The 70237-nt window shown below is 46.1% G+C and overlaps 3 protein-coding genes and 3 non-coding genes across 8 annotated transcripts; 5 read left to right on the top strand and 1 right to left on the bottom strand.

The window, feature by feature from the left end:
• Positions 1-18168: 18168 nt before the first annotated feature.
• Positions 18169-39165, top strand: ABCF3 (ATP binding cassette subfamily F member 3). Its single transcript, XM_033150810.1, has 21 exons — positions 18169-18299; positions 21157-21304; positions 22081-22160; positions 22753-22805; positions 23219-23316; positions 24062-24184; positions 25310-25576; positions 25702-25782; positions 27325-27384; positions 27700-27756; positions 28019-28041; positions 29598-29653; positions 29835-30035; positions 31931-32007; positions 33027-33071; positions 34442-34574; positions 34970-35058; positions 35841-35932; positions 37140-37272; positions 37360-37447; positions 37853-39165. The coding sequence occupies exons 1-21, from the start codon at positions 18224-18226 to the stop codon at positions 38009-38011; spliced, it is 2139 nt and encodes a 712-aa protein (XP_033006701.1). The 5' UTR covers positions 18169-18223; the 3' UTR covers positions 38012-39165.
• A 4000-nt stretch (positions 39166-43165) lies between these two features.
• Positions 43166-51290, top strand: LOC117047535 (PHD finger protein 13-like). 2 transcript variants are annotated; one of them, XM_033150807.1, is made up of 6 exons: positions 43166-43338; positions 43490-43533; positions 48007-48099; positions 48230-48776; positions 49285-49332; positions 49512-51290. In XM_033150807.1, exons 1-6 carry the CDS (start codon positions 43314-43316, stop codon positions 49736-49738), a joined length of 984 nt encoding a protein of 327 aa, XP_033006698.1. In that variant the 5' UTR covers positions 43166-43313; the 3' UTR covers positions 49739-51290. The 2 variants fall into 2 exon arrangements, with proteins under 2 accessions (XP_033006698.1, XP_033006699.1); XM_033150808.1 differs by lacking the exons at positions 43166-43338; positions 43490-43533 and adding an exon at positions 44425-44535.
• A 3652-nt stretch (positions 51291-54942) lies between these two features.
• LOC117047534 (circumsporozoite protein-like) lies at positions 54943-64387 on the bottom strand. 2 transcript variants are annotated; one of them, XM_033150805.1, is made up of 2 exons: positions 64297-64387; positions 54943-56463 (listed from the first exon to the last, which is right to left on the bottom strand). In XM_033150805.1, the coding sequence occupies exon 2, from the start codon at positions 56426-56428 to the stop codon at positions 55250-55252; it is 1179 nt and encodes a 392-aa protein (XP_033006696.1). In that variant the 5' UTR covers positions 56429-56463; positions 64297-64387; the 3' UTR covers positions 54943-55249. The 2 variants fall into 2 exon arrangements, with proteins under 2 accessions (XP_033006696.1, XP_033006697.1); XM_033150806.1 differs by lacking the exon at positions 64297-64387 and adding an exon at positions 63759-63777.
• Positions 64388-68336: 3949 nt separating this feature from the next.
• On the top strand, positions 68337-68455 carry LOC117047673. Its single transcript, XR_004426738.1, has one exon. It is a non-coding gene; the product is annotated as a 5S ribosomal RNA (ribosomal RNA).
• A 458-nt stretch (positions 68456-68913) lies between these two features.
• LOC117047671 lies at positions 68914-69032 on the top strand. The gene has a single exon (XR_004426737.1). It is a non-coding gene; the product is annotated as a 5S ribosomal RNA (ribosomal RNA).
• A 768-nt stretch (positions 69033-69800) lies between these two features.
• On the top strand, positions 69801-69919 carry LOC117047670. Its single transcript, XR_004426736.1, has one exon. It is a non-coding gene; the product is annotated as a 5S ribosomal RNA (ribosomal RNA).
• The last annotated feature ends 318 nt before the right edge of the window (positions 69920-70237 follow it).

The following is a 70237-nucleotide window of genomic DNA, read 5'->3' as shown; positions in this document are numbered from 1 at the left end:
CTCCTCCTCCTCCTCTGCCAGCACTGCAGATGTACTTCTGGAAGCCAGCTTCTTGAAGTGCCATAATGGAAGGAAGAAGAATGTTGGGGTAAGGAAAGGAAAGGTCCCCCCCCCATTTTTTGGTTCTGTGCTCTTGGTGTGAGCCAACTGACTTGCGCCACAGCATGAAACAAACAAACAAACAAAAAACCCTCACCTTTTGGTCCCACCAGAGTATGGGAGCCAAAACTGAACATCCCAGATTGGTATCAGAAGCTGGGGTGGCTTCTGTCAATCTGAGATGTCCGATTTAAACCTGGACACTTGGAGAGTGTGCTATATTGTGCTTGAATAGAGTTAACTTTGAAATAAACATAGAGGTGACAAGTTTGGCCTCATTTCCTTGCAACTTAAAATTCAATGCACTGAACTTTGCAAATAGTTCCAATAATAAGCAATGCCATGCCTAATCTCTTTTGAGTTCATCAATAAGCAAAGCATTTGTGTCTTCCAAAAACTCCTTAACAGTGTTGAAAAAGCATCTCACACAGTTGCCTTTTTATAGCCAACAAACTTCAGTATGAAGCAGCAAATGTTCAAAAACGTCGTCATTCGCAACACAGAGCTGCCAGAATAGATGATCGCTGAGAGGACGGGCTTTAATTTTATTCACTACAGTAGTGACGGTGTGTAATGACTTGTACAGGTGATCACAGAGGGTTTTGGCAACCAGATGTTGGTGAACACAGTGAATAGTAAAAGGGTGAAGGTGGCTCAAGCCATGGAGCATACAAGAAGCGCCATCTGCAGGCCTGAAGTTTGGCCCTTTTAGGAGTCTAGTTCTCAAAAGGGAAGGGATGGAGTCTGGGCATAGCTGTCAGGTTTCGGATTTGAAAAAAAGGGATCAGCACCCTCACCTGTCCCAGGTACAGTCTACGGTTCTCAGGGATAGTCCATGCTGTGGTAATCCCCCCCCAGGCTACAAATTAATTAACACCAGGCTACACACCATCATCTTTCCCCACACTCATATGTGGGATTTGACTGGAGTAACACATGACTGGAAAGGTTTGCAGTTCCACAAACATAGGTGTGCACTGCCTCGAAAAAAAGAAGTGAACAAAAGAAGGCTCACTAGGGGGGCATTGCTAAAAAAATGTCAACTTTGCAACCAGAGGTTCAACTGAATAGAATCTGAATCACATGCACCACAAGGCCTATGCAGCCTCAACTTGAGGTGGCTCCCGGCCTGGCTTTTTACAGGCCCCAGCTGACTGCACAACCTAGCCTTTGGAAAGGCCATATAGACAGGTACCTTTAGCTTCTGCACCCCTCCTTTGCACACCTGTCAACACAACCACATAGGCATTTTCCACAACAGCTCCGCAGCACAAATCCCTTCTGCAGGCAGGCACCAGTGTGCAAGAAATGCACTCCACTCCCCACAGCGGACCCTGGGCAGGCCTGGGCATCCTCTTATATACCTGCTGGGATTGACAAATCATCTGACCCTCTTATATACCTGCTGGGATTGACAAGTCATCTGACCCTCACCTGAATCATCCTCTTATATATCTGCTGGGATTGACAAGTCATCTGACCCTCACCTGAAACTCACAGCTCTCCGGTAGCTGCCTCTGATCAGTTATCATTTAACTCTTGGGGAAAATAATTAGCATCACACATTATGTGCCTGGAAGTTGCCAAACCAATTAACCAACCAGAAGGATTACTGTTAATAGCACCACTTTTCCTATAACTTGATATTGCTGGATAGTTTTGATCAACTGTAAAAGCATTTTTAGTTGGCTTTCTGTTGCCATACTGGAACGTTTCTTTTTTAGTGCCACTTAGTTTTTTATGATTCCCTGCAAATGAAGGAAAACAACTTTTCTGCTTGTATACGTTGATCATATAATTTTGGTTACTGAGGACAAACAAGATTGTACAAAAACAAGATTGGGTGCAGGCCATGCTGTAGTGTAGTGCTTATGCAACTGTGAATAAAAGGTGGCTGGGCTCACTGTCTCACGGTTTGGGGGGGAAGAGGTGACAAAACTGATTTCCAATAAGTGCCCCCCTTTATTTCCACAACAAGTCCTTGAGTCTGTACTCTGAATGGTGACATCAGGGACCTAGAAGGTGCAGGGCTTGTCAGTCCAACCCCTACACAGTCTGGCACTGGAGAGCGGGCAGGCTGGCGAGGCCCCCTAGATTTAGAGGCCCGAGTTGTCCTGCCCTCACATGAAGTCTTGGGGAGCAGGAGGGCTGGCGAAGCCCCCTAGATTTAGAGGCCCTAGGCTTCAGCCTACTTAGCCTATACATAAATCTGGCACTGATTAAATCCCAGCCTGTAGTTTCAAGGAATGGCCAGCAGATGGTAATTCAATAAAAAGGAAAGCAAATATTTATTCTTGATCTGCTATTTTTGGACAAATGGATGGATGGATTTTGCTCCTCTCTTTCTGCATGTGCCATTCCCAAAAGGTTCTCTCTTACGGGATAAGGGACCTCTACACCTATAAAGCAGGATGGGGGGGATGACCATAATTTGCAACTGGCTTCTCACCTCTCTCCTCTTGTCAGAACCATCCCAATCCCTTCGGCCCTGACTGGTTTGGCAACACACACACTGTTCCCCCTTTTAGGCTTACTTTCAGATTGGGAAAACCCGATTTACAAGTGAGAATGTGTGAGATAGGGGCTGAGTGGGGAAGGGCATCATGAGGGCATTGCTAAATAAACAGAGACATAAGCAACCTTAAATTCCCATTAAACTCCAGTGTGGACAACCCCTCAGAGAAGAACATTGAGTTGCAACCACTCTGGGACGACAAAGTCCCTCACCACTCCTTTTAAGGCAGGCCTCTGGTCTTCTGCCTACTACGTAGACCAAATAATATGATGCTTAATGTCCTCCCAGTGCTATTTTTCGAGAGAAAGAGGTGCCAGAACTCACCAAGAACAAATATAGGGGTGGGGGTGGGGTTAGAGACCCACCAGAGAAAGGAGAAAGCTCTCTACGTTACCCCCATCAAACAAAAGCTTCTCTCGCCGTCTCCTCCGTTCTCTGCCTGTTTTGCCCCCCCTTCCCCGGACGAGCCACGCGGCTCTTGCTGTCCCTGCAAAGATGATGGGGGGCGATGGAGCGAGAAAGAGGCATGCGTGGGTGGGGTGGGAGTTAAAGGTCCAGGCCACTTCACGGGCAACCCACGGAGCCCACCTCTCAGTGTTTTTCTCCTGCGCTGCACGATAGCTCGCTTTCAAATCCAAGAGAACTTTTAAGGGTCTCTGATGCGGCCCTCTCCTCGCTCCTCACACTTGGCGCGCGCTCGACAGCCGAATGTTGAGGAACGTGGGGCAGGAAGTTTGGGAAGTGTGGCCTCTTTCCCTAGCGTGGTCCTCTAGCTGTGTGGGTGGGGAGGTGGGTGGGTTGTGGACTCTCCTCCTCCTCCGGCTCCTCCTCCTCCCTCAGCGGCACTCTAGGATTGCAGAAGGGGAGAAGCTCTGCTCTCCCCGGACTCCAATGCTCCTTCCCGGACACTCAGCTTGCCGCCCGGCCCTGGTTCCCCGTGCCACTTGCGCCACAGGGTAGAAACGTGCCTGGGGAGAGGAATATTCCCTTTGAAATAAGGGAAATTTAAGGGATATAAAAAATCAGGGATAGCAGTGGGAAACAGCTTGGAATAAGGGAGTTTCCCGCAAAAAAAGGAGACTTGACAGCTATGAGTCTGGGAGAGCTGGATTAGAGGCAGAGGCTCAAAAGGCCTCAGTCCATCTCTAGCCTTCGTTGGAGCAAGCTGAAGCCTTGCTCTGTGGGTGCCTCTGCAATACCAGAACAGGATAAATATCTCCATTAGATTGGGGTGGGATGTCACCTCAAGCCTAGCAAGGTTTATTGGGATAACAAAGTCATTGCTTTGAGAGGGCTCACAGTTTCCCACCCCAAGCAGTTTCTGGGAATCCAGTCTCTTCTTACAACATATGCAAATTAACTGATACCTTGCATTAACAATCTGCACAGATGCAGAGGTGTGCATAATTCAAACTGAGGGTTTGTTTTTTTTAAGGTGAGTTTTCAGGGGCCACCTGCTCCCCATATTTGCAGGATAATGACACAGCACACTAAACAAAGGCGATGAAGAGCTCCACAGCAAGAGTAGCAGCTGCATTTTAGATAAACACCACTGTAGCGATGCCTCACAAATTTATCATTCTTTATTAAACTTGTATGCCACCATTCATCAAAACACCAGAGGACTTTTTACAACATAGGATAAAATATATGTAGTAGATAATATAATATCTATATAATGCAAAAAAGTTATATAACCTAAATTATGATAATTCCTGAGGCAAAATGGCAAGGTGCTGCCCTGCACACATGCAACACGCCCCCCCCTTACCGAAGCTTTTCTTACTGGGGTCACACAGCTTTAGCTTCTAGTGAGATCTTGCAAGAACACGGAGAGATCATGCAGAGGCCACCACCCGATCTCTGAGCTCCCGCAAGATCTCACCAGAACCTGGAAGCGGCTGCAGCTGCTTCTCTGGTAAAGGCTCCCCATCATACAGGGGTGGCAGTAATCTTTTCCAAGCCTTTGCAGAGTATAGTCTCTGCTAGTCCATCAATGTGTGACTTCTTAGCTTAAAGGTAAGTAAGAGGTGACATGACATAAGTGTGTAAAATTATGCATGGCATGAAGAAAATGGATAGAGAAAATGTTTCCCCCCCCCCTTCTCTAACACTGAATTTCAGATCCATCAATGAAGAATAAGAAACATCAAAAAGAACCAAGGGGCCATTCCATGAAAAATGAGCCTGATAAGAATGCTAGATGAGCGCTGGACTTTGGTGAGGAAGATTCCAAACGTGCAGTCTAACCATTTTTTTAAAAGCTAAAGACAAAAGACGTTTATTTTATGGACCTTCTTTTCAAAAGTCCACCCACGTAGTCTTCACAGAAGTGTTCAAGTTAAAAGTTTTCTGATGATTGTCCCACCCATGACAGCATTTTTTCCTTAATTTTGTATCGTTAAATTTCTTAAACTTAATTCCTGATTGCATAGTTGTAACCAATAAACATTGATTTAAACAGATGTGCTGAGTTTATCATTGATTCACCTCCCAGCGTTTTTCCATAAATCAAACTTATCCCGAGCTCCATGTTCTTTTTTTGTCCCACCCGTGACAACACTTTTAACATTTAATAAAATTTTCAAAAATATCCATAAAAATAATAAAAAATTAGTAAAATGTTCAGTATCTTATTAAGAACATAATTTTGTTCTTGGTTGTTAATTTTTATGTATATTTACATTGTTACACATGTGTGAATACCAAAAAAACATGGTCAAAGTGCCCCACCCATGACAATGGAATGGCCCCAAGGTTAATATTCCTTGGAGAGAGAAATAGAAAAGAGAGTGATTTAGCAAGAAGCAGGTTGTGTAGGCTATGTGCACATTAGGAACTTAAAATGCAACGGGTTCATCCCCCACCCTGAGTTTCAAGTTGCATTTGCACATTGCTGGGCACACCAAAGAGGGTGCACGGATGCCTTCACTCGGTGCACATTAACAGTTTGGTTTCCCCACACCCACAGACACCTCAATTCATATCATTATCATTGTCATTATTGTAATCCAACTTCTATTCATGAAACTGTCTCTGGTTGTGTGCTGTTGTCTGTGCCTGGGCAAAAGCTCTCTCAAATGTACACACCTCAGCTTAACAACAAATTGAATGTGGCTTGCAGTACATTTTCAAATCAGATGGAAGGTGTTTCAACAGCAGTATTTCTCAAGAAATCACAAGGCAGGTATGGGTTGCAGCTAGCATCATGTGTACCCAGCTTCACACGCCAGTAGTTGGGTGGCACTGGAGCCAAAATAACAGCCTCTGCAACTTGCCTTTTGGCCTTGGGCAATAGATCTTGGGAGTGCTAGAACAGGGAAGCATTGCCTGAGGAGGACTTAAAATAAGATCTCCACCTGATATGTGCAATTAACACAACTCTTGGCACACCTATTGGTAGTTGTAGCCTACTGCCAATACAGTGCCCAATATCAGTCTTACAAAACTCTGCTTTCATTAAACCCGTCTGTGCTTGTTCTTTTCTTTAGTTATGCAGACTCATTCTGCCAACAACAGGGATTTGTCATATTAAGTCTGTCCATCCACTTTGACGTCTCTTTTTACCACCAGAGTTGCAGGGTTGGAGGGGATCACAAAAGCCCATTTAGCTTAACCCTAACCCTAATCCTGGACGCGGGTGGCGCTTTGGGTTAAACCACAGAGCCTAGGGCTTGCTGATCAGAAGGTCGGCGGTTTGAATCTCCACGACGGGGTGAGCTCCCGTTGCTCAGTCCCTGCTCTTGCCAACCTAGCAGTTTGAAAGCATGTCAAAGTGCAAGTAGATAAATAGGTACTGCTCCGGCGGGAAGGTAAACGGCGTTTCCGTGCGCTGCTCTGGTTCGCCAGAAGCGGCTTTGTCATGCTGGCCACAGGACCCAGAAGCTGTACGCTGGCTCCCTTGGCCAGTAACGCAAGATGAGCGCCGCAACCCGAGTCGGACACGACTGGACCTAATGGTCAAGAGGTCCCTTTACCTTTTTAACCCTAATCCTATTACACTAACTATCATTCCTTTTATATGCAAAGTTTGGGGACACTTCCTTTTGTAACCAAAATGGTGGCATCCATGCAAAACAGGGATGTGTCAGCAGCATAGCTGTCAAGTTTCGGATTTGAAAATAAGGGATCAGCAGCCTCACCTATCCCGGGGACAGTCACATAGCAGTGGTGGGCGGAGCCAAAAGCAAAAGTGGGCGGCACTGGTGTGAATGCGCGCAGTAGGCTTACTGTATTTTGGAAACGCTGCCTGTGGGCTACGATGCCTCGGCTGCTCAGCGAGCTCCGGATAAAAAGTTACAAAGCGCGCAACGCTCCGCCGTATTGTAACGTTTCAAAGCACCAGCCACCAATTTTCAAAGGCAGCCAGGCTCTCCCCCCCCCCCCAGCTAACCCTATTGGCTAGCTGAGGGGCTCGGCGGCAGCTGATATGGGCTGATGCAGGGGGCCAAATACGCCCCCCTGTAAGCGCAGGAAATGGCTCCCGCTTGCTTTGAGGCTGCAAGGAGGCGAGGTCTTCCCAGTCCCTGGCCAGCAGGGGGAAGGAGAGGAGCTGCTTCCTTTGAAAAAACGGGAAATTAAAGGGATATAAATAATAAGGGATGGCAGTGGGAAACTGCTTGAAATAAGGGAGATTCCCGGGGGAAACGGGATACTTGACAGCACTGGTCAGCAGGTTTGGAGAAACAAAACAAACTTGATATTGGGGGGGGGGCAAAAAGCCCAAGAAGCATTAAGCATGCTTAGGATGCCCAGAATGCTGAGTGGTGGAAGGGGAGGGCAAATGAGGCATGAGGGGTGATGAACAGCAAAAAGTAAGAGGTTTATACTCTTGAAAACGAAAACCAATATCTGAGTGGTGTGAGATTCCAGGAGCTCACCCAGGGTTCATGTTTCATTTTGGAAATGAGGCACAGTGGAGACCGTGGCACCTTTATGACGTTGTCAGCAATATACTGGTGCCACTCAGCTAGGGCTGCTGGAGACCATAGGAGGAGACAGCACACCCTTTGCTCCACTTCTGCTTGATGCTGGGATGCTGAGAGAGCTGGATGCTGGACTAGATATATTCTTTTTCCCAAGCCCTGCAGACTAGAGTCTGTACTAGGTTCAAAGGGGAGATGTAGCAAAAGGGGGGGGGGAGTGGCATGGTTATTTCTTCATTTTCCTGGAAGAGAAAATTAATTATAATTTTAAAAGATACAGCAGGAATTAACAAAGGAGGAGGTTGACTCGCACAAATGAAGTTTTGATTGTTTACAGTATGGCAGCAGAGGCAGTACCTCACTATATCTGGAACAGGAATTGGGCAAAACATTCTCTGTTTGTTCTCTGGAGCCAACACCCCTCCCAGTGCCTCCTTTTCCACAAATTTCCAGTTTCATTCGTTTTTTTTTAATAATATTTTTATTATTTTCAGCATAAGGAACAAAAACACAACACATACACAAATACACAATAAAAGAACATAATAAACACCTCAAACAAAAATCACAATAAACAAAAGAAGAAACATATACCTACCTAAATAAACAAAAACATAGATTTATCCTTATATCTTTCTAGTTTCTATCTTCTTTAACCAGGGACCTCCCCCGCTCACTCGGCTGCATTCAATATCAATATACTTTGGTAACTTTGTATCTTTTTTCCATAAACATTAACCACACTTCTTAGAAATTTCCAGTTTCATTCTTGCCTGTCTTGCCTCTATCTCTTCCACAGTCCCATTTACCTGGGAAAAGAAAGGATATTTTAGCTGCAGAGAACTAGAAGTGATGAGCCCCACCCATCCTTCTGGCAACCACTGTCTCACATTTAGATTCATCTGCAAAGAGGAAAAGCTGTCAGGGAAGTGTATACCAAGCTTAACTAGCTTTTTGGTTAACATCATAACCAGACACTGGAGAGACCTGTCAGGAGTAAGCAGGGCCATTTTAAGCTTATCTGGCGCCGTGGTGCAAGGATCCCTCCGGCGCCCCCCACCCCCAGGCGCGGCGGCACGGCATGGCGGAGGCGGATGAGGGAAAAGTACAGGGAAATTAAGAAATGGCATGAGCCACAATGTACTGAGATTCATGTATCTTTGGGCATTGGCTTGCTTCCCAGGGGTCAAGCCCCAATGCAACATTAAAAAAATAATAATCACAAATTCATCCTTCAAAGAAAAAGAAACCTGGAAGAAACGGCTTGCAATATTGACTTTTGGTATTGGAGGAATGGCTCGTGCAGACCCCGATTTCTCCTCTTTTCATCAAAGTCTGTTTCCAGAACCTTTCTTTGCTAGGGGAGCGAGCCATAGGGTGGCCAAGCAGGCTCCTCCCCCCCCCACTTCCTCCTCCTCCAAACCGATGAATGACCCCAGCTCTCGGCTTCAAAAATAAATAAATAAATAAATAAATAAATAAATAAATGATGCACGGAGAATAATAATAATAAAGACACACCAACTTTGCACTAGCCCTCTTTCCAAAAACATAAAATAAAGTGTTATAAGAATTTATGGGAATATTACCCATTAAAGGGGTCTGATTCCGGGTGGAATCCTGAACCTCAGCAGGATGTTGTTTGTGAACCCCTGCTGCCGTGGGAATAAAAGCCGCCTGGCAGGATTTTATGCTGCTGCTGAGCAAGAGCCCCTGCACCCCCAATGGCAGCTTCGGGCACTGCAGGGCTCTTTCCGAGCTCTGCTCAGCTCGGCTCTTCCCTGGAGTCCCGGGCTACTCCAACTCAGCCCAGACTCCCAACCAAGCGCCCTCCGGAGCTTGGCGCCCTGGTGAAATGCGCCACTTGCGCCACAGGGTAGAGACGGGTCTGGGAGTAAGCATGGACCAATCGTACCAAATAGTATGGGAAACAGCCTTACTAGAAAAATTAACCAACAAGCTGGAACTGACACGGGGACAAATAGAAGACGCCTTCACCCCGGTATGCTTCCCCTTTATCTCTCACACACAGCCCAACAAGGCAATGACAAAAATCTACCAACAGCATACAAATCAATAAGGCTAACTTGATCCAAAACACCCACCCACCCCACTCACACATGAAAACAAAGACCACCACAGCCGAACACAAACAAGCAACCATACCCTAGGCCAACCTCTCTCACCACCAAAGGAACACAAGCGAAGAAAAGAGAACCTGCACAAGCAACGCTGACAGCAAACCCTACATATATTAAGTAAAACAGAACCACCGTCACCCGACCCCACCCCCACCCATCCTCCCCCCTGTCCCCCTCTTTCCCCCTCTTCTTCTCAATGTCTCAACAAAAGAAACTGATTTATAAAAATGATACATGTAAAAATACGAGAGAGAGACTGCACATACTTTTGTAAATCAAGAAATCTTTAATAAAAATACTTAAAAAAAAAAAACTAGCTCTTTGGTTTCTTATCTCAACCTTAGGTGCAAAGTCATCACCTTTTTTCTTTTAGTAACAAGAAACTGACATGTCTTACATAGCAACACTGCCATAGTCCGAATGCCAAGCAACAGAGTGCACAACTCAGTGGAGTGTGAGGCCAAACAAAGAAAAGAGTCCCTGAGATATGCTTGCCAGAGTCAGCATACGAAGTTAAGTCCATTCCGAGGGTCAGACAAAATGCCAGACAATCCAGTGGTCAGGGAATCTGGCTAGCCAAGGTTGCAGAGAAAAGAGCAGGAAGCGGCAAGGCGTTGTTTCCAGCATCCAGCTGCTGCTGAGAGCTCTGTTTAAGAAGGCTGAAGCCAGCTGGTTCTCATCATCACCTCCATGCCCTTGAAGGCAGATCAGCTGCAGGTAGAGTCACTCTAACTTCTTCCACTTCGGGCTGCTGCTCAGCAGGCAAAGCTGATCCCCGGCCCATGGCAAACAAATGGAGTTGGATCCAACTCAGTCCTAAAATAGACGATCTTCTTCTTCTTCTTCTTCTTCTTCTTCTTCTTCTTCTTCTTCTTCTTCTTCTTCTTCTTCTTCTTCTTCTTCTTCTTCTGCGATCACTCATAGCCGAGTAAGATTGTCTTCCATAAACACGGTTTTAACAATGAGTCCGTAAGTGACTGTGGAGGCCAATTCTGGATCCACACGTCCTTCCACAGTGGGGACATTGGTTTCCAGGTGGGAGTTGATCACAATGTGGATTTGCCAAGCGTGCCTTCCTCTTAGCATGTTTCTCCCTTGCGTTCTGCGTTTGAGTGTCTTCAAAGCCCATGACACCTTTGGTCAAGGCTGTTCTCCAACTGGAGCACTCGCAGGCCAGTGTTTCCCAGTTGTTGGTGTTTATACTACATTCTTTTAGATTTGCCATGAGACAGTCTTGACCACTAGCATTACGCTTTCCATTTATAAGTGATATATACGCATTATCAATAATGTGTTGCCCCACTGAAATCAATGTGTATGACTAAATGTCGGGGAGGCACTATTCCTGTGTAGTCACACTGCGTGTGTGTGTGTGTGTGTGCTTGTGTTAGGGGGACTCTTGGGGGTACCATACTGAGGGACCCTTAAGTCTGGCACCAGATCTGGCGACTCTGGTATGGTAGCGGGAGGGACTTTAGCATGAATAATCTAAAAAAGAGAAACTCTTCTCAAAAGTTCCAATTAATAAGATTGATCTATCTATCTATATAAAAATGTAAAAGGTGGATCTTTGTGACCGATCACCTTTCTCCGTAACCGCTTGACCGATTTCATTGAAATTTGGACACAACGTTCCATGGCCATATGGGAGTGTTTGTGCGTACTTACATTGTACAGATAGCACACCTTTCACATGTAAAAAATGTGATTTTATGCAAAACAATATAGCACTCTCCAGTGGATGTCAAAACTGCAGACATCATCTCATTTCACCACCACACCCCACTCGCCCCTGCCCCCTCCTCCTCCTCCTACGTCACCACCACCCTCCCCTTACTCCTCCTGCAAACCACCATAGTTGACGCTCCCACCGCCTCCAGCCTGCACCGCCTCCTCCAGAGCCAGGCCAGGTGTAAAAGCCGACTCCATTGACTCCGCCGCCACCTCGAGAGCCAGGCCGGCCCCAAAACCCACCTCCGCTGAGTCCCACGCTGCCTTAAGAGCCAGGCCGGCCCCAAAAGCCGTCTCTGCCACCACCTTTGAGAGCAAGCCCGGCCGGGAAAGCTGCCTCCGCCACTGCCTCCACAGCCGGTCTGCCCCAAAAGCCGCCTCCGCCCTCGCCTCTAAAGCCAGGCCGGGCCCAAAAGCCGCCTCCGACACCAAGACAGGCAGCGTCCTGAACCTTTCACACACTAAGCCACAGCAACGCGTGGCCAGGTATAGCTAGTTTATTTATAAAATGTATACACCTCTAGGTTGTATAAAAATCTCAAAAGAGGTTTGCCAAAGATAAAACAGGAAAATTAAGGAAACATACAAAAGCTAAAATACTAAAAGAGATTAAGATTGCCTCAAGTTTCTAAGCATCTGAGTAGGCTTGTCTAAACAGGAATGTTTTTAGCAGGCACCGAAAAGTGTACAATGAAGGCGCCTGTTTGATCTCAATAGAGAGTTCCAAAGTGCCACACTAAACGATCGAGATCTTACAAATGCAGAAAGGGTACTTATGTGTGACCTGTAACAGTGCCAGCCTGCATGTTTGGACACATGTGGAGTAAGGCAATCTTGCAGGTAAGCTGGTCCCAAGTTGTTAAGAGTTTTATATGCCGATAGTAACACCTTGAACCTGGCCTGGTAGCAGATCAGCAACTGATGCAGATCTTCTGAGCACAGGTGTTACGTGCTGACAAGGCCTCACTCCTGTCAGCATTCGCGCTGCAGCATTCTGCACCAACTGCAGCTTCCAGGTCAAGCACAAGTGAAGCCCCACATAGAGTGCATTTATCCCAGGTTGAAATGTCTTGGGTTGCTCCTTCTATAGAGCAGCCGAAGAAGCTTGCATAACTATCAGGTGCCTGCTTGGCACCATGACTGTGAAAGTCTGCGGTGGCTCCTGATGAAGGAACTTCCTTGAAGTGTAAAATATCTTTAGTTGACACTTCTGAGAACAGGTTTGCTTTTTATCTCTGATTAACATTTATATATACTCTACTTGATTAATTATATCTCACCTTTTGGGAGGGGATCTTCCTACACAGGGAATGTTGTTTGATCATATAGCCATGTGTTTAGAAAGAGGAGACAGAACCAATCTAGAAAAAGATCTGGCTCATGATGGAACCAAAAAGATTCCCCTCTCCTTACTGAATGGGACTGAGTGGGGTTTGCAACTGGCCTGGCGAGCAACACAAGCAGGGGCATAGCCACTAGTAAATTAATATGTGCAGTCCATATGTGCAAGTAGGTATCTAATTGATGAACATACTAAGGCAGGCATGTCGAACCTCAAGTAGGCTGTGATCTACTATCCAGTATCAAAAACTGGCAGTGATATACCACTCTCCCCATTGTCATTCTTCAACTTAAACATATTATATTTGGCTGAGCTTATGATAAAAATAATAACAAATGATAGTCGCTTCCATAAAACCTGAAAAGCTTGTTATAAATCAATATATTTTTAAAAATACATGCTTACCTCCATCATTAAAATACATGCTTAACTCCAGATGTTTTGGATTACAACTACCATCTGCCCTGACCAGCATAGCTATACTAGCCAAGACTGATGACTAAGACTCTGCCGCTTTCCCAACAGCGACAAGCTGAAAAAGAGCACGCGAGGAAGGGAAGGGCTTCAACGGCTCCCAAATCCAGGATCGCCTCCCCCCGGGGGCGGGCTGCCCTCCTGCCGGGCCGCCAATCTCGGCTTCTGTTGCACTGCCGGGATCCCCAGCAGATCCTTCCCCGCCTCCATCTCTCCGTCTGCCCCATCCCTTGCCGCGGCTTCCCTGCGACGGTGCCCGCAGCCCGAGAACAGGCGGGCGAGGGGGGGGTGCCAGCGGGGCTGGCCAGGTGCGGCAGGCAGGTAGAGGGGGCGGCCCAACCTGCGGGGACGCTGCCAGTTGTGGCCCGCCTCTGCCTGCTAGGCCGAAGCGGCGGGAGCCCTGGCTGCTGCGCTGACAGGAGGCTCGCTGCCGGCTTCCCTGCGACAGCACCCGCAGCCTGAGAAGAGGTGGGCGAGGGGGGTGCTGCCGGCGAGGCTGGAGGGTGGCTCCTCCAGCAGGGTGGCAGCGGCAGGGGCGGCATGGCATGGCAGAGGTGCCCTCCAGAATTTGCCGTCATGGCGCCTTGCGGCACTGGGCTCTATAGCTAAGACGTCCCTGTCTCCCCTCTCCTTCAAAAAGGATATTATTTATTTCAACAGACTGCAAAATCTTAGCAAAAATTTGTGCCTATTGAGCCACCTTACATCTGCGTGTAAAATTACTTCTGGTTGCCGCCTTAGAATAGATTTTCCATGAATTGAATTTACAATTTTAAAAGCTACATCCATGACATTTTTGTGTTCGATCTCTTGCTTGCCAAAACTTGCTGGTGAATGATATAGTGGTATGCAAGGGAGTCAGGGAAATCGCCATGCTGTTAACAAAGTGCAATAAATCCATTAACCCATGTCATTGCTTTTGCTCCATCGGTAGTGATGGCAACAAGGTTGTATAATGGTACATTAAGCTTTTTTGACGAAGGAATAGAAATAATATTTCCTGACCTGTAGTTCTTTCTTTTAAAGAAACCATCGTAAGTAGTTCTTCTTTGGTACTGAAATCTTCAAAAACCATACGAATAAAAACTAGTATCTGAGCCATGTCACTGGTGTCAAATAACCAGAAACCTCAACAAACAATATCTCCACAATTACAAGCCCCTGTGGCGACAAATCAACAGACTTGAGGAAATGGAACAACACCAACTTCACCCTCTCAAGACAAAATAGTCATGATCAAAATGACCACCCTCCCAAAACTAACCTATTTATTCCAAACCCTCCCAATCTGGATTCCCTGAACCCAGAAGTGGCAGGGGAAAAAACTACACTCATTTATTTTCTTACACAAAAAGCTAAGAATAAGCCCCAAATACCTGCACAACCTGAAAAAAGAGACAAGGCATGTACTTTTGTAAACCAAGAAAATAATAAATGAATGAATGAATATCTTTATTGACTCTCCCAACAACACATATTTCAGCCGGCTTGAGAACGTATGTCCTGCCCTGATTCTTTCAGTTTCTCTAAGGCAGTGGCCATGAGATACTGCCAAAAGAAATTTCAAAGGGACTATGGAATCTGTGGAGAAATGAAGGGTATTTATTGCTTATCAGTATAATAAGGTGCAGGGACACAAACCCACACAGATTCCTGGGAGTGATAAGAGTATCGCGAGCCAGTCCCAATTTCATCAAACTACAAAGTGTATTTTTATTGTTGTGTTCAGCTTCCAATACAAAACTCCCTCCCCTCCCCCCCCCATGGTGCATCTTTGAGGTAATGAATATAGCAGTAAAGTTCTTAAAACAGGGAGGAGGAGGTGTAATTCCAGACTTGGCTCTTTTCTAAGCTTATTTCCTTCCCTTTGCTTCCTCTTCTTCAAGGATGCCCTCTGGTGGCAAAATAAAATAAAAAATTCTTTCCAGTAGCACCTTAGAGACCAACTAAGTTTGTTCTTGGTATGAGCTTTCGTGTGCATGCACACTTCTTCAGATACACTGAAACAGAAGTCACCAGATCCTTAAATATAGTGAGGGAGTGGGGAGGGGTATTACTCAGAGGGTGGTGGGAATGGGTGATCAGCTGATAGGTGTGGAAAACCTGTTTATGACTCTTAACAGCTGCAATTAGTCTTGCCTCTGGTGGCAGTTAGCAGGTCCTACCACCCTGTAGTTCCACCCTCTGTTGCTTTATTTTCTGTGCTAGCTCCCCATTTTCATCAATCAATGAAGTATTCCAGGAGGTATGCCTGGAACTGGGAAGCAGGGAAAGTGTGCATAACTTCCCCCCTCCTGAAACAACGCATGAACTGAAATGCAGGTACCCTTAGCACGCCTCAGAATTTCATGATGTGGTTCTCCAACTCAAAAATGCACGCATTAGGAGTAAGTGCAAACAAAATGTAAATATTAACAAAAGCAACATACAGAAATGCATTAAGGGGGTCTGTTTGTGAAATTATGCACACTGATAAAAAGTTTTAGTTAAATACTGATTATAATAAGCACTTCTTTAAAAAAAATTGCAAAGATGTGTAAATGTGGTGAAGTGTGCTAGAGCCTGGGAAAACGACTAAACTTCTGTACTACAACAACAACTGAACAACTGGTATCTGAAGAAGTGTGCATGCACACGAAAGTTCATACCAAGAACAAACTTAGTTGGTCTAAGGTGCTATTGGAATGATTTTTTTTATTTTTTATTTTGTTACAACAACGTACGTTAACAAATTCAGGCTGTTACTGCCATCTGGTGGCCTAAATGGAATATGCCAAAACGTATTCATATTAACACAGGTGGGTAGCCGTGTTGGTCTGCCATAGTCGAAACAAATAGAAAATTCTTTCCAGTAGCACCTTGTTGTTGTTCAGTCGTTCAGTCGTGTCCGACTCTTCGTGACCCCATGGACCAGAGCACGCCAGGCACGCCTATCCTTCACTGCCTCCCGCAGTTTGGCCAAACTCATGTTAGTAGCTTCGAGAATACTGTCCAACCATCTCATCCTTGTCGTCCCCTTCTCCTTGTGCCCTCCATCTTTCCCAACATCAGGGTCTTTTCCAGGGAGTCTTCTCTTCTCATGAGGTGGCCAAAGTACTGGAGCCTCAACTTCAGGATCTGTCCTTCTAGTGAGCACTCAGGGCCGATTTCCTTGAGAATGGATAGGTGTGATCTTCTTGCAGTCCATGGGACTCTCAAGAGTCTCCTCCAGCACCATAATTCAAAAGCATCAATTCTTCGGCTGATCAGCCTTCTTTATGGTCCAGCTCTCACTTCCGTACATTACTACTGGGAAAACCATAGCTTTAACTATACGGACCTTTGTTGGCAAGGTGATGTCTTTGCTTTTTAAGATGCTGTCTAGGTTTGTCATTGCCTTTCTCCCAAGAAGCAGGCGTCTTCTAATTTCGTGACTGCTGTCACCATCTGCAGTGATCATGGAACCCAAGAAAGTGAAATCTCTCACTGCCTCCATTTCTTCCCCTTCTATTTGCCAGGAGGTGATGGGACCAGTGGCCATGATCTTAGTTTTTTTTGATGTTGAGCTTCAGACCATATTTTGCGCTTTCCTCTTTCACCCTCATTAAAAGGTTCTTCAATTCCTCCTCACTTTCTGCCATCAAGGTTGTATCATCAGCATATCATCAGCATATCTGAGGTTGTTGATATTTTTTCCGGCAATCTTAATTCCGGTTTGGGATTCATCCAGCCCAGCCTTTCGCATGATGAATTCTGCATATAAGTTAAATAAGCAGGGAGACAATATACAGCCTTGTCGTACTCCTTTCCCAATTTTGAACCAATCAGTTGTTCCATATCCAGTTCTAACTGTAGCTTCTTGTCCCACATAGAGATTTCTCAGGAGACGGATGAGGTGATCCGGCACTCCCATTTCTTTAAGAACTTTCCATAGTTTGCTGTGGTCGACACAGTCAAATGCTTTTGCGTAGTCAATGAAGCAGAAGTAGATGTTTTTCTGGAACTCTCTAGCTTTCTCCATAATCCAGCGCATGTTTGCAATTTGGTCTCTGGTTCCTCTGCCCCTTCGAAATCCAGCTTGCACTTCTGGGAGTTCTCGGTCCACGTACTGCTTAAACCTGCCTTGTAGAATTTTAAGCATAACCTTGCTATGTAGCACCTTAGAGACTAACTAAGTTTGTTCTTGGTATGAGCTTTCGTGTGCATGCACACTTCTTGAAAGCTCATACCAAGAACAAACTTAGTTGGTCTCTAAGGTGCTACTGGAAAGAATTTTCTATTTTGTTTCATATTAACACAGTACATATTGGGAGTACTGTATTACGGTATTCAGTGGACCAGGGTGGGTTGCTATTTGTGTTGTTGTTTGCCTTACTTCGCATGCAGTGCTATTTACACGAGCATTTAACACATAAAACGCCACCTTTCGAACGGGTAGCTTTAGGACAATATTTCCTAATCTTCCAAAAGCTGACTCTTCTGAACTAAAACCGCAAACTTCCCTCTTTACACCCCGCCCGCCACCAAAAAGTTTGCTTTCAGTGTAGAAGAGCTACCCATTCAGAAAGGAGAAAACAGAATCATAGAATCGTTGTAGAGTTGGAAGGGCGTTTCGAGGGTCTAGTCCAACCCCCTGCAATGCAGGAATCTCAACCAGGTCATACACGGCAAACGGCCGCTCAAACTTTGCTTTTTAAAAGCCTCCAAGGAAGGAGAGTCTTGCCACCTCCTGAGAGACTCTCGTTCCAATATAGAACCACTCTTACTCTCTTCCACCCTTTGGTCCCACGATATTGCAGATTTGGAAAAGGCGGCCATTGGTTCTATTTGGAGTTGGATGAGAAATGGGGAGAGGAAGGCCCCGGGCAGGGGTACAACCCCCCCCCTTCTCTTTCCCAGCGTCCTTTGCGCCTGTCCGTTTATCCCACGAACGGACTACATTTCCCATCGACCACTGCGGCGTCGGCGTCCGAGGGCTGCATCCGGGCTCCGAGGAAAGTCCAGAGGCCGGGCGGCGATGGCGGCCTCCTGCGCCGAGATCCTGCGGCGGGAGTTCCCGGAACTCGACGGGGAGATGTTCGATTACGTGACCGGTGAGGCTGAGGCGAGGGCGAAGCGGGTGGGCCTGGGTTGCGGGGAGGGGTGGTGGGCGCGGCGTCTTTCTCCTCAGCACAGCTGAGACCAGCCGGGCTCCCTCAGCGTGGCTGTCGCCGGCTTCCCTCCACAAGGCTGAGGTGGCAGGTGGGAGGGCAGCGGGCGGCCCGAGGAAGCGATGCGGGTCCTTGGGCCCTCCGGTCCGTCTTCGGCTCTGGCCTCTCCTCATGCCGGCTGTGTAGGATGCGAGGCCCATATGGGTGTGGGTGTCATGGGCGTAGCCAGGATTTTTGGCAGGGAGGGGGCAGGAGGTCGTGGGGGGGGGCAGAACTAGAGATGTGAAGGCCATGGGGCCCCCGTTTTTTTCCTGAAGCCTTTTTTGTTTTTTCCCGAAAAATTGAAAAAATAAATAGATTATGGAATGTTTTATTTTAACATGATGAATAAAATATTTTAAGATAAGGGCTTCAAATATTTTATAAATCATTTCTAAAAAAATATGTGTGGTATCAGATTATTCTAATTTCTGTGAGGACAAGCAAGTCCTAGGTTACAAACTGAACTCTCCAATGCAACAACGAGATGCATTTCTTCCTTTAGGAGGTGCTGTTGTCACCAGAAAAGAAAAAGGTTTCAGTTTTGTTTTTGCGTGCGTGTGGTATGCATTGGTTCTGTTCCTACTCACTAGACCTCAAAGCACTGGAAGAAAATACAGTCATACCTCGTGTTGCATACGTTTGGGTTACACACCTCCGTGACCTGGAAGTCCTCCGTGAAGCACGCGCGGGTGCGCAAAAGCGTTATGCGCACTTCGCACATGTGCAGAAGCGCAAAAACCCGCAAACTTCCAGGTTTTTTCTTCGTGTTAAGTACGCCCGGGTTATATATATATATATATATATATATATGAGTTAATACGGGGGTGGGGTGGGTTGAGGGGGTCTCCAAAGGTAACGTCAGGCTTGTTAAATGACAGGCAAGAAATTATTATTACATATTTATTTTTCCCTGGGGCTCATGACAGCTTGCATATAAAAATGAGAACCGCTAAACGAGAACCATGGGAGGGGGGGAATCATTTTAAAAACCAACACTGTTAGAAGTAATATATATATACAAGTAAAGTATATATGGTAAATTTATATATATATATATATATATATATATATATGGAAGTTATATATGTATATACTTGGAAAAATCTATTGGAACTATGCAAACAATCATAATTAAAAACAGTACAGCACCAGCCCTTTCATTGAAAGCAGTCAGTTCCTAAAAGCCTGTTTGAACAAAAAAGTCTTCTCCTGCCAGCTTCACCATTTTCAGCCCGAGGCAAGCACGCAAGGGCCACATACGAGTGGTGGGGCAGGCCAGAGGCAAAAGTCGGCAGACCAGCAAATAGATCATGGGCTGTTTACTAACAGGCTTTAGTCTTAGGTCAGTGGTTCAGGATTTCTATCCAACTAGACATGTTTAAGGGAAGCAAACTTTATTCTTATTTACTTCAGTTTCAGCCCTGATCCTAAACATGCTTATGTGGAAATAAGCCCACTAGATTTACATCCAGATAAGTCGTCGTCTTCTTCTTTGGCGATCATAAGTATGCTTAGTGTTGCAGCTTTGATACATCACCTCATCTCTGAAGCCTTGAATCCATTCTTTCCCTGATCAGGACTCAGAGTTCCAGAATGATGAAACATTTTGCCTGTTCTTTGTCCTCCTACTTCCTTTCTCCCTTCCTTTCAAGGTCTAGAAAGGTATTTTTCTGGGAAACCATCATAGGGTATGGATCAGCCAAGGCCCAGAGGCAGCTTCACAAACTGAGGTGTGGTGTGTGGGCAACACTGTGTGAGGGAAGAATAAATCGCATGGTTGATCCCACCCCCATTACAAGTCAAGATCACACTTGTTTCTCTCTGGATTAAGTAACTTTTCCTTGGTTTCATTTCCCAAGCAGTGTCACAGGAAGGATCATAGAATGATAGAATTGTAGAGTTGGAAGGGACCATGAGGATCATGTAGTCCAACCCCATGCAAATCAGGAATCTTTTGCCCAAATTGGGGCTCAAACCCATCGCCTTAATAAATTGAATTACTGCTTACTAACAGACTTGAGTCTTAGGTCAATGGTTCAGGATTTCCATTCAGCATAAGTGTATATCCACCTAGACAAATTTAAGGGAAGCAAACTTTACTCTGCGATACCCAGTTATCTTCTTTCTCTACCCCTTTCAAGTCATAAAGAGTAAGTTCTGTGGCCATGATGTTCAACTAAAATTGTTCTCCCCCAAATAATATATGAGAAGCTCAGCAACACTGGCTAGGCAGGATAGGATGGGAGACGCTTAAAGACAGACCTCCTTCCTCAGGCATTTTCACTGAAAAGGTGGAGGGAAGTATTTTACTCATATCCTGGTTGGTTGGGAATTTTCTCTTCCAATCACTGGAAAACTCCGTCCGTAGAGCATGAGACTCATAATCTCAGGATTGTGGGTTTGAGCCCCACATTCGGTAAAAGATTCCTGAGAATTCTGTGATTCTCTGAGATGAGTGATCATTAAACTCCCCTTGTATCCCAAGCAACAATTTTGTTGTCTGACACCATAGTGTGGGAAAGTCATCCAACTAAAGGTTCTTTGGTCATGCAAGAGGTGAAGTCAATGTTTAATTATTTATTTAAAAGATTTATGAACCACTCACATAAAATATCAGAGCTGGGTGCAAACTAAAAATAAGTATAAACTATGCACCAGGTTGGAATGTTGGCCCTATTCTTACTGGTAGCTGACTAAGCCCAAAGGAACAGCAAGGGACTCAGCCATGCATTAACGGTGCCTCACATTCTTTTCACAGGGGTCCTGCACAGCGGCAGCTCAGACTTTGAGTCAGTGGATGATCTGTTTGAAGCAGTCGGGGAGCTCTTGCAAGATGTGGCCAGAGACTCAAAGGATGATGAGGACATCCGTGCTATCTGCCAGCGGATGTACAACACTCTCCATATGTATGCTCCCTTTGACAGATACTAAGTGGGTGAAGCTGAGAGCAGGCAGAGGGGACCAAACAAATGGCAACAATGCAGCCAGTGGGGATCTAGATGGTGCAGGGATTGCAGGGCTCTGGCAGCTCCTGGTGTTCGGCGTACAGTGGTACCCCGCAAGACGAATGCCTCGCACAACGAAAAGCTCGCAAAACGAAAGGGTTTTGCGAGTTTTTAGTTGACTCGCGAGACAAATTCGTCTATGGCCATGCTTCGCCAGATGAATTCGTCTTGCGCAGTACCACTGTAAGCCGACACCGGACTGCGCCGCGCCGCGTTTTAAAGCTGCAGCGAGCGAACAGCAGCGCTGCTGTTCACCCGCTGCAGCCTTAAAACGCGGTCCGGTGCCGGTCGGAAGGGGTGCCGGCCGATCGCGCCCACCATCTTGGGTCGACTGCGCATGTCCACCCAAGATGGCGGGCGCGATCGGCCGGCACCCCTTCCGACCGGAGCCGTCCCGCGCCGCGTTTTAAAGCTGCAGCGGGCGAACATTAATAAAATTTTAATGTGTTCCTATGGGAAACGGTGCCTCGCAAGACGAAAAGTCTTGCGGAACGAATTAATTTCGTCTTGCGAGGCACCACTGTATTTCCTTTTCTATTGCTTTCCCAGGGTTTGAGGGCAGGATATTGGACTGTGTGACTTGTTTTCATTGTTTGAGGCTGTTTCTGTGAGAAGTATTAATAATGACTGAGAAACTTTTTTTAGGGTCTCTTATCTAATTATCTTGTTTCTGGCAGGGACAGCGAAAACTCCCAGGGTAGCAGGCAGGTGCTCCTGGATGCCCCCATTCAGCTTTCGAAGATCACAGATAATTATGGTGAGTAGCGCTGGCAGAAGGGCCTGTTGCATCTGGGCTCCCCTACTGGATCAGACCAGGGATCCATACAGTGGTCGGCTAGATAGTGGTGCATGAAGGCAATAGTTTGCCTGCCCCCCTCCCCCGTCCACATGCAACAGGTATACTGTCTTTAGACCTGGAGGTTCTATTTAGCTGTCATGGATAGTAGTTGTTGATCGCTCCTCTGTTTAATTTTGTTTTGTTTTTTGAAAGCCGCCTAAGCTTGTTATAGCTCTTTGCTGCAGTAAAATTTGGCTCCTGCAGCTAAACTGTTTTTAAACGTATTGCTCTGTTTTCCTTTGGACCACATCAGTGAGGCTGGGAAGCCCAGGATCTCCACACTCACTGCCCAGACTTCCACCCCGGAGAGGTCACTTTGGCTCTGCTAATGCAGCAGTTTGACTTTACTGCCAAAGGCGTACTCCATTGTTTCTCGACAGACAGGTGCCAACAATGCAACAACAATGCCAACTACAGTGCTTTATTAAACAGGGTACAATGGAGGAAGGGACTATATTGGTGCTGAAGCTCTTGTAAGCAGCATTTTCACTGCTCTCTTGCTTGGTTTCAGATTCCGGCTTGGATGTGCTGCCAGGGCTGATGTTAAAGAGAGATCAGAACTCGGTAAGCGAACCAGAGCTGGAGGGTCAGTTGACTCCAAGCTGCTGAGTCAGCTAAGGCTATATTGTTAGGGTGGCAAGGACCCCTTTGCTCTTTAGATTAGGGGTGGCCCACATGGTCCCTCCAGGTGTTGCTGGACTGCAGCTCCCATCATCCCTGACCATTGGCCATGCTTCCTGGGCTGATGAGAATTGAAATCCAACGTTTGGAGGACACCACCTTGGCTACCACTGGCATATTGCATCCTGGCTTCCTCTGTCTCCCTCCGCTCCATTTCAGTCCATATATTCCATTCTTCAGTGTGCTGCAGTTGGGTGGAAGGGGAGGTAGCATAACTGTGCTGGGGGGGGACCTAATCCCATTGACCCAACCAGGCATTTCCTCTGATGCTTCCTTCTCCCTCTCTTGCACTGCAGATAGTGAATGCCAAGAAGCTGGAGAAAGCAGAGGCTCGCCTCAAAGCAAAGCAGACTAAGAAGCAGGACCGAGATTCTATGAAGTCTGGAAGCCCATTGTGAGTGAAAAGTCTTATCAACCTTGAGCAGGGAGGGCATGGTTCCTGCTTCTCATGGGAGCTTCCTAGGAGGCTGGCGGCAAAAACTTCAAAATTCCTGGAGCTGGATGTCATAGACATGTGCAAAAATTGTGCTGCCAGTGCTGGTTATCTTGCCTTGTATTTTTTGGGTAGACTCAGCTGATCAAAAGTGCTTGCAGAGAGCGCTGTGTGTTGGAGCCACGACGAGCTGATCATTGGTGCTCCCAAGCACCTCACAAAGGGCTTTGCAACTGCCACCAATCTGCGAATCCCTTTTTGGCCCAGCTATTACTTTAAGCGTGGTTTGGTCAAAATGGCCTTGTGGGCCAAACAGGGACGCCTGGTGAGCCAGAGGTTCTCTTCCCCTGGCCTAGAATGCTGATGCACCGGGTGGAGGAAATACTGACCTAATGGATGTGACAGGAGGTGAGACTGGGGAAGATGGAGTTGGCTGGCTGCTTTTCAATACAAAATTACATCCTCAGGGTCCTTAGGAGTTCTCCCTCTCTCAAAATACTAGGTCTCAGGGCCACCAAATGAAACTATTCTTCTCCCTATCCACGCAGAAAACTACTGTGCCAGGGAGATGGGTTCTAGCCTACATAGAAGAATCAAGTTTTCATGGGAGGAGTGTGTTGGGGAAGCTGAGGCATTCCAAATAATGGGAAGCAATGTTTGCCTTCCCCTGCGTTAATGGTCCCTTTTGTTTCTTGCATGGTGTCAGGGTACTTGAAGAAGCATCTGCCAGCCAAGCAGCCAGCAAGAAGGAAACTCGTCTCGAGACATCAGGCAAGAACAAATCCTACGATGTACGCATTGAGAACTTCGACGTGTCCTTTGGGGAGCGGTGAGTGCTTGCAGGCTGATGGGCACCCAGAGTTTGTGGGGTAGGCATGCCTGTCAGCTGTGGATGGGAACCTCTGAACTGGCAGATGGTGCTCAGGTTGTTGCCATGCTTGTCCATGGGGCTGCCTGTATGCAGTTATAGTCTAAAAAAACATGATCACTGACTGGAACTGAGCATTGAACATCCTACTGATGCTGAAACAGCCTTTTTCTTGTTGCGATTCAAAGTGCTGGTGTTTATCCTTTTAGAACTCTACCTGGCTTGAGATCTGGGGATTTTCTATTCTGGTGTCAGCCTGCCTGTATACTTGGGCAGTCTTTGAAGGCTCCCCTCTGGGTGCCCTCACTGTCTAAAATGACGGGCAGCAACTGAGGACAGGGTCTTTGTGGTTGTGGCTCCCCAATTATGAAATGCTTTCCCCAGGAAGCCTGATCTAGCATCTTTTATGATGTGTCTTTTGTGCTAGGCATAGAGCATTTTATTTTCCAAGGCCTTTAATCTCTTTTACTGCTCCTGTTTTTCCTTGCTTTTATCTCTTCTGTTGCCGTTGTGTTATTTTCATGTTATGGCTTTTAGCTATTGCAGGAATGTTTTACACTGAAGGGTGAGGTACACATTTATAAAATAGTATGTTTGAAAGTTGTTGAAAGGTTGGGAGGCCAGGAGGTGTTTGACAGAATACTAGCCGTGATGGCTAAGCTCTGCCTCTGCAGTTGGAGGCAGAAGGAAGCCCAGCACTGGGTGGTGTGATGGCTGGATTTATGCTACTTGTGAGTAGAAAATAAAAGCAAAGGAGTAGATTGGGGGTGGGGAGAAAGAGAGCTTCTTAAACTAGCCTACTTGTAGCTCTACCATAGCTGTCAACTTTTTCCTTTTGCGAGGAATCCTGTTCGGAATAAGGGAATTTCCCTTTAAAAAAAGGGAAAAGTTGACAGCTATGAGCTCTACCCACAAGGTGTTGTGATGCCATTGTACCACATGGCCTGGATGAGGCATCTGACACTCTGCTTCATCTGCTTCCCATCCTTTCTGTAGTTTGGGAGGATAGCAACCTGCTTTCTGCAGAGACTCCGATGGGCCGGTAACTCTGACTGTTATAAGGGTTTGTGTGTTCTCTCCTTTCAGTGTCCTCCTCACTGGTGCAGACTTGAACCTGGCATATGGCCGGCGGTATGGCCTGGTGGGCCGGAATGGGTTGGGCAAAACGACGTTGTTGAAGATGATTGCCAGCAATAACTTGCGCATCCCCTCGCACATCAGCATCCTCCATGTGGAGCAGGAAGTGGCAGGGGATGATACGCCAGCCCTGCAGAGCGTTCTAGAGTGTGATACCACCCGCGAGAGTCTGCTGAAGGAGGAGAAGGAGCTGACAGCCCGAGTCAATTCTGGAAGGTATTCCTAGTCTTGATGCTACCTTCCCAAATTTCTTAGCTCCAGACATAAGCATCCTTTGGTATAGAGCTGGCCTTCTCTTACCACCCACAAAACTGACACGCTGTTCTTATGTCCTGCCTCAGGGGAGAAGGCACTGAAGGTGCTCGACTGTCAGAAATCTATGCCAGGCTAGAAGAAATTGAGGCGGACAAGGCCCCAGCAAGGTAAGATGCCACTCATTTTAGTTGTGGCAAATGCATATCTTCAGCCATTTGCCTAGTTGTCTAAGAGAGAAATTTTCTGAATGGCCGCCAGGATTTGGGATGTATGATGTTCTAAACCCTGGCTTTCAAATCCAGTTAGGAGGTGGAGTCTTTTTGACAGAGCTTGTGTCAGAAGGTTGCTTGATGGGGTACCTGTCAACAACCTCAGGGCTGAGGAGAACACACCATGAATTTGGCCTCTGAGCTTGCTGATCTGCCCATAAATTGACAATGATCTGCCCTTGGTTTCCCATGCTGGTCTCCAGCTCTGCCAGAATCAAACAGCTCAAGTCTTCACCTGTTTACAAAGAGCCAAGCACTTCTCAGCCAGGCGTGCCACAGGGAAGCAGCAGTGGCATAACTTGTACAACAGGGATGTGTTAGCTGCTCACAAAGCCCAACCACTTGGCCAAGCAAGACTGGGAGGAGGAGAAGGCTGGGTGCAGCCACTCCTCTAGCCATGCCTGGGCAGCCACCTACTGAGGCACACTTCTTGCCTGAGGGGTGAGATGGCGGCTGAAGAGGTTGCATGCCAGCCACTCTCCAAGGTGTGCCTCCACCCACCCCTCAAGACATGCATTTACACCTTGGACGTAATTGAAGCAGGATGTTAGTATAACAAAATTAAAAATTAAAAAATTCCTTCCAGTAGCACCTTAGAGACCAACTAAGTTTGTTCTTGGTAGGAGCTTTCGTGTGCATGCACACTTCTTCAAATGCACACGAAAGCTCCTACCAAGAACAAACTTAGTTGGTCTCTAAGGTGCTACTGGAAGGAATTTTTTATTTTTTATTTTGTTTTGACTATGGCAGACCAACACAGCTACCTACCTGTAACAGGATGTTAGTATGTTACTGAAAGGTTGCAGGGGTCAGATTCAAGGGCAAGCTGGAACACCTCTCCAATTTCTGTTCTCCAACTGCATGTTGGAGTCTTGCTCAGAGGGCCAGGGATTGTGTCTCTGCAGTACTGATTACTGTATAATCATTAAAGAAATTACATTTACTTTAAAGGTAATGGGGAGTTGCAACAATTCCCAGGGTGTGCCTACGTGGGTACCACAGGCGCACAATCTTGGGGTTCCAGTGCAGAAGGAAGGTTGGGTTTAAATGTCAGGAAATAAATAAATTCTGCCAATTGGACTGTCAGCTCTGAGGCAGATGTCTGTTAAAACTGCTTGGGTGGGAGAATTGCACAACTGATCCTCACATTTAGCTTGAGCTGGCAAAGGTAATCTTTTGGTATGAAGCTTGCTCCTGATCTTCCTTTCTTTCTCTGTCTGCTTACATTGGAGTAAACTCCAGCACTGCATCTCGGATGGGTGTTGTGCCTTTAAATTTCTTGTTAAAAGTCTGAGTGCATTCGGAGCGACATATAGATCTTTCAGCCAATTGGAACTGCATAACAGTTTCTCTTCATGGGAAATACTTTGTCCCCCAACTTACTGACTTCATTCAATTATTTATCTTCTCCCTCCCACCCACCCCCATGCCACTTTTCAGAGCATCTGTCATTCTGGCTGGGCTGGGATTCAGTGCAAAGATGCAGCAACAGACAACCAAGTAAGTGATCTCTACCAGAGCTTGACTTTTTCCTGCTGTGATCTGAGCTGTTGGGAGTACTACCTCCTTTCTACCTTAGCAGATCAGGTGGTTTTTGTGGGCGAGGTGCACACACCAGGTGATAGAAAGCTTGGTAGCCGCTTGCTTCACATTACAGTTTGAGCAGGGGATGCGGGTGGAGAGACATTAGATTGAACTAGGGTGCCTCTGGTTTCCACCTTGTATTGTTGAGAACCGTAAGGCTGCCTGCTGTATCTGTAGGCTGATGGGTGCCCACCTGGCACAGGGAATCTGATGTGTGTTCCTTCTTTCCAGAGAGTTTTCAGGTGGTTGGAGAATGAGGCTGGCTTTAGCTCGTGCCCTTTTCGCCAGGTATGTCTTGTTGATTTGCTATATTCTTGAATGGTACAAAAGCCTGGGCTGAGTGGGAATTGTCAACCCAGCAAATCTAAGATATCTAAGCAAAAACTGCTGAAGTTGGATGGGATAGTCATTGTTGGCTTAGGCCATCCCAGGTTGTAAGAGAAAATGCTTTCAAAACAACTTCATGGTACCCTTCAAACTGAGCCTTAATATTGATTGTCTGCCTCTCTTTCTTCCTTTCTCCTTGTCCTGTTGGTTCTGATGTTCTTAGGCCTGACCTCCTCCTGCTTGATGGTAAGTTTTGTCTGGAGGCAAATGGAGAAGAAAGTGCATACTACACAGTGTTCTCCAAATGTGAAATGCAACATTCCATGGGATTTACATGCTCCTACCCTCAATAAACGGTGTTTCCGTGCACTGCTCTGGTTTCGGTGTTCCGTTGTGCCAGAAGTGGCTTAGTCATGCTGGCCCCATGACCCGGAAAAATCTGTCTGTGGACAAACGCCGGCTCCCTCAGCCTGTAAAGCGAGATGAGCGCTGCAACCCCAGAGTCGTCTGCAACTGGACTTAACTGTCAGGCATCCTCTACCTTTTTACCCTCAACTGTTGGGGTTCTGTTGTTCATTTCCAAGTTGATCTTGCTGAAGTTGGCTTTCTAACCATAATTTGAAGGCCAGAAGTAAGAGCAAGATTGAAGGAAGATCTAAATTGAGTCCTGGTCCTCTTGCTCTGAATTAATCCAGTCCAGAGGAAGAGGACCATGACACAATTGATCCAATCCAGATCAACTGGCACCATGTTTCTGTTTGGTTCTGTGTTCTAAACATATATTAAAAGTGTCCCTCCATTTTAATACGCACCGAAAGTTTATTAATGCACATTGGTTTTAACTGCTTGGGTGAGATTGGCAGTTCAGTGAAATATATTAATAGATTGTGGGGCACAGCCTTGTAGACCTTGTACTGTACCATCATACATGTCTGTGCTATAGGGAGGGTGAGCTCATAGTTGCTGCACATTCTGAAGAATTCATGGAATGTGATATAAACTCCTAGATCTAGGCCCCAAAGTGGAGCATAGCCTGTTCAGAAGATTATAAGATTCTTTTAATGTTTGTTGGAGGCCGCCCAGAGTGGCCGGGGAGACCCAGCCAGATGGGCGGGGTATAAATAAATTATTATTATTATTATTATTATTATTATTATTATTATTATTGGTGGTGGTCTCTATTGAGCCATAAAACAGGAGAAGACCAAATTACTATTTAGTCCAACTCTTTTCCAGCAAAGCATGTCCATCTATCCCCAGCAGATCTGCTTAGGCCCTCTGTGATCTAACAGTTTGATAAAAGATCTTTTGGTCCTAGAAATGTGTTTGGTGTTTTGTTTGTTTGTTTTTTTAGTTGTTCAAGTTCAGAGCTTTTGCATTGTATGTGGACACTTGCCAGTCCTAACAGAGATGTGTGACCCTTTGAATTACAGGTCTAGCACAGTTGTCTGGTAATCAGACCTGAAATACAAGTGAAACCTCTCTACCAAGTCCTCTCAAGGGAAATTTAATTGATGGCACCTTCAGTTCAGTGGCCCAGCTAATTTCCTACCATCGCTACTGTTGGTTAGCAGATATCCAGGATATCCCCCCCCCCCCCCAGTACTTGGGGTACTTAAGTTGCTTTCATGGGCGACTGAACCCAAGATGCTTCATTGCACAGCATATGCTGTACCACAGAGTAACATCATCACTTTGTCGAAGAACTTCCCTCCTGTTTGGAGAATGTGTGCTTTTTAATTGAAATAATTTCTTAACTGCTAAGTCCCTGGCCAAAGAACTTCATTTTTGTTCACTTCCAGAGCCGACCAACATGTTGGACGTGAAGGCTATCATCTGGCTGGAGAACTATTTGCAGGTCTGTTGGACGCTAAAAGAATATTTTTCCAGATTGTGCTTCTGGTTTGCTTTGGTTTGTTTCCCTTAGCATTTTGATGAAAGGTGGGAAGAGGCTGTGATGAGAACTAGGTTAGGTCCTCCTTGATCTGTCTGAAATTTCCACACTGCTGAGGTTGCCTCTTGGTTGCTGGCTCTTCCAGACATGGCAGTCAACCATCCTGGTCGTGTCCCATGACCGGAACTTCCTGAACGCCGTGGCCACTGACGTCATCCACCTCCACTCGCAGCGGCTTGACAGCTATCGTGGTGATTTTGAGAACTTCGTCAAGATCAAAGAAGAGCGGTTGAAGAACCAGCAGCGCGAGTTTGAGGCTCAGCAACAGTATCGAGAGCACATCCAGGTATGGTTCGGGGAGCAGAGCAGGGTTTAGGGATATAGCCTTGCTGTGTGGGTCAATATTAAGAGCCTGTCAAAGGGAGGTCTTGTAGATTCATGTGGAGCCATCTCCTGAGCTTAGGGTGGAGATCCTAAAGCCATCTAGATATTGCTAGACTCCCAGCCCCATCCTCCCTGACCACTGCTCATTCTCTGGCTGAGGCTGATAGACCACCACAGTTTCTGTCTCCAGTAAAAGTGAAATTCTTTGACCTATGTTGGCATTGTGCAAAATTCCTTTTCACATTATTTGTACTGTGGTTTCCAAATTATTTTGCATAATTTATTCTGGAATTCCTGGCCACAGGGATAAGTAAGAAGCTGGAGGAGTGAAGGAAGCCCCACCCACCCCAACCACCGAATTTGGCCACATGCCTAGGGCTTCTGAGATTTCAGCAGCCGTTGCATACAGACTTTCAAGTGCGCCTCTGCAGCCCTACAGATTAGAAACTTGCTTTTAAAAAAGAAGCATGAGATTCTCAAGAGGCCAAATACTGTGGCCAGCACAATTCTCTACCCTTTTTCTTTGCACGTGGATTTCAGCATTCAGTATGCAATACTGCACTCATCTGGGTTAGTGAGTTTAGGTGAGGGCTGTTAGTGTTCTCTGCACCTAATCAAATTAGGAGTGCACAGCAGGTTTAATCAGTTCTTTTGTATTATTCAAATCTTCACTATAAATCAGTCAGTAGATTTTAATTTTTTTTTCTAGATGCAATGTTACAATGCTTAATATTTATAAAAGCTGCAGATGGCAAGCACTGCCTTTAAAAAAAAGGGCAGGATGCCTCAAAACAGGGATTGCTGGCCTTTATGGATCTGTGGGCACATTGGCAGATCAGAGAAACCATATGTGCACCACAACTACACCCCACAAATCCATATTCTCCCTTTCCTAACAACAATTAGGCTTGGGGGAAAGTATGTTCACTTTTTTCAAGTTAACTCCTCAGCTGTAATGCCTCCCTTGAAATCTCAGGCGTATGTGTGGTTGCAACCCTGTGAGCACCAGGGAAGGGCCTATAGGTGCCCATGCACCTCTGGGTTCTGTGTTAGCAGTCCATGCCTCAGTTGATGTCCTGCTGTGAGACATGTGCACATCACTTAAACCACAGGGTGTGTCGTTGTCGTTGTCCCCCCCCCTCTGCTTTTAGCATTTCAATCAATGCACAGTGCATTGGTTAAAATTCATATGGTGAATCAGCTCACACATTTTAATTGGGTGACAGCCTAAAATAAATAGAAGATCGTTGACGAGAAAGACAACGTCCTGTGTGCAATTACCCCACGCCTATTACCTTCGCATGTGTACATTTTGTATGATTCTGCTTCAAAGATCAGTTTCCCCTGCAAAGCATTTGAAACCTTTTTTTGCAAGGTCTGGGGTCACAGAGGTGAGATGTTGAGAACTGGGGTGAGATGGAGGAAGACCACTGGAACCCATTTCCACCCCGACTTGCCATTGTTTCTGAGACTTCACTAGGTACGGCCCACAGGCTTACAATCTTCTGTGTAAACTGGAATGAGAAACATGTGAGTGGGTTTTGAATGATATGCCTATGAGTACACAGAATGTGCTCTGCTCCTCAGGTTCAACCCCCACTATACCTGAGGGCCCCTGTATTAGAAAATACTGCAAGAAAGCAATTTGACTTAATTCTTAGGCCTCCTTGCATTGCAGAGGGTGCCATCCAGGGCAATGCATTTTTGAAAGTACACCCTGATTAAAATCACCAGGATGCACCTGTAGAAATAAATGTGGCTAGGGTTCACAAATGAGCCATGTTCTCATGACTGAGACTCTGCAGGGGGCTTCTCCTACCTGAAAGACTCTGAGCTTCCCTTCTCTCTCTCTTTAAGGTCTTTATTGATAGATTTCGCTATAATGCAAACCGGGCGTCTCAAGTGCAGAGCAAACTCAAACTTCTGGAGAAGCTGTGAGTATCCACCACAGCTGGATTGAGCATTACGTTATTTGTCGGGTGCACAATCATGTTGGCCCATATTTGCATTGCATGGTTCTACCTGGAGATAGACAACTGTCTTTTAACTTTGGGGTTGCAAGGAGATTTGTTTTCTTAAGTTATGGGGTAGCACAAAGATGGTGTTAATGAATAAGTGAATGAGTAATTGTAGGCTCTGCAGATTGCTGCTAGGGCAAGAAGGTGGTATAAAATATTTATATATATCAATAAGCAAAATAAATTGACGGGGGTGGTAACAGAGGCCTGGAAGTGCAGGGCCCACAAAGTCACCAAGATATCAAAGTTCCTTGGACAAGATTTTCTTTTTGGAATCTTTGCAACCTGTATATAGATTGGAAGCGTAAGAATTCCCCACCCCCCAAAAAATATATTGCTGTGTTGAACTTAATGAATCCAGGCCAGCATTCCTGCCTTATTATAAACCAAGTGAGGTGAATCTTTTGCTCTCCAAATGTGCCATCATCCCTGGTCATTGACCATGCTTGCTAGGGCTAGTGGGAGTTGTAGTTCAACAACATCAGGGGGGCCAAACGTTCCCCACTCTTGTTATTGACAGAGAAAACAGATTGTTTCTGGAACTCTACAGTGCTTTCCAAACTGAGTCAAGGCCACAGGTGGTCCGCCTTGCTTTGCTGTCTTTGAACTCATAGGCCAGCCTTGTCAGATGTTATTGGGCCCCCATCAGCCCCAGCCAGCATAATCAATGGCCAGGGATGACTGGAGTGATCATTCAACAACATATGGAGAGCACCAGGTTGAGCAAGGCTGGCTTAGATGCTCTTGCTCAAGTAGTTAAGAGAACTTTGACTTGAAGAGGATGGGGGCAGTCTGCTTTCACTGGTTCCGGTGAGTCCGGAGTAGAGGGTGGCTCTTTCCATGGGAGGTGCTCTGGTGTGAGTGAGGCCTTCCCTGCTTCTAAATTACCGTGTCCTCTTTTGTTGCAATGGGTCTGACCTTCTTTTGTCTCTTAGGCCAAAATTGAAACCTGTGGACAAAGACTCTGAAGTGATAATGAAGTAAGTGGCTTTTCACATAAATGAGACAGCTGACATTTGCAGAGGAGGGTGTAGGAGAGCTGGAAGCTCTCTGCCTCGTGAGCCAGAAGCACTCTTTTCTTGACCACCTTGGTCTCAATGAACTGCTCACTTCATGACCACTAAGTCAAGAGTTGGTTGGTCTTGGATACCTTTGTGTGTTCAAGAACTTCTTAGTCAGTGGGAAATCAGCTGGTTTAGGAACTTGCATGGGACAACATACTGTGTTGCATACTGCAAATGGAAAGTGAAGAGACCTGCCTTCCCCAACCTGGTGCCACCTGCAGATGTTTTGGACTACAACTCCCATCATTCCTAACCAATGGCCATGCTGGTTGGAGCTGATGGGAACTGGAGTCCACTGACATTTGGACAGCACCAGGTTGGGAAGGCTTCTCCAGACTTTGAATCAAGTTGAAACCTGGTTGAGATGCAATACCATAACATATGGGGAAGATGTTCTCCTTCCTCTTCTTTTCCTGCTCCAAAAGATCTCATGTCCACAGATTGGTTTGAGTTTGTCACTTTGGTTCTTTATTTTCTTGGGGGTTTCAGACTGATTCATACCTCAGGTACCTTCTGCAGAGGATTCTGTGAAAGGGCTTTTTAAAATGTGGCCTGGATGCAAGTGTCTGGTAACAGGCTCTTTAGAGAGTGCAGATTCTCTGCATGGCATTTCCTGTTTTGCACTTAGAAGCTCCTGCAGTTGAGCATCCTGTTGGACCTCCATTGCCAATGACCCAATGACACAGTGTCTGGGTCTATAGAGCATTCATCTTATTCACACTGCTGTCTCGCAGATATAGAATCATAGAATTGGAAGTGACACTTCCATTTTCCTCAGATGTCGCGGTGTGGTGGCTCGTGTTCCTGATATGGTCCCTGACCACTAATGCCATAACAGCCCTGAAAAACTGGGATGGCCTGATGGCTAAAGAGATGGAGCTATAAACTGAGAAGTCTCCAATTTGAATCTTGTTCAGCATGTCTCCACTCCCCGCTGCATCTGTTACATGGTGGTAATAATACTGGCCTGCCTTAGGGAGTTATTGTATGGATTGCAATAAGATTCTTTATAATGGTTTATTCCTTGTAACTTAGAGTGACAATTTCCCATCTAGGCACTGACCAGGCCCTGACCTACTTGGCTTCAGCAAATTGGATGTATTACATGCCAATAGACTGTGCCTCTAATCATGTATGAGAGGTGCTTTGAACACAGAAAGCACTGTAAGTGCTAAGTATTAGGGTCAGAACAGCGCTAGGAGTACAGTGGAATCTTCCCTGCTGCCCACCAATCTCCTTTGTGCTACTTCCTTTTGTGCTCAGTTCCCTTCTCCTCTTTCCTGCAGGTTCCCAGATGGCTTTGAGAAGTTTTCTCCTCCCATCTTGCAACTGGATGAAGTGGACTTTTACTATGAGCCCAACAACTACATCTTTCGCTCCCTCTCAGTCTCAGCCGACCTGGAGTCCCGCATCTGTGTGGTATGGAGAGGGGTTTTCTCTTTTGATTATCTCTATTGAAGTTTTGAGCAGAGAAATGACAATTAAAATTAAAACAGAGGGTGACATTTGATTTTGCGTTATGATGAATGTTCGATCTGCACAAAGGTTGCAGCTTGCTAGACAGAATGATCCCCCTTTATTTCCCCCCCCACCCGGCATACTGTTCTAGAAATTCTCTACACATGCGTGTGTGTGTGCGCGCACACACACACACACACCCCTCAGCCAAGTCCAGGGAGCGTGCAGGAAAAGGAAATGGGAGAAAGCCCCATTGCATACTTGCATAGGGCTTCCACTAATAGGCATTGTCAGGTGAAACCCTCCCAGAGTTCTGAAGGATGTCCATTCATTTATTCATTCATTGTTTTCTCTAGGTAGGGGAGAATGGAGCTGGCAAGTCTACGATGTTGAAGATCCTGATGGGAGACCTGGCACCTGTTGAAGGAATTAGGCATGCTCACAGGTAGCTTCAGCAAAAATAAGGGGGCTTGATAATGTTGTGGGGTGAATGGGTCAAACCACAGAAAGCTGAGTTGTGGATACAACATAGATTCCTGCCAAGCATTTGGGGTATGTGCTTCTGTGTTGCTGTCTCCAGCAGAACCTCAGTGATGGTGTGAACTGCAAAACATAGATGCCACAGATTTTGAAATGTGGAACATAGGGATTTTGAAGCTTTTATTAACGGGAGAAGCAAGTTTCTTGTCCCTGTGGTGGGGGAGGAGCCTTTGGAAATGTGGTGGATAGTTCTTGATAAGAACTCAATACATTTGAAGAGCTATCAGAGCCCAAGAGTTTTCTGTACTTGGCAGAAAATCATCCACCTTAAACCCATTTTCTCTTTAATGTCTTGTATGATTCCTCCCTTTCATTCATTATAATGACTCTTTATTGGAAGAGAAATAAATCCAAATGATTTGGGAACTGGAGTGATATATGGGAAATAATATACGAAACCTACTTTCCACTAACTATTTCAGCATACTAATTCAAATGGATCCAGTAGGAGATCATTCGCCTTGGGCATGGGGGGAATTGTGGAAAATGGATCTCCTTTGGTAGCTGAAGGAGAAACAGTCCATTTGTGCTTTTATACTCTCCTCAGGGTTAGGCAGCAAGCAACTTTTTTGTCCACAGTGGAAGAAAAACCATTCCTTCACTTAGGTGGTTTCAGAAATGGGAGGTTGTTGCTGCATAATTGCTTCCTGTAATAACGCAATCTCTCTCCTCTCTCTGGCTTGGCAGGAACCTTAAGATTGGCTATTTTAGCCAGCACCATGTGGATCAGCTGGATCTCAACATCAGTGCCACAGAGCTACTAGCAAAGAAATTTCCAGGTAAGCTGTAGGGATTCCTGTGGAGTTAGTTGGTGATACATGACAAAAATAAGGATGGGTGCAATATAGCAAGATTTGGGATAGAAGAAATATACCTTCCTGGCCTTCAGCTATCCAGCCTCTAGGAAAACTTACGCTTTTTTGGTGATCTACAAGCAGTTCATCCTCCCCACCCCAGTATTTCAAAAAGACACATATATGTGTTTTATACTATATCTAGCTTGAGTTAGGAGCTTAACAATGTATTACTCTCTTTATTAGTTCAAGTGCATATTGTGTAACTCACCAGATCAGGAAGCCCCAAGTGTCCTCTGTTGCCAGATAGTGTCCAAACCCAATTCAAGGTGCTCACATTAGCATTTAAAGCCCTATGTGACTTGAGCCCCAAATTACTGAAATATATCCTCCTTCTCTGCAGAACCTCGTTAGTGTTAAGATCAGCCGGGGGGGGGGGGGCAGTTCTCGGCAGTTCAGTTTCTCCAGCCACTCTGTGCAGCTTCAAACAGAATATAGAAACATAATAAAATATAGTTTATATGTCAGGCAGAAACATTCCTCTACCCTGACCTTTGAGACCCAAAGTTCATCTTTTCAGGACCTTATTCCTTTGACTAATTTGTTTCGAACTGTTTTTAATATTGAAATTGTTGAAACCTGCCCTGGGCCCTGATATTCAAGTGCAGGCAATAGATTGAATTAATAATAACAAATAACAATAATAATTTTCCCACTGTCCTCCTGAGGTCCACCACTCAAGAATCCACTTCGCTCCGTAACCAAAAGACACTGTCAAGCTAACATGCCGTCCCTATCCTATTAATCTGGGGCCTCTTTTCTTAGCTGTTAACTCCAGTTAACGTGTGGTTCTTTCTGTGAATTTGTGTGCCTTGAATGCCACGCCACTCCTCTAATCCAGTGCTAAGATCATTGTGTTACTAGGCTACCGTGGTCTCACCAATCCTGGCAGAGCAGCGGTGCTGTGATGGTCTTAAGAATATAAGAAGCCTGCTGAGTAGGATCATCTAGTCCAGCAACCTGCTTTTCACTGTGTCCAACCAGATGCCTCTGGGGGACCCATAAGGAGGCCTTCCTCTGTAGCTGCTCCCCAGCAATGGGTACTCGTTAGCATTGAGAGGTTCTGTTCAGCTAATATGCTGGTAAGTAAGCTGCTTCATGAATTTGACCCTTTTCGGTATTTGGGTTCCAGGGAAGACAGAGGAGGAGTACCGCCATCAACTGGGGTGCTATGGAGTCTCTGGCGAGTTAGCAGTCCGTCCTGTTGCCAGCTTGTCTGGAGGCCAAAAAAGCAGAGTGGCTTTTGCTCAGATGACCATGCCTTGGTAACTATGCTCAGATGAGTATGCCCCACACCACACCTGTTTTCTTTTATAATGACCTCAATCATTGCTTTTTCCTTTTCCTTCCAGCCCCAACTTCTACATTCTGGATGAGCCGACGAACCACCTTGACATGGAGACCATTGAAGCCCTGGCCAAAGCTCTCAACAATTTCCGGGTAAATCTTCCTCCAAGTGGCTCTTTAGTCTCTGTGCAGAAACACTTACTTCCTGTGCGGCCGTGCTGTTGGGGACTGATGGGAGTTGTAGTCCAAAACATCTGGTTGGCAAAGGCTGTTCTACGCCATTTATTTGCACTATGAACAGAGCTGAGCAGCTTTGCTGCCCTGTTCCTCGGCGATATGGGTGATCAGGGAGTCTCTTTTTATTACAAGTATATCCCACATTTCAGCCAAAACTGACTCTCCAAAAAGGAGCTTGCAAGATTTAAAATATGTTGCAAAAGCTGCAGAGATAACAGGAGCTCCAGGTTAGCACCTGAGGCTAGCAGGAGAATGGCTGGGGGAGCTGAGGCTGGTATGGCATGCTTTAAGTCTGAGGTTTCTTCGTCCTTCTTGTTCCAGGGTGGTCTGATTCTCGTTTCCCACGATGAGCGTTTCATCCGGTTGGTGTGCCAGGAGCTGTGGGTGTGTGGGAATGGCACTGTGCAGCGCATTGAGGGAGGCTTTGACGAGTACAGAGACATCCTGCAAGAGCAGTTTCGGAAGGAGGGCTTTCTATAAAGCAGGTGCCCAGACTGTGTGCGTCAGCTGTTTGGGAGTGGAGTAAGCCACCCAGCAACCCCCATCATAACCAGATGGTACAGCAGGGGCTTCGCCTACATCGTGTGAACATCAGCAGTGCCTGTTGGGTTAACCCTTCCAACACCCCACCCTGCCCCAGAAGCCAGCACCTGCTGGGGATTGCAGGAGGAGGAAAGAGATCAGAGTTGCCCGTTTTGCTGCTGGATCTGTGCCAAGTCTCTGCTGGGCAGGGACCAAAGGATGGCAGAGAGAGAGGTGGGGAGTCCCCAGTGCTGCTTTATTGGACAGGAGGAGGGGAGGTACCTGCTGCATGCAATCCCTTCTCTCTCTCCACCTGTCTCCTTGGTAGAATTGAACCTGATGCTGTCATGTTCAGTGAGCAATCAGGTGGTTTGTGCGTGTGTAAAATGCTGCTAAATGTTGCACATTGAGTAGCTGCTCCAGGAAAAAGGGTGGAACTCCAAACTTGCCATAGAAATGGTTGGGGGTGGGTGTCTTCCTTCTCCCCCCACCATTCCGCAGTAAAGAGGTCCTGCCTCTTCTTCTAACTGTCAAACACACAATTCAGATCCTCTTAGGAAAGCATTTCTCTCTTCATGGCTTAGCCTTCAGTTCCCCTTTCTATCCTGTGCAGGTGATGCTTTTGTAGGGTGAAAGGCAGGGGAGGGTGTCTCTCTTCCCTGTCTTCACTCTGGGCTGCGATCTTGGAAATGGGTAGGGATTATGTGAGAGTTCTTCTGGGGTGGAAACACAACAGTTGACCCCACTGTCTGCCAGAAGGTGGTTGGTGGTCTTGGCAGTTCTGTTGTTGCTTTAGTATAAGCCAGCCTTTGCCAAGCTGGTGTCCTGCAGATGTTTTGGACTACAATACTGGCTATATTCCCAAAGCATATGTTGGACACTAGGTTGGCAAATGGTAGTTAAGCTGCTCAAATGAATGGTCCACATATCTGTCTGGTCTCTGAGCTTCTAATGGTCTAAACTCCATGCAGGACGTCCGTTCTGTCCCAGCTAACACACCGTGTCTTGGTAATTTAAAAAAGAGAGATTTTTTTTATGTTGCAAGGTAAATTTTCAACGCCCTGATCATCAGCATTGAGGTTGCTCTGTAAATAAAATGGGATCTCTCTGGCGTTTTGGAGTTTTGTTTCTTATTTTCAGCATGTGAAACTTTATTTCAACACCTATGATGGTATAGTTTTATTCACAGTATTCACAGCCAGCTCTACATTGAATATTTTCAATTCCAGAACAGGGAACAAAGTAATAAAGATAAGTAGGAAAAGGCAATATATAAACATTACAAAGTCACATAAGCAACATATGGAACAATTATGCCATAAGGCATACAAGCAAAACTACACTGTAGGCAAACATTAAAATTTTCCAAATTAACTAAATACCAATTTAACCAATGGGGGGGACGGACGGACCAAAAGTGACAGTAAGCCACAGTTGGTGTTTCTCCTTCCCATTTCAGGCAAAACTCAGGAGCCTCAACAGCAGTTACAGCTGCTAGTGAGGAACATGCAGTTGGAATTGCTGGCTTCTCCTGTCTTTTTCCTTGCCTGCCAGCCCAAACGCTGTCCTTCTGTATAGCATGGGAAGCTGATTCTATCCTCTTCATCAAGTGCAGGGTGAGCTAATTCCATGCAGTGCAGAATCTGTTGTAGTGATTTTTTCTTCTTAGGAGCCAACTTTGGTTTAAAAGAATAAACACACAGTATTTCCTCAAATGTAATGTGCACCTTTTTTGGACCAAATTACGTTGTGAAAATTAGAGCACGCATTAGATTTGATGGTGCATTAAATTTGTATAAATATGGTACTATTCTGTCTCTTGAATTAGGGAAGTTAAAGCAACAAAACCAGAACCAAAAACCTTCAGTTGGATGTCTATGTCAAGGCTTAAACGTAGGTGGGTGCTGAATTTATGGCATCATTTAAGTGAGTTCAGGGAGCAATTCTGAATGTGTATATGAATGGACAGGCAAATCTTAAAATGTGGGAAGATTAGCCTCAGTGCCTAAAAATGGCCATTTTTTAAAATGCTACCCTTCCCATGTGTTGCTTGCCTGGAATGAGAAGCTGGTCCCTTTGTGGGCACTCAAGGGACATGCAGATTGCCTTAGCACTACAATCTTCACCAACCTGGTGCCCTCCACATGTTTTGATCTACAGTACAAATCCCATCCACTTTTGTGAGTTGTAGTTCAAAACATCTAGAGGGATCCAGCTTTGCAAAGGCTGCACTGCTTTGCACATGAGGGATAGTGGATGGGGGAATGCAGTCTCCTAGAAAGAGTGTGTGCACATGTGCATCTTGCATTTCACAATTTTTGTAAGCAACCCTGGAAAAGAGACCATACAAAGAGGGAATAGCTATGCAAGACAGGAAAAACCAGATGCCCGCTCTTATTTTTTATTGCAATATGTTGTAAGCCGCCTTGACGATCATATAATCAAAAGGCAAAGGATAGATCAGTGATGGAAAATTAGTGGTTCTCCACATGTTGCTGTAGTAAGAATTGAAGGGGGTCCTTCTCCGGGAGGGAGCCCGGACCTCCGGCAGAGCACAATTGGAAGCCCTTACCGGCTAGTAAAATGACAGAGACCAGACCAGAATTCTAGTGAAAAGCAAGGCGGCTAGTTAAGCCTGATATTTATTAAAAGCTGTTGCAACAGGGTGCTCCCCACACACACAGGAGGGAAGAGGAGGGACCCAGAGCCATGCTTGCAAGCCCTTATATAGACATTTTTAAATTGCCTGCCCTGGAGTCCCAAGACCACCCCCAGAAACATCATACATACATCACAGAAGGGGTGTAGGCCAAGGCCAACCCCCAGATACATCATACCTACACCACAGAAAAGACGGTCTACAACAGATATTTGAATGCACTGTTTTGGCAAGTTACCTGATTGCATTATCTGGGTTTTGGCCACTCTTGTTTTTGTTCAGCTGTTCAGTCGTGTCCAACTCTTCGTGACCCCATGGACCAGAGCACGCCAGGCACGCCTATCTTTCACTACCTCCCGCAGTTTGGCCAAACTCATGCTAGTCGCTTTGAGAACACTCATCATCTCATCCTCTGTCGTCCCCTTCTCCTTGTGCCCTCCATCTTTCCCAACATTGGGGTCTTTTTTAGGGAGTCTTCTCTTCTCATGAGGTGGCCAAAGTACTGGAGCCTCAACTTCAGGATCTGTCCTTCCAGTGAGCACTCAGGGCTGATTTCTTTAAGGATGGATAAGTTTGATCTTTTTGCAGTCCATGGGACTCTCAAGAGTCTCCTCCAGCACCATAATTCAAAAGTATCAATTCTTTGGTGATCAGTCTTCTTTATGGTCCAGCTCTCAATTCCATACATTACTACTGGGAAAACCATAGCTTTAACTATACGGACCTTTGTCAGCAAGGTGATTTAGTTATTATAACTACTAAATTCCTGACTCTAGGTCACAGGCTCACACCCTGTTCATATCTTGAATGTGCCCTTAAGACACGATTTGTGAGGAAAGAGACAATGGGAAGGTTTCCCACTTTGACCTTACAGAGAAATATTTGAGTTCAATTTGTTCAGGACCTAATCTGGGGGGTTTCAGACATGTGGTTTATATATACAGTTATGAAATTTTAATTTTTTTATATATATGACCTTAAAATTCTTATAACATTGCTAAACTCCCAACAGCTCATCAGCATGACAAATGGTCGGAGATAGTGGGAAACTTAACAGCATCTGAAGGGCCGCAGGTTCCCCAGCAATATAAAAATACAGTATAAAAACATTTTCCATCAGAAGTACACACCTGCACTAGTCTTTGCTAAAGTATTCTAAACTGTGGATATCTGCATAAGTGAACAGATACATTTTGCCCCTTACATAAATTCTAAACAATTGTGAACTACACTTTTTAAAAAGGTAATGTAAAATTTGCCTGAAGAAGGAGGCACCTATAGGAACAAACTAAATTTAGTGCCTCCAACGTAAGAAGATGGCCATGTGCCAGGGCCATATTCCCAGAAAGATTTGTTTTCTCTGCTAGTTTGCAGGGGAGGAGAGAGTGGGGAGGTGACCAACCACCTCTGGCAACTAGGAGGGGGAGGAAGAGAGGGGAGAGATGAGGAAGACAGGAATGGCAGGGCCCGTGCTGCAAACCTACGTCTGAGGAGATCGCCTCATCTGCAGGAAGCGTTTCTGGTGCACCATTCGTCTGCTGCTTCAATGGAGGCGGAGACGAAGAAAAGCAAAAAGTGAACTCGGCATCCCCTCCCGAACCTAAGACTTTCCACCACCCGCCGTTGGAAAAGGGAAGTCTCTTGGCTGCTTGGCATCCATCTGTTTCGGTAGACAATGGAGGAGTGTGCCTTGGGTAGAGATCGATACGGGAGAGACAAGTTTTATTGCGGCTGGGGCAGATGAGGACATCCAATTTCTCTGCTACAGATGCACCATGGCGTTGCTTCACTCTGCGCTCCTCCCAGCGATCGTTCCTCCTCTAGTCACTGGATACATAACCTGATTGCCCGTCTCCAGGCGCTGCAAAGGATTCGCACACACGGCGGGTGTGGATGTCGCCGACCTTCAAGTCACGTTTGCAGACCTCGGTGCCCAAAGGATCCACGCATGCCGGCTCCGGTGAAACCCCCGCGGGGGGGGGGGAGGAAAGCGCTCCTGCGCCAAGAGGCGCCGCGCCGCGGGGAGAAGCTCCACTCCGCCCTCTTCCCGGGGGCAGGAGTCTCCCTCGCAGGGAGGGCGCAGAGCCCAATCCGCGCGCGCTCCCCCCACCATCAACTAATCGCCACCGCGGGAGGGGGCTGCGCGAGCCATCGGGCACGCGCCGCGAGAGCGTTCCCTCCACGGAAGCTTCTTCCTTCCCCGGGAGGACTAGGCGGGGCTAAAGGCGAGGGAGGCGGCGCAGGAGGCGGAGCGCCCGCCCCGCAGCCGGCGCCGGTCACCCCTGAGAGGAGGAGAGGAGAGCTGGGTGGCGGCAAAGGGGGACCACCATCGCCGCCTCCAGCAGCAAGCAGCAGCCCCGCGTCTCTGCTCCCTTCTCGCCGCCCGCGCACAGACGGAGCAGCCGCCGCCGCCGCCGCTCCGGCTGGAACAGCCCTTCCTCGCCCTGCCTGCTGCCCCTCGGCCGGGGGATCCCGCGGTGCCCGCAGCCCGCCTTCCTCGGGCACGGGGTGGTCAGCCCGAAGCGGAGGACGTCAGCTGGCCTAGCCGCCCCTCCTCTTGCCCCGGTGGCGGTGCCGCTTCTCGCGCCGGAGCAGGAGGCGATGAGCGGCCTTGAGGACTACGCAGGTGGGCGGCGGGGAGGCCGAGGTGAAGGGGGGGTGGTGGGGGAAAGGGGGGGGGGCGGGAGGCTCCCCTAAAGCGATGGGCGCGCGTGGTCCTTTCGGTCGCCGGGCCTCTCCAGCTAAGTAACGCCGCGTGTTTTCTCCTCCTTCCCCAGGTGCAAGCCCCGTGCCCAGCCCCGGATCCCCCGGAGGGGACGAGGTGAGTTCCGAGCCCTTCCTTTCCCTCGCCTTCCCGCTGCCCCGGGTGGGTGGGTGGGGGGGGGGGAGCGAGCGAGCGCGCGGCCGGCATCTTACAAACCGGGCAAAGGGCGGGTTGGTTGTGGCTTCGGGATGTTGGGGGTACCTGCTCCAATAAAATAATGGGAGGGGGGCAGGTAAGCCCCTCCACGCATAATGGATCGCAAGCTGCAGACTGTTTGGCGACGCGTATCAACTTGGCGGGGGAGGGGACTGGCCACCTCAATTATTTTATTGGGGGCGAGGAGGCGAAAGACTTCTTCCCCTTGGAGTTGGTTCCTATGGTGCGTTTTTATATATACATATATTTGGGGGGGGGGTCTTTTTTTCCCCGGTAACCTGGCGGTTTCGTTTCCTTCTCCTCCTGAGGGAGAGACATCGCGGCGCGGCGACGGTTCCGTCAGCTGCCGGCTCGGCGCCCTCTTCTCCGGTCGAGGCGAAAAGAAGAAATACATTGTGCGTGTTGTGTTGGGGGGGGGGGAGAGAGAGAAAATCGAGGGGTTCAGAGGGGCCGTTGTTTTGTTTGTTTGCTTTTCTGAGGCGAGAGCGACGGCGCTTTTGCCGCTTCGCCCGTGCCGTGTGTGGCGGGGGAGGCGGCCGCCCGGTTCCCTGAAGAGAGAAACGCTTCTTTCGGGGCGGAGAGGCGGCTTCCTTCGCTGCTTCCTTTGGCGCGAGGGCGGCTCCGCCTTCCGGAGGTCGGGGGCGGGCAGCGCCGTCCCGCGTTTTCTGGGGCCGGGGCCCTTTCCCCGCTCCCCGCTAGGGGCGCGTGGGGCGCCGTGGAGCGTCTGCTTTGGATTGTTTCCGGTGTGTGTGTGTGTATCCGTGTGTGTCTCGTCAGCTGTGGGGTTTTTTTTTTGGAGGGGGCGCAGACTGAGGCGCTGCTCCTCTTTCTCTTTTCTGACCCCCTCCCCGTTTTCTCCCGGGACGGTCGCGGCTGCGCAGGCGCCATCTTGGGAGCGATCAGGTGTGTTGTGGGGGGGTTGTGTTTGGGAGGCGAGAAGCTGGCATCTTGGAGGGGAGGCGAGAAGCTGGCATCTTGGAGGGGAAACGCTAGTAAATGTCAGTCACTCATAAACCAAGCGGGGGGGGGGGGCGGGGGCGCGGAGATGAGCCGGCTTGGTTTCTCCCCCCACCCCTAACCCCATGTTTTGTTGTTGTTGTTGTTCAGTCGTGTCCGACTCTTCGTGACCCCATGGACCAGAGCACGCCAGGCACGCCTATCCTTCACTGCCTCTCGCAGTTTGGCCAAACTCATGTTAGTAGCTTCGAGAACACTGTCCAACCATCTCATCCTCTGTCGACCCCATGTTTTACAAATTACTTATTCTTTTTCTCTATTGCCCCCCTCCCAAAAATAGAGGGGGGGGACACAACTACATAGCATAAAGTAAAGGTAATAAGGATATACATACTGTATCTCCTTTCCCTAATGCTTTATAGAGGGCATGCTATGTTACAGCTCCTTGGTTTCCTTAAGCACCCTGCATTGGCTATTAGTTTTACTTTGAGAGTGTGTGTGTGTGTGTGTGTGTGTGTGTGTGAACGTGCAAGATTGACAGGTAAATTGCAAGCTTATTTGCAGCTCAAGGGTGCAGACTTGGTCTTGGCTACCTTGGCTATCCTGACCCTTCTTGAAAAGGGGGAGGGTCTGCTTGCTCTCAAAAGGAAAAGTTCCTCAGTGGGTCCCAGCCTCTTCTTAGTGTTTTGGCACTGAATAAATCAGGTCAGCAAACATTTTCAGCAGGGGGCCGGTCCACTGTCCCTCAGACCTTGTGGGGGGCCGGACTATATTTTTTTTTGGGGGGGGGGGAAATGAACGAATTCCTATGCCCCACAAATAACCCAGAGATGCGTTTTAAATAAAAGCACACATTCTTTGTTGTTCAGTCGTGTCCGACTCTTCGTGACCTCATGGACCAGAGCACGCCGGGCACCCCTATCCTTCACTGCCTCCCACAGTTTGGCCAAACTCATGCTAGTTGCTTCGAGAACACTGTCCAACCATTTCATCCTCTGTTGTCCCCTTCTCCTTGTGCCCTCCATCTTTCCCAACATCAGGGTCTTTTCCAGGGAGTCTGCTCTTTTCATGAGGTGGCCAAAGTACTGGAGCCTCAACTTCAGAATCTGTCCTTCCAGTGAGCACTCAGCGCTGATTTTTTTTAAGGATGGATAAGTTTGATCTTTTTGCAGTCCATGGGACTCTCAAGAGTCTCCTCCAGCAGCATAATTCAAAAGCATCAATTCTTTGGTGATCAGTCTTCTTTATGGTCTAGCTCTCACTTCCATACATTACTACTGGGAACTTTCTTGGCAAGGTGATGTCTCTGCTTTTTAAGATGCTGTCTAGGTTTGTCATTGCTTTCCTCCCAAGAAGCAGGTGTCTTCTAATTTCGTGACTGCTGTCACCATCTGCAGTGATCATGGAGCCCAAGAAAGTAAAATCTCTCACTGCCTCCATTTCTTCCCCTTCTATTTACCAGGAGGTGATTGGACCAGTGGCCATGATCTTAGTTTTTTTGATGTTGAGCTTCAGACCATATTTTGCGCTCTCCTCTTTCATCCTCATTAAATGGTTCTTTAATTCCTCCTCACTTTCTGCCATCAAGGTTGTGTCATCAGCATATCTGAGGTTGTCGATACAACAACCTCTACTCATGTAAAAACACCAGGCAGGCCCCATAAATAACCCAGAGATGCATTTTAAATAAAAGGACACATTCTACTCGTGTAAAAACACGCTGATTCCCAGACCATCCGCAGGCCGCATTTAGAAGGCGATTGGGCCACATCCGGCCCCCGGGCCTTAGTTTGGGGACCCCTGGAGTAAATCTTTCAGGTTTCCAACTCTTGAGTTTAGGCTTAGCCTGAGTTATTGTTGTTGTTTAGCCTGAATTGTTGTTGTTGTTGTTTCTTCTTCTTCTGACTGTGCTATTCATGGTGATTTGTTGTTGCGTGTGGGCATTGAGAGGGGAGGAGAAGGAATTGTGCCTCGTGTATTATTCAAGATGAAGAACCATTTGAGAAGGGGTGCTCTCCATCCTTGCATTGAATCCAGTTGTGGTAATTTGCCAATCATAATTTTTTGCCTGACTGTTTTAGGGCTTCTACCCCCATCCCCACAGGTGTTTGTGGGAAATACTGTTTGCCAGCTCAGTGCTGCTGCTGTTCATAACCTTGGGGTGTCAGTTGTGGAGCGGCAGCAGCAGAGGGTGTCTTTTAAGGAGCAGGCCTCTGAGTTTCTGCCATGGCATGCTTGGAAGTGGGGGAGGACATCAAAAGCTTATTCCCAGCTCCCTTGTTGTGGCTGGAATTTGATAATCTGTTGCTTCCCTTTGTCTGCAGGGGGAGACTTCATCTTGTTTTGCTTGCTCTGATAGGAGATCCACAGGGAAATATATTCACATTTCCACACTATTATTACCAAGTAGCAGGAGAGGTCCTTAGTTGCTTTCTCTTGAGATCTGTCTCCTGCTGTTCTGAAATCCGACAGGTGGAACCTGCTGTGCATCTCTTGGGTTTTAAATAAAGAGGTCTGAAGGAAAAAATTGTCTTTTATTTCTGTGGCATCCCATCAGATGTCAAGGAAATAAGCAACTATCCTACTTTTAAAAGACATCTGAAGGCAGCACTGTTTAGGGAAGTTTTTAATGTTTAATGCTGTGTTGTGTTTTTAATATTTGATTGGGAGCCGCCCAGAGTATAAATTGTTGTTGTTGTTATCGCTGGTGTTCTTGACAACTCTGTATATTCCTTCCTATTTTGAATGAGTTGGATATCCTTGTTTTAGTAGCCTTTCCCCATATGTTGTGGGGAGGTAGGCTATAGTCTTTGGGGGACTTTGTGGCAGTGTACATGCAGAAGGTCTCAGGTTTAATCCTTGGCATTACCCAGAAGGGCTGGAGATACTAATGCCTGAAACCCTAAGAGCCACTGCCAGTCATTGAATACAATACTGAACTACTCAGAGTCAGGTCAGTGGTCTGGCTGATATAATGTGGCTTCCGAGTCTACAAAGAGCTATGGGATTTAAGTGTGGTACGATGCTGACCAAGGTCATACTGATAAGATTGTACATCTTTGTTTGGAAGGAATAGACACTGTATGGGTTAGTGGGTTTGAATGTTGTTCAGGATTGGTTGTCAAGTATTGTTGGCATCCACCTGTCTCAGGAGACAATGGAGTGCACCTTTTGGGATGAAGTTAGTCAAACGATTAGAAGGTTGCATTGTCTGCTGTGCTGCTGCAGACGCATCATATTGTTTCTTTTTTCTGTACCTGCCCCCAAATTTAATACATTATATAAAGTGCTACTAAGTGGTAAAAAGAACCTATTTGCACTCCAGTCTGTCTGCAACTAATTATGCATGACTGCTTTATTTTACTGAATGTATGTAAGGATTAAGAGTCTGATCTATTCAACTTTATATTTTTGTAGCCACCACAGAAAAGACTAAGAACTGTAGAAGACTTCAATCAGTTCTGCACTTTTGTGCTAGCTTATGCAGGCTACATCCCATACCCAAAGGAGGTAAGAGAACTTACACTTTAACAGTGTTGGAGCTGGCTGTCTACTTTGATTCTCACTCCCCCCCCCCCCAAAAGCACCTTCCAATCTGAAGGCCCTGAAATCTCATGTGGGTTTTCTCTTCCCCTTCTAGAATGAGCCTTGGCTCCACAGAGGCAACATGAGCCCCCAGAACAGCACAGGCAGCACTCAAGACAGTGACAGCTGGGCCTCATCTCAGTGCTGTGACTCCCATGTGCTATCAGATGATGGAGGAATCAGGAACACTACATGCAGAGGGACTGGAAACCTCCTACTGAACTCTGGCAGCTTCTGTACAGGCCGACCCCTGCAAACTAAGAAGAGGAAGCAGTCAGCAAAAAAGCTCATCTTGGACCGAGAGGTGGATAAGAGGGTGATGCCAATGAACACAAAGGACATTCAGCAGGAAAGGATTGAGCCAGGTAAAGGGACACACCTAGAATCAAGGGAGCTTGAATCCTGTCTCCCAAAGGAAGAGCTCCAGTCCACATCTCTCCTGGAGCAATACATAAAGCAGGACTGGATCCATGGAATGCAAGCAGCTGAGAAGCCTGAGGAACAGAACTCGTGCAAAGAGGAAAGACTCAGCCCTGCCTGTTGGAACACCATAGAGCAGAACAGTGAGGGAGAACTCAGTAGAGACGGCTCCCAAATCAGTAGTAAGTGTGCAAAAATAGTGAAGCTTTCAAAATGAAGTCAATTGAACATATGAAGCAGCTTCCCTTAGAATGGGATAAATGTACCATCGAGCCCAGTATTGTTTTCTCTGATGCAGCAGCTCTTAAAAGGTCTCAGGCAGGTTTCCCCATCACCTGCTACCAGAGAACCTTGTCATTGTTGCCAGAGATGCCAGTGATTTGGCTTGTGCTCTGCAATCCAGCTCTTATTGTCTTATTATCTTAAAGCCCTATTGTCAGCTTTGTGATCCAAGTGAAGAGTGTCATCCCCCCTCCCTTCCCTGGTCAGTGGTCTTTTGAGGGGTTGGGCTGTAGAGGGAATGTGAGTTCAATGACACCTTTAAGTTGGAGTATCACAAAGGAACTGATGAGCTGCAAAGAATTGTTTCAGGAGCTTCTGTCGCAGTTGAGTAGTAGAGGCAGGATCTAGCATACCAGCATAAATGTGGGCACTCCTAGTCATCCGACCTCTCATTTTTCCTTCTTGCAGCTTTGTGTGAGGAGTTTGCTGCTGCTGCCTCAGACACCAAAACCGATGGTGAGTAGATCACCGTATGTTACTACTGCTCGCTTCCAGTAGGGTTGGTGGTGGGAAGAGAGGGCTCCAGTAGTTTTTCAGAATGTCTCTAATCTGAAAAGTTTAGTAATGTGAGTGCCATGCATGTGTAAAAACGTTTGTTGCCTGCCTTTTAACACTTTGTGCTTTCTCAAATGCAGAGGATGATGCCTGGGATCTCATCACTTGCTTCTGCTTAAAGCCTTTTGCTGGGAGACCTATGATAGAGTGCAATGAATGTGCCACTTGGATCCATCTCTCCTGTGCCAAGATACGCAAATCCAATGTGCCTGACATCTTCATCTGCCAACGATGCCGTGATGCAAAGCAGGAGATTCGCCGCTCAAACAGAGCCCGCACCATTCCCCGCAAGCGATTCTGCGACTGACTTTGGCTTGGGGGGGTAGATGGGTTCCCTTTGAACTTGGACTGGATCCCTATTGGCAAGACAATCAAAATGCAGGAGCCTCCCTGGGAAATAAGTGAGAGAGCCCTATGCTTCCAGAAACGTGTGTCTTATTCAAGCCTATTGCAGGTGGGTGGGGCATACTGTTCTCCACTTGATAGGGCCTGAACTGTGCTTTTGAAATCTCAGGGTATACACTAGAGCAGCAAATGCAAAGGTGTCTGGCAGACACGTGACTGGTTTGGTGGATTCCAGTGCACAATGCACTAAGTCAGCCAGAAGCCTCTTTGACCTTGTGCAAAAAGGGCTCGGTGCCTTTTAAAAATCTATGGGAAGCTGACCTAAAGTTTGTTTTTTTGTGGTACAGTAGCTGCTCAGGCTTAAATTTTGTAAGTTTACGGCCCCAGGTTTGTTCATGGTTTTTTTTTCCTTTTTGTTCTTTTGGCCCTAGAACCAACTATGTCCTGATAGTTGAAGCTTCTGAATCCCTTCATGAAGCTAAAGCACATGTTAGAAGAAGGCAACTAGCTGTCTTCCTGTGCACAAACTGCTTGGGAGAGAACCTTCTGCAACTGAAATGGCAGATTCCCATTCTCTGTTGGCATGAACTGCAGTGCAGGGCAATTGACATTAAACTTCAGTAATGTGGTCATTGTGCCTAGTTCTAAGGAATCTGCCCTCTTCAGAAATTTAAATACACTGTGCTATTCCCAGTCAGGCTAGTCACCTGAGGGGGGTGGCAATTTTCACTTAATGTAAATATTTTATATACAATTCCTTAGAAAATGTCTTGTGGTACCTGCTCCATATTAAACTACCACCCTTCCCTAGACTTCCAGTTGCACTAGTGTCTAATTTGAAGGGAATACAGGAGCTGTGGGGGAAAGACCAAAGCGGTAGAGGTGGTGATGAGTTTGCTGCAAAGGGTCTAGAATCTAAAGAGATGGCAGTAAGCAGAAGACTTAAGAGGTATGATGGTCAGCCACATTGAAGAAGCAGATTGGGTCCTGCTTGCATTTCAAGTTGCTCTTTCGTTGCTGAGAATATTTCACCTTGTTGCCATAGGTGAAATGTGGGGCATGCTAAATGGTGACCTGTCTACTATGCAAACCACTGCTGCTTTTTCTTGGGGCAGTCATGCCAGCAAACTATTGCTTGTTTTGGAGGACAGGTCTCCCTGCACTGTCTATAACAGACCACTGAACCTTTTATTTGACCCACGTGCCTTCTTGATCTTACACACACCACCTTATATTTGACAATGCTTGTACGTACAACCCTATTCTCGCTGTACAAGGTATTTTCAGTGGCTTGTGATGGGCCTTTTCCTATGTAGGACAGACTTCAGTCATCAGGTTGTAGGAATTTAGGGAGCTTCTCCATGTCTTACTTCCCCTCTGCCCCCTCAAAGTGTTTACACTTTTATAGGTAGTCACTTTCTATTAAAGATGTAAAGTAGTGTATTGTGGTCCTTCGTCCTATGCCAAGTGTTTGGAGGTCTATGTATAGAATAAAAATACTTTTTAATCAGTTATATTGCAGATATTTGATTCATTGTAACCCAAGTGGAGTGTTACATTCTGCTAAGGTGGGAGTGGGTGACTGGAACTCAGCTGGCTTGTGCAACCTTACATGAGTGTATACAGATCAAAACAAAGGTAAAGCCTTAAAAACTACCAAAGTTGGCTGATCGTTTACTTCTCTACCATGATAACGTGTTACCTACAGACTTTACGTATGTATTTGTCCAGAAATGCTGTCCTATTAAACTGGATAGAGTTGTAAATTTAAGTTTCAAATTTATAATCTTATTTTGTTTAGACTTAAAACACAACTTTAACTTTTATGAATTTAACTTATTCAGATTTTCTTTGTGCAACATTGTCAAGCACATGTGGTCCTCCCCCTTTGTCTCTCTAGATCTGCTCCAGAAGATTTTGAGGATCCTTTCCTCTTGCAGGCAGACAGTTGATTATACACACCTGCATGGATTTAGAGCAAGTGCATAATAGTACAGCTAGGGGACGTGTGAGATGCAGAGAAACCTATTTGATCTTCAACAAGTCAGGGGCAATGTTCAAACTGACCTTGATAGGAAAGAATTCTCAGAACTTTTTGTTGTGGTAACCATGATATGGTAATATTTTAAACTATTTTAAAGGTGAAGACCAATGTGGTTTGAGTTTTGGCATTGTGTAAAAGGCTTTGTCCACAAATGTATCTGGCTAAAGTACAGCTCAACTGCTAAGGCTGCCAATAAAAGTACAGAATTCTCTCCCACAAATGTTGAAAATTCTTCAGTAATAGATTATACTGTAGTATGTCACTTTGAGGGAGAGAGAAAAGCCTGCTTGGTCTTCGTATGCAATCAGTGTACAGGACCTTTGCTCTGCAAGATGCAAATCCATCACTAATATATTTAGTTATTGCAACTGCTGTACAAGAGCCTTTCACAGCAAAGGGTGATTTGTTCACACTAGCACAAGGCTGCTGAGATATGGTGGTCACAGCAATAGTATTTTTACCCCCTTCATGGAAAACTTAACAGGTCTCAGGAGGGGTGTGCAATCTTTTTTCTACTTTTTCACTAAGGGAAACGGTTACGTGTTTGTTTGTTTTTCTTTTAACAGGCCTCCACCCACCAAAACAAATAACAGATCACGCCTGTCTCTTGACAACTGCAAAATTCATGTATGTGGTGCTTCCCAGCACTACCATGGTATAAAAACATGGATCATTTTCACAGCAATCCATAGATCACCTGTGCCCACAGGTGCATTCTGTAATTTGCTGTTTTCACCCTTTGTAAAAAAAAAAACAACCCCAAAAACTCAAAGACCCATGTCTTGGATTATTTGATGTTCACAACCATTGAATTTGGTTGTTTTTTTAAATTGTGCAGTACAAATGTAAGCTTCATTTGGGGGACTCAAGGGGCAAAGGAATCAAGTTTTAAATCTACTAGAGTGAACCTTTATCCCAGGCATGTCCAACAGGTAAATCATGATCTACTGGTAGATCACTAGAAGTCTGGTAGATCACTGGCTCCCCCCAAAGAAGCTCAACATTATTGCCTTGCACCCCCAAAAAATGAACCCAAAAAAGGGGGGTAGATTACTGCAAGTTTTTAACTCTGAGTAGATTGCAGTCTCTTGGGAGTTGGCCACCCGTTTTATCCAAACTCCCAATGGAAAAAATAGTGGGTGTGAGAATACACACTCTTTTACGGGAAGGAAGCATAGTAAGGAGAAATGGGTGGAGAAGCGATGGGCTGCTGGTGGTCCCTGCAAAGTTTGGCAAGCCTTCATAACATGTTACTGATCCGTATAAGGAACTGTGCTCTAATCCAATTACTGCTATGGTTAACTCAGGAATGTTCAATGCTAGTTACTTTCATAAGGCCAAGTACACTGGGTTACATGGTACATGCTTCTCCTGGGCAAACCTCTAGTTACGTTGAAAAAGCCATGCTCATGTGATGTAAAAAGGACCTGCTGGATGAGAAAAGGGCAACCAAAATTATCAAGGGGCTGGAACAATTCCCCTATGAAGAAAGGTTGCAGCATTTGGAACTGATAGTTTATAAAATTATACATTGAATAGAGGAAGTGCATGAAGTTTTTCTCCCCCTCACAAGACAAAGTCATGGACATCTAATGAGGCCGATTGTTGGAGGACCCCTAGGGAAGCCAACAAGCAGAAGATGAGCTCAACAGCATTCACCCACCAAAACAAAGTCTTCTTTAGCAAGACTTTTTCTCCTATACTCTTGATAATTTTGATAAATTTGTCACTAATCATGCTTTCCCCCAATTTACTGCAACAGTCCTTAAACTAGCCTGTAGTTTTCCGCATTGATTTTTAACATTGCAGAGGACTATAAAACAGGCAGTGCTATGGAAGCCAAACATATGTTTGCTATTGTAACATGTGAAGCACTTTAAACTAGCATTTGGAACACTGCAGGAAACTGGTGTTAAATGATTCTAAAGCAAGCTTTAACAAAATGGTTTCGAACACTTAAAAGTTTTAACTTTGAGTATGCATTACACTCCACCTGGCTCTCTCATCTCATGCCAATTTTCTGGTCACCCCATTAAGACCCCAAATCTGTTGCCCAATGCTTAGGCACCATTTACAAGGCAGGCCTGCCCAGTACCAAAAATGCAATTTATAATGACCTGCTAATTGTCCCAGCTTTGTTCTCCTTGTTCAAGTTTTGCATCTACCACAAAACATCCAAAGCAAATGCATTTATTTGGACATGTGTTACATTTTGCACAGCAGAAGCTGTGATTATCCAAAAGCAAGCAAATCTACAATTTAGGAGACACACCATATGCCCTACTACTGATGCTGAACTACCAAACTGGTTTCTGTTTTGAACAAAGTTGCAATTCACAAACAGATTTTATAAACAAAGCATTACACAATGAACATTTAGTCTTCCTAAGCTGCCAGTAGCTTCAGAGGATAAGTTGCTGGTTCTCTAATGGAGAAGGCCTGGATGTGCTCTCAGTCAACATGGCAACACACCCACCAAAAATAATATTTTTACATTACATGAGAAAAATGGGTACCCCCCCATCTTCATCACTGGTGAGCATTGATTTTTTTAAGGTCTGATATTCACATTTGCTCAGAAACATTCCATACAATTTGGTGGAACTTATTCCCAAATTAATAGGTGCATGAGCTAGATTTCCGCTCCATCTCCTGTATTCAAGACTTCTGGCTCTTTAAATATCCAGGTGCCCTTCTCCCCAACACCACTCAGCTTATAACTGAATTTCAACACCACACAGGCTGGGTTTTGGGAAAGCAAAGCACAGGTTCCAAGAAGTACTGTGAATGTCCCGTAAGAGATGCGGCTCTGTATTGAAAAAAGGAGCAGGAAATCAAAAACCAAAATGTCTCAAAAACAGTATTCCAAGTTTTTCTGGTAGTTTTCTGGTGGTTGGAAGGCAGCAAAAATAATTTCACAGAACATCCATGCCCAAGTTATATGGGAGCATGGAATCATTAAGGCAGCGGTGCAATTGCCACTTGCATGGAAAGAGCAGATGAGAAGCAAATTTGTGTGTTCCATTTTATCCTGTTGTCTGGCCCAACCAAGTGAGGATAGGCAGGTGAGATGGCATGGCTGCCACCACCTTTCACAGTAGGAGAAATGGCAGGCATGCAGGCAGCATACTTAATGCAGCTTGCAGAAAGGAATGCACATGACCACGGAAGATCTGCTGTTCTCCCGCACAGCTGATGGGCTATATGCAAGCGGAGTGTGATTGTCGGAGGAAAACAGTGTGCGACCGGGTGTGGGGGGTGAGTGGCAGGATGTGCTGTGTAACTATAACTATAAAGGATGCATTAAAGGCACAGAAGAGAACTTAACCACTTCACACTACTAAGCGTGAAGCCAGAAAGGAGCATCCATTACAAGGTCTGAAGGCACATATTTCATGAAGGGTAGGGTGCCAGCACTTCTCAGCACCTTCATTCTTCCTTACCCCAGGCAGCAGCACTTTTCTTCTCCTCCTGGTAAGGGAGCACAGCCTCCACATAGAACTTCTCCAGTTTTGATGCAGTCTTCTCCCAGAAAACAGGGTCGAAATCTACAGAGGCAATTGCCGTCTCTTTGTTGGTGTGGACCACCAATTCTCCCTTTGGAAGACCAGTGACGCCCATCTGGCATTGCAGCTGCGTGTAATATTGGTGGTTCTTCTTCAGGGAGTAGGAGTCGCCCACCTTCTCCAGACAGAAGCTTTTGTCCTTGCAAGCTTCCGTCACCATCCTATCTCTGTGTTTGTAGGGGCACTTGACCTCCAGAACCCCCAGCTTTTCCCCGGTATCTGCGTCTTTGATAATCCCGTCGGGGCTGGCAGCCAGCCAAGGTTTCCCTTTGTCGATGAAGAGGCCGCAATCGTCAACCTTCACCGGTTTGTTGACCTTGCTGGACTTCAGCTCCTCGTAAGCCTGCACCGCTTTCTTCTCGTTGCGGACGCCCCAAGACATGGCCGGGGTCTGCACACCGGAAGCAGATTCCACCACACGCTTCAGGTATGACTGAGGGATGTCGGAGCTCTGGCCATTCACAAACTTGCTGTTGGCTATCTGGGGAGCTATGGATGCTGTGATGCGGTTTGCACGGTACTTGTGCCATTCGGGGTTAGTGCGCTGGCCCCGGGTTCCTTTCTCTATTTCAGCAACCTTTTCGGCAGAGATAGGGGAAGGAAAGTGGCTCGCTTTACCTTGGGCTTTGCCCTGAGTTTTGCTAGCCGCCTGTGTCGCCGATGGGCTGCAAGCAGCGGGACCTACAGAGGCTTCAGTAGCTGCAGCAGGGGACTTTCCTCCTCCTCTTGCTCCTGCTGTAGGGGTCTTCGCTCTTGCTCCACGGCCGCTCTTTGTGCCTCCTTGCTCGCTGCCAGATGCTGGTGTGGACCTCGCCTGGTAACTTTGCCCTGTTCCTCTCGGACCTGTGGCACTGGCTGGCTTTTCAGCCGCCCCCTGTCGGCCACCATGACCCTTCGCAGCAGGAGCACTCTGAGTTCTGCTGCTGGCAGGCGCCGTTCTGGATGAGGCAGAAGATCGCGGGGCTGCTGGGGCTGCCTTTGGCGCCGTGGCAGCAGGTTGAGGAGAGGATACATTGCCAGACGTTTTCCTGGGCTTGCCCATTGCTTGAGGGAGTCACGTTCTGCAGATCTGGGAGGCTGGGGACAGAGAGAAGGGGAGAGGGAGATTAAAAAGCTTGCAAATAAGACACCTGCCAGACAGTTTCAGTGTTAGAAACTGGGATAGAAAAGTTGGAGCCAAATGGCTCTCGGTACCTGGGCTGTGGGTGCCAAAACAGAATGTCTAGTCACCGCTGGGGTGGAGGTCGCGAACACTTTTCATTTAAGCATGAATTAATATGCAATTCACGTAAGTGCCACAATTTTAGCAGAAACTGTTAATATGTGTTTGATTTGGTGTTTACAATAAAAATATCGGTACCGTACTTCAGTTTTCAAAACAGGCTACTCTTTACTGCTAAACTCCTTAACATATTGTCTATCCTTAACATATACTTTGAGGTTTAAAATCACATACATTTCGGTAATCCTTGAGTGTCAGCCAGGCACAAAAAATGGCACCCAGACTTTTTGAGATGCTTGAAAATGGAGAAACTTGAGGTGCAAAATGCACCTAGGGCCCTGCTAATTTCAAACCCTGTTTCAGGTGTTTTGGAATATAACCCCAATCAGCTTCCGACAACACGGCCAATGGTAAACATATCAGCAAACATGTGAATCTTGAATGCTGAAAACTTGAAATGATACCTGGGGGAATAGTTTATGATCAATCTTTTAAGACAGCTTCAATTAAACCAGTCAATCAATACAAAATGTATGGATTTGGAGCACTAACATGCTCCTCTTTAACTTCCTGTTAAATAAACTTTATTACAAAAGTGTGAGGACAAATGTTTCCAAGAAGGAAAAAACTGCCTGAAAGGCTAACACATGTTTTTGTACCATGAGATTCACAGGATTGAGTCAATTTCTTACATGCACTTTTTTCAGACTTAAGCACTGAGATTCTGCCTGGCAGGTTGGAAGACTACCGGTACTCTGTGGTTTAGTCAGAATTCACGATGAAACCAAATTTTGGCACACAAGATCCTTCATTTATAGCCTTCAGAACAGCAACAATTAAATTGTTTCCTCCTTCCATAGTCTGAATTCTATCATCTGTCAGGTAAGAAATGCCAGCACAAGCCTATGCCAACTTTAATCTTTAAGCCTAAAGAGTAAACCCGTAATTTGAGAATGAAATGCAGAATTCACATGAGTTGTGAGCCAAGTTTCTCAACCATAATGAAGCCTTAAAAGTTTTATTTTGAAAAACTGACCTGTTTCAAGGAAACGGTTCCCTTGCTCAGGCCTTTGGGTAAAAATCTGGCCTCTGAGAAGATATTCTTATCCCACTAATTGGAAATGAGCTCACAAGAACCAGCACCTGCATTATCTATATGTCTGATGTGTTCAAGGTCAGTGTGCCAACTAGAAAAGAATTGCTTTGTGTGAAACGGCAGGATCTTAGCATCTAGAAGCTTCCTAATTAGATAGCTGGGGTCGCCCTTGTAGCTGTGCTGTTTGTTTAGGATTAAAGCCATATTCATTTCCTTATCTTTTGCCTCGCAACTTTTGTTCTGGACACCTGTCTGGCTCCCCATTTTCCTCTGGGGTCAATTGCGGTGATGGTTTGTAGGCAAGTTTTTGTTTTGTCTTATAAATCCCAAAGATATTTCTTAACTGTCGTTTACTTGTATTCCTTACTGGTATACATGTTCGCTTTTTAATGCTATTTTTTTAAAAATAAAAAATCTACACCATCTATTTCTGTTGTTTCTTTGGCTAAAGCCTTGAGTACTGAATTGAGTTCCCAACTTCTTAAATCATTACCTACTGAACAATTGTGTGGGCTCGAGGGACAGAGTCTGATCTTTGAGCTCTTGTCCTTTGAATCCTAAGTGACATCCAGTAAGGTTCTGGGAGTCTCCTGGCCCAGACTGGTTAAACTTAAGGAGTGGGGCAGAATTATACCTTGCAAGGTTGGTTTTAGATTCTGGTTATTTGGCTACTGCTAAACATGAGTTAGTCCCCAAGGTTTTGGGTGCTGGTCCCTGACAACGTAGTGCGCGCACGCTCAGAGCATGACCTCCAAACCATCCTAAATATCTTTGCAGAAGGTTACGAAAAGCTTGGCCTATCACTCAACATCCCAAAACCCAAACTGCTGCACCAACAAGCACAAAACAACCCCTCTGCAGCGCCACAAATCCAACTCAGTGGTGCAACGTTGGAAAATGTCTATCACTTCTCCTACCTAGGCAGTTATCTTTCTACAAGGGCCAACACTGATGCCGAAATCCAGCATCGCCTGAGCTCTGTGAGTGTGGCTTTCTCCCAACTGAAGTGCAGTGTTTGAGGACCGGGACATTCGCAGGGAAACCAAAATGCTTGTTTACAAAGCTATTGCACTACCAACCTTACTATATGCTTGTGAAACATGGACCACTTATAAACGCCATCTCCAACTCCTCGAAAGATTCCATCAATGGTGTCTCCGAAAAATTTTACACATCACTTGGGAAGACAGGCGAACTAATATCAGTGTACTGGAAGAAGCAAAGATCACCAGTGTTGAAGCAATGATTCTTCAACATCAACTTCGCTGGACTGGTCATGTTGTGCGGATGCCTGGTGATCGTCTTCCAAAGCAACTACTCTATTCCGAACTTAAAAATGGAAAGCGTAATGCTGGTGGTCAACAAAAGAGATTTAAAGACTGTCTCAAGGCCAATCTTTAAAAATGTAGTATAAACACTTACAACTGGGAAACACTGGCCTGCGAGCACTCCAGTTGGAGAACAGCCTTTACCAAAGGTGTCATGGGCTTTGAAGACACTCGAACTCAGGACGCAAGGGAGAAACATGCTAAGAGGAAGGCACGCTTGGCAAATCCACACCGTGATCAACTCCCACCCAGAAACCAATGTCCCCACTGTGGAAGGATGTGTGGATCCAGAATTGGCCTCCACAGTCACCTACGGACTCATTGTTAAAACCGTGTTTATGGAAGACCCTCTTACTCGGCTACGAAGGATCGCCAAAGAAGATGTGCTCTTCCACAGATCTTAGCTCTCATAATTTGTTCTGTTCTAGGTTGTGAATGCCTCCTGTGGTTTGAGACCCCAAGGACCCTATAAGGGCTAAGGAGGACTGATCCGGAATAATAATTGGAACAGAGTAGCTTTTTAAAGAATACAGCGGGGAGCTCTTTATTGTGGCACAGGCCTCATTAATACACGCATGCATTTGCTCCAAAGGCTTTTCTCTCTCTTTCCCCCAGGGAAGGAAGATAAACCAGAAGTTATGCATATAGCTGTACAAAGGTAACAAAATAAAAATTAGTGTATTAATTTCAGCTGGAGAAAAAAAAAGACAGACTGGGGAAGAAGGTGGAAACACAACTTTCAGCAAACAACTTTCAGCAAACTGGAGGATTACACACAAACACTTTAGACTGAGTAACACAATTTATTGTAAATTCAAGCCAAAAGAAGCAGAGCAAAAATATTAGCAGTCCTGTCTTGAAAGATTTCCATTAAAAACAAGGTATTTGCCTGATTGCTAGTCAACAAAGACTCTTTCTTCAAACAAAATGGTCTTTAGCCTTCTGAAAGGTATCTGAAGAAGTGTGCATGCACACGAAAGCTCATACCAGGAACAAACTCAGTTGGTCTCTAAGGTGCTACTAGAAAGAATTTTCGATTTTGTTTTGACAAATTAGCCAGGGAGGCATATTTAATCCCATTCCATAACAATGGTGCCATTACAAAGAAGGCCATGCTCTTCATAAATTCACCTTCTCAGGGCAGGGTGCCTTCAGATGACTTTATTATGTGGGGGCACTTATGGGAGGGGCCAAAGATGAAATTCAGCAGTTTTAGTTGTTCACATACTGGTTTGACCAAATAGTGTTCCAATTGCAGTCTGTGAGCTTCTAAGTTACACAGAACCTTTTCTCTGGGTGCACGTTCAAGAAAACTAGAAGGATCGGTGGATCGATTAAAGGGGGGGGCTGCAGGCTGTCATAAAACAGCTGCTGAATAGGAGTTATTTTACAATATTGTTAAAGGTGAAGGAGGCCCTGTCCTTTCTTTGCATCTGGCTAACGATATTTCTTGCCCAAACAAAAGTTGTGCATCTGACTTGGGGCGCTTTCTACAAATGAATCTTTGTACATTATCCAGTGAACAAGGCAATAAAATCAAGGAAACAAAATGAAGGCAGGCAGTTTGGGGACATGTGCAGAGCAATCCTTTTGTGTTTACTCAGTTCAATGGGGCTTACTCCAAAGTGCCCATCCCATGATGCTAAATACAGGCAATGTGAGGTTTCAAGTTACACAGTGTCTCCTCTCCCAACAAAACTAAAGGGGGGGGGAGAGAGAGAGCACTCCCTATAAAATGCACCCTTATATACTGTGCTCAACAAAACACAAACATTTCTCATATGGTGGGAGGAGATTATGAGATAAAGGATTTTTTCTTTATGTTAGCAAAACTGGAGATGGATTTCGAAACCAGAGCTCCCTTGAAAACCAGATCAAAGATTTGGTCATGCTGCTTTACCGCTTGTCTAACAATCAACTTCGTTCATTCATATTCCACTCATATTGCTTAGATTATGAGAAACCACATAAATTAATTAAGAGTTGCATCCAAATTTAGCCATAACCCCCCCAAAACTTGATGCACACGTTACTTTAAAATATAGTTTTGGGAAGGTTTGACATAGCAGCCCTTTTTATGCTGTAGACTCGCCTATGTTAGCTGCAATCTTAAACCTACTTAATTGCAAGTACCGGTAGACAACTCCTCCCCGGCAAAGGAAACAAAACACAGAGAACCTCAGATATCAGCACTTACCGCACCACAGGAAGACACAAGCAGCAAACAGATCCTGAATGGGAAACAGAATGCATTCACGGAGCAGTAAGGGGAAAAAAAACAAAGGGTGGGATCTGGGAGAAGGAAACTGAATTCGAAACTGCTTTCGATTCCTGAATTAATAGTGACTAAGCAAGCGGATGAGGCATGTCAGGGCACAACACTTTGCTCCTGCAGCATGCAAGCGAATAGAAGCAAATTGCCATTTACACGTGTGTGTTCAGAAATGTACCAAGCAAACACATACATATATAAACCACAAGTCTGAAGCAGCACAGGAAGGCAGTCCTGAAACCATTTTGACTCCCAAACTGACCAAATGTTTCTCTGCAAGGAGGGAGGGGGGGGGTGAGGAAGCCTTCCCATTGTCTCAGGAATCAAGTAATTACCATCTCAAAGGAATGGCCAGACTATCAGAAAAGGCAATCAGATAAGGCATTATCAAATAACCTGGCAGACAGGAGATAAACAACTGTACTCAGATTTCTGTTGTACACAGCCTTTTCTGTGATGTAGGTATGATGTATCTGGGGGGTGGTCTTGGACTCCAGGGCGGGCAATTTAAAATGTCTATATAAAGGCAGCACCCTGTTCTAACAGTTTAATAAAGATAAGGCTTACTGGCTGCTATGCTTCTCAATATTCTCTGGTTGGCCTCTGTTATTTTCTCCCACCAATGGAGAACCTACAAAGGACTCTATAAGGCATGGGTAGGCAAATTAAGCCCCAGGGGCCAGATTCAGCCAAATCACCTTCTAAATCTGGCCCACGGATGGTCCAGGAATCAGCATGTTTTTACATGAGTGGAATGTGTCCTTTTATTTAAAATGCATCTCTGGGTTATTTGTGGGGCATCGGAATTCATTCACACACCCCCCCCCCCAGAATATAGTCCGGCCCCCCACAAGGTCTGAGGGACAGTGGACCGGTCCCCTGCTGAAAAAGGTTGCTGACCCCTGCTATAAGAGCTCTTGTGTACCCCATAAGGGAATAAGGGCAGATTTTGCTTATAACACACCTTTCTTAAAGTTTACACACCCAGCACATCTAGCAGAGGAGGCACGGCTGAAAGTCAACATCTGATTAAAGGGAAAATTGCATCAAAGAACAGCTTTGAGGTCAATTATTAGTACGTAAATGGAAGGAAGGGAAAAGATTCAGAAGTCTGGGGCAAGAAGAGCTGTGCTGGAGCAGTCTTCTCTATCCAGTCCAGTACCCTGTTTACCACACTGGCCAATCAGATGCCCTCTGAGAAGACAGAAAGGCAAAAGCATTAGGGGGCATGCTACCCCTGAACATGGAGGCTCCATTTAGTCATCATCATCATCTTCGGCAATCACAATAGCAGTAAAGAAACTTATCCTCCATCAGTTTGTCTAATCTTCCCACCCACCTTTCTAAACTGGCCATCATTCCATCCTGAGGAAGTGAGTTCCACTGGAGCACTGGGCTGTATGACAAACCTTGGTTGGTTTTTCTGAATCAGATGCTCATCAACTTCATTGGGAGACTCCTAGGTTTTCTTTTAAAAAAACAACAACCACAAGCCCCCCCCCCAGCTCTCCACCATGAATTAATTTTATTATTAGTTTTATAAAACACTATTATATCAACCGTACTCAACTCTTCATTTTTCTTACCAAAAGAAGTAACAAGCGAGTATTTCCTGTAGGGCACACAAACCAGCCTTGATATTTGGGCTGCTATTTTCTGCAACTACTCCAGCTATAAAATATCCTTAAAAATAGGGAGGGTGCCAAACTATACACAATACTACAAATACAGCCATTCCTTAAATTTATTTTATTAGACTATTACTACATGTGACCAAAGCACACAGCTGAAACTCTTAGCTGAGTCACTCCCCACAACCCCATTAAGCTCCAAAATTCCAGAACATTGCAGGAACGAGAGCAAAGTAACCCAGTTTACTGTATTTATTAGCTGCAGCAAGGATTCCCAAGCTGTAGAGTACTAGTGGTCTGCAAACCTCAGTATTCATAACTGCATTTTTATCACTTCTTTTCCAATATTTACAATACTGTATTTTATTGTATTTACTTGAATTCTACAGAATGCAAATTGCAATAGAATTAAAACACATTAAAAGAATTAAAAGCAGTAATAAGAATACAATTAAAAAAAAACTGCGTCTGGCACAGCACATTACAAATGCCCACAACTAGCAAAAAAAAAAAAAGCTATTTAAGTGATGTGCCATGGCTACCAGCAATTTTCAAGTGATCAGTTGCAGAAAGAAAGTTTGGGAGCCACTGAGTGAAAGCACCTGTGGCCACCTTTTAGGTCAAATCTCTCCAAAACCAGCTCACAACAGGAAGTTGTTTAGGGAAGTTTTTAATTTTTGATGTTTTGTCGTGTTTTTAATATTCTGTTGGGAGCCGCCCAGAGTGGCTGGGGAAACCCAGCCAATGGGCGGGGTATAAATAATAATTATTATTAGCTTCACATGCATAGCAATGGCATTATACTACTAAGAGATTTACATACAGCGCAGTCCCCTTGCAACGCTTTGAAATGATCCGAGATTCAAATGACCTTTCTTTCACCCATCATCCTGTGAGCCACTCTGCAATGCAGACATGTTTATTTGTGTAGCCAAAGCCCTTATGAAGAAAATTAAAATAAAATAAAATACACACTTATTCCCTGTCAAGCAAACTTTTCTCCTTGAAGCTGCCACCTTTTCAGAAAAGAGGCGTGTGTGCACGTGTTTCTTTGCAGCGAGAATTCCCACATATGCATTTATACTTCTTTGCAACGTGAACACCCACCTTCTGAAAATCATACATATATGCTTTGCAAAAGGAACCCCCCACACCTTTTCAACACACACACACACCGTTATTTCTTTGCAACAAGAATTCCCACCTTTTCAGAAAATTATATATATTCTTTGCCACTGTAACTCCCACCTTTTAAGTTAACATCACATATACTGTATATATCTACAACCAAAACTCCTTCCTAGCGGCTAAATCAAAAAGCGCGCGCTCTTCCACCACGTGCGCAGTAATCTCTTACTTACCCGGGGCGCGCTTCCAGTCTCCGATGAGTTTCGTTTCAGGGAGCAACCAGAGACTGACGAGCCTCCGCCTTCCTCTCCCAGAAGCCGCGCCGGAGATAAGGAACGCACGCGAGGGCCCCGCCCACAGGAGGAGGAGGGTGGGGCGGGATCCTGCACGTGCGCAAAAAGGAACGGGTCGGGGGCGGGGCCGCTTCTGGTTTCGTGCGTGCGTGTGCGCGCGCGCGCGCCGCCAGGCTGAGGACGTTCGAGGCGCGTTTGGGCGGGAATTCGGGAGCAACGGGCGAGATTTGGCGGTTTTTTTCCCCTCCCCGCTTATTTTGAAAGGAAGCGGTCAGAGGCGCGGTGGTTAATGGCCACCAGTGGCTTGTGCTTCATTCACCTCTCACGTTTCGAAATAGGGCAGCGACGACAGAAGGAATCCCAATGGAAAGGCGCCTTAAAAGCACAAAAAACTTGAAATATGCCGCTATTTTTATTACTTAATGTATTCGTTTCACAAAAAAATTATACACGGCTTCTGTACACGACCCTCAATGCGGTTTACGGAAGATAAAACAGGAAAATCAAGAAAAAATTCGCAGGCATACTTTTAAAATACGTTAAATTGCTCAAGCAGGTTAAAATTTAGAGATGTTTCTCACTTGTTTATTATTACTATTTTTTTTTTAAAAAAAGCAAGTTATGCCTGTGTGCCTCTTTGGGAGGAAGGCATTGCCCTGAAAGAAGGCAAAGAAATTTTTGAAATAAAAAATTCTGAGGAACGTGGGACAGTTGGGTCTCCACTACTGCTAACTATGGGAAAACAAGCACAATTTGCCCAGCAAAGGGCATTCCACAAGGAGTGAGCTGTTTCCCACAGGTTAGATCTGTGGAAGAGAAGGAGAGGTATGTTTCACAAGAACAGGGCCATCCTAAATGTATTGATCTGTAAGCCCTAGGAGTGTATGTGGCAATGAGTGAAGGGTGCATGCCTTATTTTAATTCTCAGTTTATGGGTTATGATTTGTATGTGAGAAATGCCTTCAGTCAGAAGTCAAGCAAAAGGAAGTGGGGTGGGAGGCTCAATGTGCCACACATGCTGCAATGCAGTTCAAATGTGCCTGGTGGTGTGTATGCTTACTTGATTATATGCATGCAATTCAAATATGTGCTGGATTATAAATATTAAACCCAACTACTCATTAAGATGTAAATGCGTATTAGATTGCACAGTAGGAAATTAAAGGTGGTACTGTATTCAGCTAGGTTTTGCTCAGAGGCCTAGATTCAAATGAGTAGTCCCACTGGCAAACTCGCCATTCCACCCCAAACCGGTTGTGGGGTGGTGGTTGGGAGAACCCCTAGCACACAGAGGTAGGAGATTTGGGGGGGGGGGGGTTCTGTCTGGCAAGTCGAAATGCTTGCACTGATGAAACAATTGCCCTAGCACTATATTCCTTCCAATGTATACCCATTGAAATGAACATGACTGAGTTAGGTCCATTTGTTTTAGTGGGTCTACTCTGAGTAAAACTTAGCTGAATACTACCCAAACAGTGCCAGCCAGGGTTACCTGCCTTTTCCCAGTTGCCACTCACAGGCTGCTGTCTTGTTTAAACTTACTTGGGAGTAGGCCTCCATTTAACCCAGTATTGTACTATAGTATCTACTATTGAATAAAAATGCATAGATTGCTCTAAAATGCTATGTGGAGAAGATGTATTTTCCTTCAATTACTGAAGCTAATCTGGCACAGCTAAGGCTTCAGAAAGAATATAATAATAATAATTTATTATTTGTACCCCGCCCATCTGGCTGGGTCTCCCAGCCACTCTGGGCGGCTTCCAACAAATACATTAAAATATCACAGATTAAAAACTTCCCTAAACAGGGCTGCCTTCAGGTATTTTCTAAATGTCAGGTAGTTGTTTATCTCTTTCACCTCTGATGGGAGGGCGTTCCACAGGACAGGCGCCACTACCGAGAAGACCCTCTGCCTGGTTCCCTGTAGCTTTGCTTCTCGCAGTGAGGGCCCTCGGCACTGGATCTCAGTGTCCGGACTGAACAATGGGGGTGGAGATGCTCCTTCAGGTATACAGGACCAAGGCCGTTTAGGGCTTTAAAGGTCAGCACCAGCACTTTGAGTTGTGCTCGGAAACGTTCTGCGAGCCAATGTTGATCTCTCAGGACCGGTGTTATGTGGTCCCAGTGGCCACTCCCAGTCACCAGTCTAGCTGCCGGATTCTGGATTAATTGCAGTTTCCGGGTCACCTTCAAAGGTAGCCCCACGTAGAGCGCATTGCAGTAGTCCAAGCAGGAGATAACCAGAGCATGCACCACTGGCGAGACAGTCTGGCGAGAAACATGGGCACTAGAAAATGCAGGTGAGTAACAGCACTATCCTAAGCAAAGGATGCTATCCTATGCTGAGTCTGACCCTTGGTCCATCTAGCTCAGGACTGTGTACACTGACTGGCAACAACTTTCCAGGGGTTTACACATGGGTATAGCCAGAATTTTTGTTGGGGGGGGCGCTGAACTTTGGTTTGCTATGTATTTTTATTGATAGGGGGGCAGCTGCTTCTCCCTGCGCCCCCCTTGGCTATGCCCATGGTTTTAGATGAACCCGAGCACCTGCATGCAAATAAAAAAGTCCCATATAAAAGTAGCCAAATTTAGGCTTCCTAAACTGTTGGATATTACACATACAAACCTTTACAGCTTCCCTGTTGATGCTATTTCCTTCAAACTGGTTTTTATGCTTAATTTTTTTTGTAAGCCACCTTGCAGGAGTTGGCAGTAGAAAGGTAAGATATAATATATTATTGATTTCATGTCTAATATTATTCAGTTCTACTGGGTATTTATGTCTACAGGGAAGAGTCATCACTCAGTAATAAAACACTTGCTGTGAGAAGCTATGGAGAGTGGCTGGCAGTTGGAGCACACTAGACTAGACTAGGTGGATCAGTGACTTGACTCGGTAAGTATATAAATTTATCAATCAAATCAGGTCTGTTCTGCTCACTTCAAGTTATCATTACAACTGGAACGTATGCTCTTCTGAGCATTGAAAGAATGGTATAGCCAGAGACATAATATGCACCTTTGGTAACCATGAAAATCTTTTAATAAAAACAAATTTAAAAAACAAAACAAAAATATCATCACAAAAAACTGCAAAATATCCTACTTTATTCATTCTCAATGTCCCCCCCCACCCATGCCCAGTTTTAGCTAACATAAAGATCATGCCTCCTTCAAACCTGCCTACCCAAGTTACATTACTATTTTTTTCAAATACGTTCAAATTTTGTTACAGGAGAGAATTCTACCACTGAACCACCAATGCTGTGACTTAAAAAACCCCAACAACTAATATTGTACATATTTCTTGGAAACACACATACCCCCTTAGTTCATCATATGCAAACCTTTAATACACTGTTCTACTTCATAGGGGGAGAATATGTCTGAAATGGACAAACCATGCCTTCCATATAACATACATATTTATTATTTAAACTATTTAAGGTCTGCTTAAACACAAGTTACAATAGGCACCGATGATTCGTGAATTGTTTCTATAGCAGCTGGCTATTGTAAGAAGTATTTATGATTTGGTGCCCCAGTTTGTTTTTTCATGTTCTTTACCTTTTCATTCGTGCCTGGGTGGGTTTTGATTTCTTTTTTTAAGCATGTGGCATGGGCAAACTGTTCTGGATGCCTTTTAGGCTGAAGACGGGTACAAATGCTCAAAACAGTATTAAACAAGCAGGACAATACAGACATACAGTAAATGAATTTGTAAAACAATATAATTTGAAATTAGGTATTTGAATGTGGAAACCCGGCAGTATGTTGTACTGTATGTTGTTCAGTATTCTAGCTAGCAACTCAGAAATGAAAGCAATTGTGCACTTGTGAGGAAAGAGCATGAAAGGCTAGGCACCATTGCATGTGAGGATTGTGTGCGTCGCCTGAGGATTTGTTGTAGGGGCCAGGGGGAGACGCTTTCCCTGTGCTCTTGCTTAAAGGCTGGTTTGGGAGGCAGCTGCAGTGTCTACGGCCATACTACCCTGAACACGCCCGATCTCGTCTGATCTCGGAAGCTAAGCAGGGTCAGGCCTGGTTAGTACTTGGATGGGAGACCGCCTGGGAATACCGGGTGCTGTAGGCTTTTGCGTCCTTTTGCCGGTCAGCGGCCCCCTTTTGAACTCTGCCCCTGCACTAGCCGCCCATTTCAGGTCAGGCGCAGCTGCCTGCTCCTTCCATCTTTCTTTTCATTTGCGTTCTTTCTGACTCGCACCTTTTGAACCTGCTTTTCTATTGCAAGCCGCTGACACACACACACACACACACCCCTGCTGCAACGCTTGGGGCGGTTTGCAAGCATTTAAAGTCGCAGCTGAGCTGAAATCAATCAAGAGGCAGCAACTGCTGGACATGAAGTGCACGGCATGAGAGCTCCATGTGGAAAGCATCCGCAGGCCGTTCAGTTAAATGATATTCAAAGACAGCCACGGTTGGACAGGAACTACACAAGGTGAAAGCTGCATGAGAAAAGCATGCAGGGCCCAGGGGGAGGCGTTTTCCCTGTGCTCTTGCTTAAAGGCTGGTTTGGGAGGCAGCTGCAGTGTCTACGGCCATACTACCCTGAACACGCCCGATCTCGTCTGATCTCGGAAGCTAAGCAGGGTCAGGCCTGGTTAGTACTTGGATGGGAGACCGCCTGGGAATACCGGGTGCTGTAGGCTTTTGCCGGTCAGCGGCCCCCTTTTGAACTCTGCCCCTGCACTTGCCGCCCATTTCAGGTCAGGCGCAGCTGCCTGCTCCTTCCATCTTTCTTTTCATTTGCTTTCCTTCTGACCTGCACCTTTCGAAGCTGCTTGCATGTGCAAAGCATCCAGGGCCCCATCGGAGCTACGCCAAGAATTGCTAGGCCAAAGGCTGGCCGCCGACAAATGTGCTTGCATCGCTCGGGAGCGCCAACTGCTGGCCATGAAATGCACCACATGAGAGCTCCAAGTGGAAAGCACCCGCAAGCCGTTCAGTATACAGTACAAAGGCAGCCACGAAGGGACAGGAACTACGCAACGTGAAAGCTGCATGTGGAAAGCATCCAGGGCCCAAAAGGAGCTACACCGAGAAGCGCCAGGCCAAAGGCTGGCCGCCCACAAACGTGCTTGCGCCAGTGGAGAGCGGCAAGTGGCTCCGGCCGCAGGTGATTTTGGAGTAGTGGCCCCTGCGCCGCCTTGATGGCATGGCGGGAGAAGCACGTGAGACAAGTTGAGTGGCGTGGGAGCTCGGAGAGCGGGTGATTCTGGCGCAGGCTGGTTGCCTTGAGGGGAATGCCGCCAGGGTCAGGCAGGCGCAATTGTCCGCTTGTGAGGAAAGAGCGTGAAAGGCTAGCCGCCGTTGCGTGGGAGGATTGTGTGCGTCGCCTGAGGATTTGTTGTAGGGGTCAGGGGGAGGCACTTTCCCTGCGCGCTTGCTTAAAGGCTGGGTTGGGAGAGCGGTGCATCGTCTACGGCCATACTACCCTGAACACGCCCGATCTCGTCTGATCTCGGAAGCTAAGCAGGGTCAGGCCTGGTTAGTACTTGGATGGGAGACCGCCTGGGAATACCGGGTGCTGTAGGCTTTTGCGTCCTTTTGCCGGTCAGCGGCCCCCTTTTGAACTCTGCCCCTGCACTTGCCGCCCATTTCAGGTCAGGCGCAGCTGCCTGCTCCTTCCATCTTTCTTTTCATTTGCTTTCCTTCTGACCTGCACCTTTCGAAGCTGCTTGCATGTGCAAAGCATCCAGGGCCCCATCGGAGCTACGCCAAGAATTGCTAGGCCAAAGGCTGGCCGCCGACAAATGTGCTTGCATCGCTCGGGAGCGCCAACTGCTGGCCATGAAATGCACCACATGAGAGCTCCAAGTGGAAAGCACCCGCAAGCCGTTCAGTATACAGTACA

Source organism: Lacerta agilis, chromosome 5 (genome assembly GCF_009819535.1).
Source record: "Lacerta agilis isolate rLacAgi1 chromosome 5, rLacAgi1.pri, whole genome shotgun sequence".
NCBI lineage: Eukaryota > Metazoa > Chordata > Lepidosauria > Squamata > Lacertidae > Lacerta > Lacerta agilis.
Note: the sequence above shows the minus strand (reverse complement) of the source record. Positions and strands in the feature narration are given on the sequence as shown.

Coding starts and splice junctions, on each gene's coding strand:
- ABCF3 (XM_033150810.1), top strand. CDS start 18,224: ATGGCGGCCTCCTGCGCCGAGATCCTGCGGCGGGAGTTCCCGGAACTC. Junction 22,806..23,218: donor TAAAGAGAGATCAGAACTCG/GTAAGCGAACCA, acceptor CTTGCACTGCAG/ATAGTGAATGCCAAGAAGCT. Junction 25,783..27,324: donor GCGGACAAGGCCCCAGCAAG/GTAAGATGCCAC, acceptor GCCACTTTTCAG/AGCATCTGTCATTCTGGCTG.
- LOC117047535 (XM_033150807.1), top strand. CDS start 43,314: ATGAGCGGCCTTGAGGACTACGCAG. Junction 43,339..43,489: donor CGGCCTTGAGGACTACGCAG/GTGGGCGGCGGG, acceptor CTCCTTCCCCAG/GTGCAAGCCCCGTGCCCAGC. Junction 43,534..48,006: donor GATCCCCCGGAGGGGACGAG/GTGAGTTCCGAG, acceptor ATATTTTTGTAG/CCACCACAGAAAAGACTAAG.
- LOC117047534 (XM_033150805.1), bottom strand. CDS start 56,428: ATGGGCAAGCCCAGGAAAACGTCTGGCAATGTATCCTCTCCTCAACCT.